Here is a 72,089-nt window from a genome sequence, read left to right as displayed (position 1 = left end):
TTACAACCTGCAAGTGATTTATCAGTGTGGATACTAATTTACTTTTTTATACCATGTTGCAGTTTTGCACATGTCCACAATTACCACTGGAATTCAGGGAGGAAAGTGCATTCTGCATAAAACCATAACTGAAAATTACAATTTGCACCATGCACCATGTTTGTAAATTAGACTTTGTATGTTTTACACAAACACAGGCATGGGGTGTTTTGTTTGGTCACTGATTTAGTCGTCATTTTGTGCACATCCATATCGAATGCTTCTCTTACTGCATTGATGTGTCTAGTTCCTTCATGTGTGAATCTACTCTGTCATCTTAATGGAAATTGTTTTAGTCAATACTAAAACATTTTGGTACAAATTTCTCCGTTTTTGTCTAGTCACGCATGTCTTAATTGTTTTTGTCAAATCTGAAAATTGCATTGGGAGCTGTCTGAATGATGCATACTGAATATGTATTAAAGTCTTTTCAGTTAACTACTACCTAAACAACTATAAAATAGATACCAAAGCTTTATCCTTATTCAAATGCTAGCAGGCAGTGGCCATACATTTAGCATAAATTGGAATATATGATAGAAACAACCAAGCCAGTGATTTTATTTTACAGATTGCTATGTAGATGACACCATGTCTATGATTTCAGCATTAAACTGCTTGGCTTAACTGAACCAACATGATTTAAATTACAAATCAAAGTAGTGTTTTATTATTATAACTACTGTATGTCGATAACACTGTGTACACCATTTCAGCATTAAGCCCCTGGGTGTAATCGAACCAACTATGATTAGAATTATAGGTCACATTGGAAGACAGCTTGTTGTTCAGCTGGTTTCATATCTGACTAAACTGGGCACTTATAATAAATATATAATTATTCTGCTTGTGTTGAGATGTATTAAAATGTATTCATGGGGCACAAGCAGATCTCTGCACTCCATTTTGGAATAAGCTCTCCTTTGCAGCAGATGTGTGGCTATTAATACTGTTGTCATGCAGACATGGGGAGACCATACAAATTTTCTGAAGTGCTGGGGCTCATTTATCAACACTGGGCAAATTTGCCCATGGGCAGTAACCCATAGCAACCAATCAGTGCTTGGCTTTTTTCATGCAGCTGCGGGTAGAACAATGAATGCAACAAACTGATTGGTTGCTATGGGTAACTGCCCATGGGCAAATTTGCCCAGTGTTGATAAATGACCCCCAGTGAGTATACTGATAAAGCTTATGGTTTGTAAAAGAAATTACCAATAACCAATTTAAACTATTCCCTCAAACCCCCAACAAAATACAACTGCCCCAAGAAGCTTGAAATTATTTAGGATTCAGGCATACAGGGTGTTAAGAAATGGACACTTGGGAGCTAAAGCTTTTTGCTGAATGTATGAAGCAGATCCAACATCCATACGTTCCTCAAGATGCAAGTGGGTGGTGAAGTGGTGTGGGTGCTTCCTAAGAGAGTTGGAAAATAGCATTAGTCCATGTGAACTGTGAGGCCTCATTCATTAATAAATATGCAGATTCTAGAATTATACAGGTACAGGGTCATACTGGGATCCTGGGGGCTGCTGCCTCAGGGCCTCCCGTCCGGCAATCCCCCCCCCCCGTCATGCGTTTGTGCTTATCTGGGCCGGCAGGGGGCCCACTAGAGCCAGGGGCCCACTGGGTTTTTTCCTGGTGTCCCGTCAGCCAAGTCCAACCCTGTACAGTTACAGCATTTATTATCTACAATTTTTGGGACCTGGGGTTTTCTAGATAAGGGATCATTACATAATTTGGACCCTACCTTTTGTCTGCTTAAAATCATCCTAATTGGATTGTTTTACCATCAATATGGTTCATGCAGTTTACTCGGGATTAAGTACAAGGTACTGTTTTATTATCAAAGAGAAAAAGGAAATACATCATTATTTTTAGATTTATTTGCATGAAATGGACTCTATGAACAGATAACATGTTTCCAGATAAGAGTTCCCATACCTGTAAGTGCTTGGCATATTGGTATTAAGGTACTGGTCCTTCAAGACATATAGCAATGGTTTGTCTATATAAATTATATGCATACAGTTTAAATGGGTTTTGTCAAGATTTTTATGGTATACTTTTATTTTTAAATTTCATTAAAACTAATTCACTCTACCATTTAAAATTCTATTTTTGAACCAAAAAATTATTTTTTTTGCTGTAATATTGGTGTGGAGGCAGCCATCTCAGTGCATTATGCCTGATTCTGAGCTTTGAGAAGGAGCCAGCAGCCAGCTATTGTTTCTCCACTTCTCATTGTACTTCAATACGAGCTAAGTCATGCTCTACTAGGGAGCACTTAATGCAAATCAATCCTTCAACATGGTGTCAGGGAGCTGCTATCTGATTACTGCCCATTGTTCTGTTGATAGGCTGCGGGAGGGAGGAGGTGATATCACTCCAACTTGCAGCACAGCAGTAAAAAGTTTATCAGAGCACAAGCCACATGGTGGGGGGCACCTGGGAAACTAACAATATGTCTAGCCCCATGCCAAATTTCAAAATAAAATATAAAAAAAATATTTTTAAAAACTATGCAGAATTCTGCTGGAGCAGGAGTATTAACTGATGCATTTGGGGAAAAAAATGTTTTCCCCCGACAGTTTCCCTTTTAAAAGAGAACTAAACCCCCTTAGGTACAACAGCCCCCCTTAACTTCACTCCTTCATCCCCCTCACCTCTCCCTCCCCACACAGTCTATTACATAGAATGGTGCCCCTATTTGAAAATCTGAGATAAAAAAGCAGATTAGCGCAGCAAATTACCCAGGCACCATCTTCTGGCCAGGCACCATCTTCTTACGGCCCCAATTATTATACTTCAATTTTTTTCTGGTCAATGTTTTTAGGGGAAAAACTCAAACTTTTTCTGGAATAATATAAACTAATTTTTTTTTTGAATTATCATACCCCAAAGCTGCTAAAAATCAGAATCTCAAACTTTATGGGGTCATGCAAAAGTTAATGGCAATCAGGAAACAATTAATCTGACAGTATGATTTTTTGGATAAGTACCCAATAAGACATGGAGAGACCATACAAACATCTTGCAGATGGTGAACAGGAGGAACTCAGGAACCCAACACTATGCTTCCATGAAAAAATTATTGTAAAATACATTACTTTCTTTATTTTCATGGTTGTTTCCCCATAAATACTGTTCCTGTATCTTTATAACAACTGGAAAGGATATACGTATTCACTCAAAGGTCCTAATTAAAGTGTCTTACTTAATTTGTCCCATTTAGATAAACATTGGCTTTTCACCAATATGTGATTGTGTTTTGTAACATGTATACGGTTTGCACATTATGGTCATTGAACCTACTTTAACCTTGAAATATTATGTCAAACACAGTCACATTTTTCTTCCACATCAGTGCTATCTAAATCCTTTCACCTCTGCACCTCTGCCTGTGCTTGAGGTGAGGCAGGTCTAGTGGAAAACATCCCAACACTCTCCAGAGCCTTCATCACTATCGTCAACAAACACTACCTAAAGTAAAAAGAAAGGTCACTCAGTGATGCATGCATTAATACAGTAACTTACAGAGAACATGACGTATCTCAACATAGATATATCCTTATATATTTTATTGTACTTTTATGATTGTTCATACTGTAAATAAGAGTCCCATTGTAAATATGACAAGAGTTATTTTTGCTTTAAGTCATACTGGATCCTTGGTCTTCCCAGTGAGGCTGAGGCTGTTCAACTATCGATAAACTTTCCATCAATCCCTCCAGCAGATCAGGCCATTGGTGATTGCTAAGGTCATGCTTCACAGCAAAGATTGCTACAGTACATGATAAATGTTACAGCAAAGTTAAAATAGTTCATTTAAATTCTAATACAAAATAATCATGGATATATATCAGTAGATCTTACTGGCCACTCAATCTGGAAACTTGTGTACCTCCATGAATTTGGGAAGAAAGAATGACTGGATGAATAAAGGAACGAGTAAAGGAGTTGTATGAGTAAATTAAATACTGTAATGTACATTTTTAATGGCCTGTGCCACTGTGATTTTTATACACTGCAAAGACTTACTCAATCTACCTTAGCAGGGATGCTCTGACTTGACACTGGACTTGACATTTCTGTAAAGCATGGGTTGTGGCTGACACCACTTTATCGCTCAAGTTACACCAGATGTGGATTAGAAATGATCTGCTGTGGGCAAGGCCACCATTAGGAGTAGCAAATAGAGGTAGCTGCCATGGGCCCTGCAATTGAAAATGACAATAGGGGGTCTACGATGTTCCCCTGCTTAATGAGCCCTCTATCATCCTGCCCTAGTTGTGTGTGAAAGTATTTTAATCACTGCCCTAACCCTAAAATTACAGAAATCTCATGATAAATATTGGAAATTCCATTCTGTGCACTACATTCCTTATGCTAATATTTGTGGGTACATAAACTCTGGACACAGGGTGCAAAACTGTGACTCATTCAAAAAACATTTCCGCTCCAAGTTCTTGCTGCCCTGTTCACTTCACCCCAGATTAAAAATCCTGTCACAGGGCAGGTGGTACGTTGAGGGTTCCTTTGCACCCTGCATCCACCAGAGCTCCCTAACTTGTATGTCTCAATGACAAGCATATTAAGGGATGGGTAGGGCCCATGAGAGGGGGGTTCTTTGTGCCTCCTCCCACCCTCCCCTCATAAAAACAGCACAGCTAAAGGCAGTCATCACTGTATTTATGGGGTAAGCACAGGTGAATAGAGTGTAAGGACGTGCATCCACAACTGCTGACAGAAGTGCAGGGGGCAAAAATATGTTTACTTTTTTTTACTGTTTTTACAGATTTTGCACCCTGCCCTGCTGTCACCATACATTAGGCACTTTTGTGTTCCTACAGCTTTATTAGGAAGCCATTTGATAATTTTTAATAATAGCAATTAATAATATTACAAACTATTTATTGAAAGTTAAAAACAGGCTACTGTTATCAAATATGTCACCAGAAAGGATTTCCGTTTGTGGGCTTTTGGGCCAGATTCAGTTCAGTGAGAAAGGTATATCGTGGACGAGATTCAATTTGAGATGCAATTTAAATGTAATTCAATCCAGAAAAAAATATTTCACTGCTTTTCATGTGAAAACTCTATTTAAATCCATTGGGAAAAACCTGGAACTGAATTAGTAGAAAAGATTTTCTCACTGAATTGAATCCGAGCCGTTATCTCTATTTCTCTCTAAAGTCTCTAATATTATTTTAGTTTAGAAACAATAGTTTTGTTTTCAAATCAGGGTCAAATATATATAAATGATTTCTAGTTCCATCTCATTGGTCCAATCTGCATACCTGGCATGTGCTGATACTATGAAAAGGCACAATTTCATTAGTCAGATAGAGAGACAGAGGGTTGGAAAAATTAGCAATAAGATTATGGCCCCTGAAATATTTGGAAGGAATGCATGAATGTAAATGGTCATATAAATCTGTAGCTGTTGTGGGCAAGGGATCAATGTTTTGTAAGTGTTTTGATGACTTGCATTCTTTGTACAAATGATTGATATGTGGTAGCATAAGATAACACAAAATATTTTAGCTCCATGACACATAGGGGTCCAATTTTTTTTATAAAAAAAGTAGCTGATGACTTGCATGAGAAGAGGATGCCTGAGAAGTTGTGTTACATACGGTCACAGTTTTCTAAACTTGTAAAAAAACTAACTCACAAACAAAGCCACAATCAGACACAAATTCTTCTTTATATTTTAGATAAGAAGCATCTTCTTCCCTTTATCATAAAGTGCACAATTGCTTTTAAAACACAAATTAGTCTATACAAAGATTGAATTATTAGAAAAGTTTATATGAACCTTTATACATATTTTATAAAACTGCGAGCATTTTGAGGACAATCAGCTGAATCATAATTGGTTTAGACATTATCATTTTAAATTTTAAATACTTTTACAAAAATGAAACTTTATATCTCACCATGTCTAATAAATTAGTAGTGTAATACTGATATTAGGCTCTTAGGAATCAAAGTTTAGTAGGACAAAAAAGCCCTTGTCGTGTGTGAATATTTAATTTCTTTGTCCAGCTTTTAGAATTAAAAAGATTATCAAGACTATTGTATACAAGAACTGTTATGCCTGTTGTGATTGCGATATCTCAGTAATCATAAACAAAATAAATACAAATTGAGATTTGCCACTACCTTCTCACATGACCAAAAATTGTGACCAGTGTTTACACCTAGTTTTTCTTGTGTAATTAAAAAATTTTACAGCAGTTGGCTGTTGTTTTTTTTTAAAAGATTGCATTGACTTTTTATGTTTCAGATAGGGATGGTATTCTAATCATGTAGAAGAACCTTAAGAAGTGCTTCAAATTTTTATGATGATACTTCAACTGACACATACAATATGGCGTTAAATTTGAATTCATAATCCACAATTTTAAGAGTGAAATACTCCCAGGATAAATTTAAATAAAGACGAGAAAAGCACAATATGTTTTGATGATAGTTATGTATGAATACCAGATAAACAGTTATACCTAATTTAAAATGGTATGATAAAGTAGTCATAACACAAAGTTCTCTGAATGGGTAAAATAGAAAAAAATAATAGAAAACTTACTTTCCAAATATGGTTAAGATTTTAGTTTAAGCCAACAATACAAGAATTATTAAATATTTCTAGGGCACTTTGAGTACTTATTGGAAATTTATTTTGTAATTGAAGGGAATAATGTGATATATGTTCCAACGTTTTTCCAATTCTATTAATTTTTTATTAGCCCTGTATTATTTTCTCTCACATTATAGATTTGAAATTTATATATACTTAATTTAAATAAAGTTGTGGGATTCATTATCTATCAATTCATTATCTATAAAACTTGGAACCTGGGTTTTGGGTCACCATGCTGACAGTAAGGGGATAATTCATTAAGGGTTGAGTTGTGTTTTCCAGAAAAATTAGAGTTTTAGAGTTGATTTTTTCAGTCAAAACTCACATTTTGGGAAATTTATTTTTTTGAATTCTTTTTTAATTTTTTCCAATACCCTGACCCTGGAAATAGATTGAATCTGAAAATACACCATCTAAAACCTGTTGAGGTCATTTAGGAGTTAATGGCAGAGGTTCCTTGAACCATTTGAAGATGTTAATAGCCTGCATGATGTTCACGTTTCTTTCACAGGGTTTTGCCTGAAAATTTGTATAATTCGAGCAATCCTAGGTTGTTGTTTTCTTGCAGAAAACTCAAGTTTTTGGGTCAACTCGTACTCGCAGAATCAAGTTTTTTCCATTCAAGTTTTTACTTAAATTAGATACCATTTAAGTTCATTCAAGGTATAAAAAAACTCTAACATTCGACCTTTGATAAATAACTCCTAAGGGTCATCTGAAGAGCTATACATTTTCCTGTATAGGAAGTGGGCACAAAAGAATATATTGCATAAAAATAACCATGTGAAAGCATATCTAACAATGACAGTGATCTTGTTCTGATGTGGGAAAAGGTTTTGTGGCTCTAAGTCAGAAAAGATAATTCCTACAGTGAAGTATGGTGGTGGGTAGGAGTAATTTTCATCAGCTAGGAGGTAAATATGTTAAGCTACTTATACCATGATAAACATTATACCGGGAAAACAGTATTTTAAACACAATCAAAAATTAGCTTCTAAAATATTAATACAATTAAACAGCTTCCATGTTAGGAGGAATATAAAAGTTTCACAATAAATCATTCTATTGGGCACAATTTCAAGAATCAGAACAGATCATATGAGACCTTATTAAGCAGCAGTCACTTTGAGAATTGTTTAATACAGACTTTTAAAAGATAAATAGCAAAATAATTTCAGTTTTGGTGGTAATTTAACTAAAATAATGAGTTTCTCAATATTCTAAATACATTTGTAAGGCACAGTATTTTAATTAGTCTATGGGGCCTATTTACTAACATTCGAATTTGTACTTTTTTATGAATCAATTTTTTTCTCTAAAGATTTGTTTTTTAAATTTCTCTAAAAATTCAATTTCAAATTTAAGATTCATGAAGTGTAAAAACCACAAAGAACTCTAAGGGGCAGATGTATGAAGGGTCGAATATCGAGGGTTAATTAACCCTCGATATTCGACTAGGAACTAAAATCGTTCGACTTCGAATATCGAAGTCGAACGATTTAGCGCAAATCCTGCGATCGAACGATCGAAGGATTATTCGTTCGATCGAACGATTAAATCCTTCGAATCGAACGATTCGAAGGATTTTAATACAACGATCGAAGGAATATCCTTCGATCAAAAAATCCCAGGCAAGCCTATGGGGACCTTCCCCATAGGCTAACATTGACTTCGGTAGCTTTTAGCTGCCGAAGTAGGGGGTCGAAGTTTTTCTTAAAGAGACAGTACTTCGACTATCGAATGGTCGAATAGTCGAACGATTTTTAGTTTGAATCGTTCGATTCGAAGTCGAAGTAGTAGTCGAAGGTCGAAGTAGCCCATTCGATGGTCGAAGTAGCCCAAAAAACACTTCGAAATTCAAAGTTTTTTTAATTCGAATCCTTCACTCGAGCTTTGTAAATGTGCCCCTAAAACAAAACTTCAGCAAGTAAAGGTAGTTGTGAAGTCAATGGGAGCTATTGGATCTTTATTTAGACATTCGGTCTTTTGAAGGTTTTCTGAATTCTTTTTTTTGCTAGTAATAAGGTATCTGTATTTTTTCAGATTGTTCAGGTCTTTTTCTGTTTGTATCTTTTAAAAAATAACATGACATTCATGATTTTAGAGAAAATTTATGTATTTGTGGTTTCAAAAACCTCTAAAACCACTAAAATGAGAATGTTGATAAATAGGTCTCCCTGTATTTACCATTACCAAAATATAATATTCCCAATACCACTTACCAAAAAAGGAAATTTTCCCTGAATACATTATAATGTTGTCTAGATAAATCTCAAGCAAAGACTCTGAGAGGAGAATAAACTGCAAATTCAGTGAAATAAATTATAGGTATGGGATCCGTTATCCAAAAACCTGTTATACAGAAAGCTCTGAATTACAGGAAGGCCATCTCCCATAGAATCCATTTTAATCATATAATTCAACATTTTTAAATATATTTCCTTTTTTCTGTAATAACAAAACAGTACCTTGTACATATTCCTAACTAATATATAATTAATCCTTATTGGATTAATTATCCTACTGGGTTGATTTAAGTCTACTAAAAATAATTTAAACATTAAAGTATAAAGTATCCAAATTATGGAAAGACACCTTATCCGGAAAACCCTAGGTCCCAAGCATTCGGGATAACAGGTCCCATTCCTATATTTGTATTATTAACCAACAAAGTGCTATTTGTGTTATAAAAGCATATTTCATAATAAACTAATGAAAAAGCCATAAAAACTGAAGTATTTTAGCGATAAAGTGCATGAATGGATCTCAACTGATGCAGAGTTGCTGACAAAGATGAACTACCAATCGGATTTTGCTTCTTTAAAGCAAACCAATATATAAATCTAATTTAACATGCAATAGCACTGAGGTTAGCACGGCCATTCCTGGCATGACGCAAGTTGAGCACCTTGCCTCAGGCGGTAGTGAACAGCCAGTTACAAAGGGCGGCAAAAACTTTAAGAGCCGAATTTCCGTTTTTAAACCGGAAATTCGGCTCTGCTAGTGCAGAAAGTGCAGTACGTGCTCGTTGTACTAGCGATACCGCCCCTTTTGACCCGCCTCGACGCTAAACTTTTAAGCGCGGAGCGGGAGGGGGCGGCATCGAGGTTGCTGCCTCAGGCGGCATCAGCTCTCGGATTGTCCCTGGAGGTTACAGTAAATAACACCAGAATGCATTGGTGAAATCATAATACTATGATACATTATAGAACTAAAATGCCAGAAACTCTAAGAATATTAGATTCTATAAAAAGAGATTTGTGAGTGGTAATTTCAAGGCTGGAGTAAAATATCTCACAAAAGACCAAGTGCCAAGGCACATTTAAATGATTTTAGTAACCTAAACCAAGAAATCTCTCAGCAAAAGAATAGAGCATTATGGATAAGCCATTAAGTCACTTCAACAAAGAGTCCTGGAGGAATGTAATGCTAAAGTGAACTACATTTAAGCATGCTCAACCTTCTGTTATGAATGATACATGAAACACTTTACTTGGTACCATGGGGTTTATATTGATGAGCTGCCAGTGTGAATTCCATTGACTTTTTGTGCACATTATCAAGACATTTTATACAATCATTACTTGTCTTGGGACACATTTATACAAAAAGATGTCAGAGCACATCACAATATAAAATCAAAGTACAACAATCATGAAAATGTTTTGGTTTAGCATTTGAATTAAAAAGTGAAAGTTAAAATACATTGTTTAGGGTTATAGACAAAAGTGTGTGGGTGGGTAATTGGTTGGGATTGTCTTTTCATGCATTACAGTTCCTTTTGTTAGTTCAGCATTTTTTTTATCCTGTTCAGTTCACTCATACCAGAGCTTTGCTGACGTGATTAACTGGCCTCAATTTTGAGTGTTAAGGTGGCCATAGACGTAGAGGTCTGCTAGTTTGGCGATGTTGCCAAATGAGCGGATCTCTCCCCGATATACCCACATTGAAGTGGGTGATATCCAGCCCTAGGCCCCAACGCTCGGATCAGAATGGAGGCAAAACGGGTGGTCGGATCATGGGACCGCATCAACGAAAAGATGCGGCTGCGATCCAATGGGATTTTCTAACCTGCCTCTAACATGGACTTTTGTGCAGATATTGATCGGGAAAGCCCGTCTGGGGGGGCTCTACACATGTGCAGATAAGCTGCCGACTTGGTCTGTCGGCAGCATTTATCGGCCTGTGTATTATAATACAGTATATAATGGTTCATTTCTCATTCATATGCCTGTAGGGGTAAGAATTTTCTGGCATGCCTGGGAGTTACCACATGGTACAGACAAAACCAAAGTTTTATACCATAACATATTGGGGTGGTAGGCTCAAGGTGACACCAGGGGAATAACATGCAACAACAATAATCAGACACGCACAAATACTTACTTGGTGCTAATGTCAGTTATGCCAGATGCAAAGGCATGCTGAAAATGATACCATTCCAAATCTGGAATTGTGCACTACAACTTTTTTATGCTCATGAAAAGCAGACACTTTGCGCCTGCCTTATAAATGAGACCTAAAGCATGTAATTATATAATTATTTGTGTGCCATACATACAGTACTGATAGCTGGAGGACTGTAACAAGAATGTTTAGCTTATTTTATCTTTATATATTATGTTTATTGTTTTGTTTTTCCTCTCTCTGCACCCCTCCATTGTTATATGTTGTTATTCCACACAAAATATTATTGACATAAGCTTATTCAGATGGACTTTTGTAGAAAAGGTGCAAAACAAATTTATTTTAGATGATGCCCCAATCTATCCATCTACTTCACATCTCTTACTTCTGTACTATTACATTTGCTTTCTGTGTTCTCTTCCCAGATGTCCCAGTGCCCCTAAAACTAAAGCTACCCAAATTGAATCAATTGGATAGCTACCATCACTCTCCCAAGATGCTGAGATGTCACGCACAGGTAACATTATCACCTTTTATTTAGCCTTTTATTTAACAGGATCAAACTCTTAGGATAAACTCTTAATTTTCAAAAACTGACATAAAAAATGTTAACAAATTCATTTTTTCCAGCTTTTGTCAATTGTTCCCATCTGAGATTGTGTATTTTATACAGCCATGGCGAATAATACTGGCACTGTTGCAAATTCTTCAAATAATGCTCCATTTGTACACATTTTTGATAAACAATTAATGGTATTCAGATATGTATTTCTTTTGCTTGCAAAGGAACAACACAAAAAGCTTGAAAACAAATTAATTCTATTAGTTTAAATTAATCTTATAAGCCCTATTCCACCTGGGAGTCTTTAAATGGAATAGAGAAAATTAATAGCACATTTCATAGCAGCATTCTCTCACGAGAAAATATGTTTTTTTTCAAAACACATTGGTTAATAGTGCTTCACCAGCAGAATTCTGCACTGGAATAAATTTTTTAAATGAGCAAACAGATTTTATTATATTTAAATTTGACATGGGGCTAAACATGTCAGTTTCCCAGTTACCTTCAGTCATGTGACGTGTGCTCTAATAAACTTCAGTCATTCTTTACAGCTGCACTGCAAGTTAGAGTGATATCAGAATCACAATCACAATGGGAAAAACAACTTTTTGGTTCAGGAATAACATTATATATGGTAGAGTGAATTATTTGCACTGTAAACAGTGTAATTTAGATAATAAAAACTGCACCATAAAATCATGACAGAATCCCTTTAAGAAGTTGTAATTTGAATTTCAGGCAGTTGATTCTCCTTTTATTTGTAAGTAAACTAACCTAAGATACGTTGCAGGTGAAAGGCAATATAAAAATAAAACATACATTAAACCAGCATGAATTGTCTGTGTACAATACACCAAACAGAAAAAAGTAAGAAAACACACAGCCCTTCAGATACAGGGTACAAAATATGTTGCCAACTCAGTGAAAAGGTGTTAGAAGGAAACCCACTGCAAGCAAAACATCTGTTTGTTCCTGTTTTATGAAAATATTACTGTGTATTAAGTGTTGTTTTTCATGCCCCAAAAGCAGCATGGCAACTGTAACACTATGAAGGTCGCTGTATAAAAAAATAATTAAATTGTATAATATAACTATAATATAACTGTGACTGTAATCGGCAAACTATTAATTAAAAAGGAGCAGTCAATAAAGAACTCCCTTTGCATTGTAGGACTACACTGGATATGGTATTTCCTTAAGTTCAGGCATAAGATCTATTATCCAGAATGCTTGGGACCTGGGGTTTTCTGAAAACAGATCTTTCTGTAATTTGCATTACCAGACCTTACATTGGCTAGAAAATCATGTAATCACTAAAAACACCAATAGGATTGTTTTGCCACCAACATAGTTCGTGCGGCTTAGTTAGAATAAAGTACAAAGTATCCTTTTAACAGAGAACAAAGAAATCATGTTTTAAAAATTAGAATTACAGATACATTATCCGGAAACCCGTTATCCAGAAAGCTCTGAATTAATGGAATGGTCATCTCCCATAGACTCCATTATAATCAAATAATCCAGATTTTTTAAAATTGATTTCCCTTTTCTCTGTAATAATAAAACAATATCTCATACTTTATTCAAACTAAGATATAATTAAACCTTATTGGAGGCAAAACAAGCCTATTGGGATTATATAATGTTTACATGATTTTCTAGTAGATTTAAGATATGAAGATCCAAATTATGGAAAGATCCGTTATCCAGAAAACCCCAGGCCCGAGCATTCTGGACAACAGGTACCATACCTGTATTTGCTTAGATCGGAGTCAATGAGAAATGGCCTTCCCATAATTCAAAACTTCTGGATAATGGGTTTCCAGATAAGGCATCCCATACCTTCAAAAACAATCGTAGCACAAGAATGAATAACTTTACAAATGAATGCTGTAAAATGGTTAATAAAAAGTATTTATAAAAATGTAATGTTAGCCTGCCATCATGAAATATTATCCTGTAATTAGGTGGAACACACTTTGAGTTTTCTTACTGACGTTTACTAAAGCACCAGTAAACTAATTTATTTCGTGATTTTAATGCAGGCAGATTGGATCTGCTTGTTTGCTAATGATACCAAAATAAAACTGTAATCTATTAAAGACCGCATCACTTGGTGACTTTATAATTATTTGCTTTCAAAAGTATATGTCACTTTTCAAGTTTAATGAAATAGGTTAACTTTAGCCTTCAGCTGTATCTATTAAAAAGTTCATTCCGAAGTATAAAGCCTATCACAGTTAATTACTACAACCAAATATAATCACACAGTAAATTAGAAAATGAGACTGGCCTCGTGAAAGGGTAAAGCTAAACAATGATTGTTACATTTTTAGCAGCATTTTGTACATTATGTCAATGTCTTTTATAGATTGATTTGGGTGAGTGCAGATGATCTTTCTTTTTTTAATGAATTATGTAGTCCCACCCTCATTGCCACTCCTGTAAATTAAAAATGTTAGTTAGGGCACAACTTTCAATTGTTCTGAAATATAGAGGGTTGAGTAAAAAACACATTCAACGCAAACATTAAGGGGCCTGTTTATTAAACCTCGATTTTTTTCTGGTGGAAAAAAACCTCAACCAAAGAAATTTACACCCCAAAGCTGCTAAAAATCTGAATCCAAAAATACACCATCTCAAACCTGCCAAGGTCATGTAAAAGTCAATGGTAGATGACCTTAAAGTTGTTTCTGGACATTGTGATCTCTGTGCTGGATAATCTGAAAAATTGGGGTTTTCGGACAATAATCTTCATAAAAAGTTCAACTTTTCGCACCGAAAACTCAAGTCAAGATTTTGGGGGGCTTGGTCAGATTTTTTTTTATAAAACAATGAGATTAATTCTGTGTTATACTTCTGGGTTCATTTATCATTAATTTAAGTGTAAGGAAATTTGAACAATGCAAAAAACAAACCTATACCGCCTATGGGGCAAATTCACTAACCAGTGAAAATTCGCCATCGATGGCTTCACGCACATCGCAACACTTCGCCAGGCGTAAATTCGCCTGGACAACGCTAATTCACGAAGATCCGAAGTTGCGCACAGGGTAACGAATGCTGGCGAAATTACACTCAGCAGTTCGAAGTTACGCTAGCGTTGGCTAATTAGCATACGGCACACAGTTATAGTACAATGGCTGTATATGCTGCAGCAAATACATTACACTACACAAGGCCAGGGAACCTTAATAAAATTATATAAAAGTTGTTATAAAATTCCTACACATGTGCCCACAGTATAGTTTAGGTGCCATATGTCAGTAAATGTAGGGGGTAAGGAGGGTACCCAAAAAAAATTACAATCTTTTTCAGTCTATCACCCTTTAAATAGGAAAAAACGCCAGCGTTTTTTGGGACTTAGAAAAATTTTCAACTATTATTTGAGGAAGTCCTATCTACTCTATTGCACTTCGCCTGGTCTGAGGTGGCGAAGGCTAGTCTGGCGATAGAGGTAATGGTCAGTAACACTACCGAAAATTCGCCTGGCGTTAGAGGGCGAAGTTGCGCCAGAGTCTATCTCCTTGGCCAGCTACAATTAGTAAATCGGCAAAGTGCTGAAATGATGTCACACTGGCGAATTTTCACCAGCGTTAGCTACTTCGCCCTTTAGTAAATTTCCCCCTATATCTTTTGCACACTTGCAGCCTGCCCTGCACTTTGCTGTTCTTGCAGAGACTTGAGTTTGTCCCATGAATACAAAACTCATATTTATGGGGCAGCATTTTATCCATAAGTGGTAAGTGGGAGGAGGTAATAATGAAGCAATGACATCTGTTCAATTAATTGGTAAATGCTAAGTTTACTACTAAGAAGAGTCTAATGCATCTAGCTTGGTTTATATGAATCAGTCGTATTCTTCAAAACATCACACAATACTTGACAATGCAGGATCAGCTTGCCCTACATGTATTTTTCCAGGTTAAAGGGTTAACATTAAGAAATTACTATCCAGAAGGCATGTGGTGTTATATTTTTTCTTGATATTTGGAAGCCTATATCCTGATAATGTATATTTTAAACTTTTACTGTTTCACCTGCAGACAATCCAATGCACTTATGTAAACTGCTAGGATAACCCATTTGATCTCTGCTATTTGCTATCAACATATTGCCATTGGGACACATAATAAGAGGAAATTGCCATGACCAAGAGCTCTAAACAGTCACTACGTTCTTTTGCGGATAGAAATAACTCTAGATGTGTCAATTACTCCAATGTTTCTATAGTACATTAAAGCCATAATCCTGGACAATAAATACACTTTTAACTAAAGCCAATGTCACAGCACCTTTTTAAATTCAAGTCAACCCTTAGGGCTTTGCCATGTAATGTCAAGAGTTTCTGAGCCTTTTTGCAGTAGGTGGTTAATTATATTTACCTAGTGTGATGGTGTTATTTTGTTGCATATGCAAAGCTTGGAGCACTGCAGCCAATGATTAGGAAGAAAATACAAGATTTCTATTGAATATATCAAAATGAATCATTCCCTTCTAGCTCTATTTTGCATTAGGAAAAACATTTCCCAGGGAGGTGTCTCAGGAAATATGTTAGCAATGCAAAAATTTGTTTTGTCAAATTGAATTAAATAACAGAAATGAAGAACACAAATTAGCGGCTTATGCTGATGACCTCATCTTTTTCATAACAGACCCTGATAATTCCCTAAAGCACCTGAAACTCGAGCTTAAAACTTATGGTACAATCAGCAACTTCAGGATAAATCCGACCAAATCCTTCGTTCTTGATTTGTCCATACCGGATGAACAGATAGACTTGTTGGCCCTGATTTACCACTATAACTGGAAGAAGACTGCCATAACATATCTAGGAGTGACGATTACAAAAGATTACAATGACTGGATCCAGTTAAATTTCTCGAAGCTGTTGAGACAGATAACGGCAGATTTGAACAGATGGACCGTGAAACCAATATCCTGGCTATGAAGGATCAATGTGATAAAGATGAACACACTACCGAAACTACTATATTTGTTTCAAACAATCCCACTGCACATACCCAAGAAACTATTTGTGAGCATGAACGCACTTATTAGGAAATTTATTTGGGCTGAGAAACACCCCAGGATAAGCGTTACCATCCTCACGAGAAATAGAGATAAAGGAGGTCTGGCATTACCACATCTTGAGAAGTACTACCACGCTGCCATATTAAACACAATCATAGACTGGTCCCACCACGCAGACACCAAAAAGTGGATACAGATGGAACAACAAGTGACCTTCACCTACCTACTCCACCTTCCTTGGATAGACCTAATCCATAGACGGATCAGATATAAGGAACACCCGACTTTAGCCAACACAACGGAGATATGGGATAAAATCAGAACTAAAGATGTGCTCCATAAACACCCTTACCCTCTACTCCCGATAATAAACAACCCTGCCTTCCCACCGGGACAGGGCACTTCAAGGTTTCAGAAATGGCTTATTCAAGACAACTTACAATTGGTTCACTTTATGGAAAAGGGCAAACTTATTCCAATAGACAAGTTGCGGCAACTGTCCGCTGCCGATCTATATGCACTATCCCAAATTCGACACTACCATGGAAGCTTGGGAGGGGACAGTATCCTCAACAGGAAATTGCTACCATTTGAAATTTTGTGTACTGAGGAGCATCCCCCAACAAAAACGATGTCAGCCCTATACAAACTTTTACAAGACTCACCTCGGACGCCACTGTCGATAAATTTACAGAAATGGGGAAGGGACCTGGAAATGGATCTGGAAGAGTCACAATGGACTACAATAACCCGTCTGCTAATGCACAGCTCAAGATGCTGTAGGATGAAAGAGACCAACTATAAATTACTTTCGAGGTGGTATGTCACCCCATCCAGACTCCATAAAATATGGCCAGCTACTCCCGATAAATGCCAGAGATGTCAGCAAATGGCAGGAACTTTACGGCATATATTCTAGGACTGTCAAAAGATACAACCTTTCTGGCAACAAGTCAGAAGCCTGACAAAACAGATAACCAAATCCTCTATACCAGATGATCCAGCCTACATGCTGCTATTCCATTTAGACAAACCAATATCGCACTTTGTATCAACTATTGAGCTACACCTCTTGAACTCTGCAAAAATGTTGATCCCTACACACTGGAAACAGATTCATCCCCCAAAGATCCAAGAATGGCTGACCAAAGTGAATGAGATCTACAGGTTTGAGGAACTCTCCAATCTAGCCCCGGAACAGATGATAAAATTCACAGCCAGATGGGTGCACTGGGCCTCCTTTAAAGACTCTGATGAATACAAATCATTGATCTCCATGAACTGAGAGCAGACCACTCAGAACTGAATACCCACTTCTGATCCTAGGGTTGTGCAATCCCCTTCTCCCCACCGAATCCTTCCAAGGTCTCGCTATACCTACTCTCACACCTTCCTATCCAAGTCTATCACTGAGTCCCTTCCTCTCTCTCCCCCCCTTTTATTATATATATATATATATATATTTTTTTTTTTTCCCTCTCCCCCCCCCTCCTTATTTTGTTGTACAACAGGCACGTAGGCCAGAATTGATTGTATTGCGAACCCTTTGAGAGGTCCACAATAGGCAACTATGATAGATTGTTCTTTGAAAACTTGCCTGTCTTGAGACTTTATACTGACGGTCTGAAATACTGTGTTGTATTGTTTTATTGTTTGTTGCAATAAAAATCATAATATCAAAAAAATAAATAAATAAATAACAACAGAGCTTTTGTATCAAGAAGTAGGGCTTCTGAGGGGAGAGCTCAGTGCCTAATTGCCCATAGGATACTTGTTATAATTTATACTTGGTAAAATGCAAGCTTTTTTCCTTATCTTTGGATCTAATAACTGTAACTAAGCTAAAAGAATAACTATTGTTAAAAATCTGCCCCCCACCAGTACAAGTGCAGTTTCACAGACCCACATTCTTATAGAACACTTCTTGTATGATATGCAACCCACCTCCGCCACGTAATATGATGCTCTACACCAGGTCCCTACTCACAGTGCAGATAACTATGGTAGGGCATGCAATCAAATATTGAGTACCAAGAGAATATCTGTGAAATTGAGCCTCGCTACACACAGACAAACATGATGGTGCCCATGGATGCAACGTCGTGTAGTAACGCAGTACCACGTGACAGCACTGTGTCATGGAATGGCACAAAATTTTTAAATAAATTATGCCAGTGACCAGGCTTCAATGCCCGAATATAGGTCTTACTTCTTTGAGTTCCAAGGTGCACTATAATTATTCTCCTGACTGATCCATGGTTCCTGGCCCTTCTGCTTGATTCTCACTATGCTGATTTGCTGCCTGCCCTGACCCTCTTGTCTGGAATTTGACATTGAACATCTTAACCCTTTGTGTACTGTGTATTGGACTTTTCCTGCCAGTTTGTATTCCAGCTTCCTCCTTGGTACTGACTCCAACCTTACAAGAGCAGCTAGACACTTGCTCAATATGTGCATGCATTTTGCCCAGCATGGTAGTACCAACCTGTAGTAGTCAACTGCTAAGGAAAAGCACATAGCTGGGAGATAAAGTTTTCCAAAAGTGTTATTGTTTCCCCCATCCACAATGTGGACTCTTCCAGCCCTTTAATCTGTCCTGGGAACAGTTTTGCAGGTTTGTACAAGAAGATCCACTGCAAAATACTTGATTTCTTTAAAAAGCAAAATAAATCTGCTTGCCAGAATGAACTACAGTAAAGATGATCATTAATGAGAAAAACACTGAAAGTATTTAAATGTATCCTGGCACAAGGGCATTGTTTTCTATTGGTAAATTAATAGACTAGTGGTTTTCTGACTTGTTTGGCTCACATTTTTAGGTCCAAAATTTTTTCACTTAGCTCATAACAAAGTTACAAAATTTTGAGAAAAAATTGTAAGAATTATGCAAGTCATAGTTCCAAGAATATCTAGGTCAGCATATCCATACCAAAAATAGCTCTCACTTGTTAGCCTGGTTCAATGTGTATCTAGAACAGGAAATCTGAAAAAAAAATCTCACGCACTCTCCCAGACATTACTGTGGTCCCACAGATTGGGAAGCACTGGTCTAGATACAAACATGGCTTGTACACTACAGGCTAAACCAAATCACTTAAAATAGAACTGTACTGCTTGCCCATGGATATGTCGGATGTCAAGAATTTGCTAGCCTACCCATGCTGTAATTCTTTCCAGCTGCTAGAAGCTGAAGCTAACTAGCATTTTTAAAAAAAGAAAAGAATGCCAACACACATTATATATGTGTAAATAATTGTACAATCTTAAGTTTATTCAAATAGTTATGCAAATTGTAAATGTGCTGGGTTCATGTTTGTCTCTTCTGTGTGCTGTTATTAGCAACTATCATAGAAAGCATTGGTGAGCTTTGTCTTGTCTTGTAGTAATTGTTTTCTCACTTGGTGTATGTCACTATGATTTTTGACATATTTCCCATTGACACATTAGACACAATATATAGATATAAAATATATGTATGCATTATATATGCAAACGTATGTTTTTCTCTCTTACATGAAATGTTTATATGTTCAACATGCATCATGTTTTTTAGCAGCCTGTAGCAAATGTGCCTGCAGGGACTCTATAATTATAACAAGACACAAATAAATTATAATGAAAATTACCTTTACTGTAAGTAACTTTGACAACTGTACACATACAGTAAGGGGGTTATTTACTAAAACTCTCATTTATCGAATTTTTTTATTAAAACAAAGTCGATCTAACTCCCCATCACGAATTTAACTCATTTATCAATAAATGAATATATATAAATATCAATAAATACTCTCGAAAAAAAGGTTTGAAAAACGGCACAACAAAATTCAACGTCAATTCGAATCGTGCAAATATAGCGAATTGTCTCCACGACAACTCAAATTATCAGATCACAATGTCAAGAAAAATCTTCAGGGACATCTGCCACTGACTTCTACATGACCTCGACAGGTTTTAGATGGAGTATTTTCGGATATGGATTAGCTTTGGGGTTTAATAAATCTCTAAAAATTGTAGTTTTCCCCTTTATAAATGTATTCTAAAGTCCAACTCAGTGCTGTCCAACTGGCGGCCCGCGGCCCTTCCTTGTGTGGCCCCTAACATGAAAGTCTACCTGCTGTGACTGCTTACCTTATGTTAACTTTAAACGGTATCAGTACTAAGATTGACTGGCTCCTGCATTGTTTACACTTCAAATTCAGGCTGTAAAATTCTGCACTGTCCTGTAATCCTCCCTGCATTGTTCACACATGTGACACCTCTATTGTTCACACCCCTGAAGCCCTTTACTGTTAACACCTCATACCAGCCTGAAAATGCCCACATTGTTCACTTCTTCACACCTCATACAAACTGCTGGAGAGTTACTAGCATTGTTTCACTGTAGTGGTCCTGATAGGCTTCCCTGTCTCAAGCTGTATTCTCCCTATGCAGCCTCAGGGTCTGATTCCTTTGTAGTTACGCCCCTGGCTATGTGTGTATGTGCTCCATACTCTGCCTGCCCTATGCTCTGTGTGTGTTATACTCTGCCTTCCTTATGCTTCCTGTGTGTGTGTGCGCCATACTCTGCCTGTCATACTCTGCCTGTGTGTACCATATTATGCCTGCTCTATGCTCCATATGTGCCCTTCTATACCTGCCCTATACGTCCTGCGTGTGCCATACAATTCCTGCACCACTCTGCCTGTGTGTACCATACTGTGACTGCCCTACTCTGCCTGTGTCCCATACTCTACCTACGCAATGCTCCTTGTGTGCCATACTCTGCCTGCCGTGTGTGTGTGTGTTAGGGGTTTGTTCTGGAGGTTTGTTAATGTAGAGATGTGTAGAATAGCCACCCCTAATATTTTGTGCAGGCAGTTCCTCCCTGTTATGGACACCTAATTGGGTCCTAAAATACAGTTGGGAGGGGTACTGTTGACTCTTGCTATTTCCCACAGTGACCAGCAGAGGCACTGTGCTAGAGTATAAAAGGCTCTGAAGGCAGACTTTCAGTGTCCATCTTGTGCTGGCTCTAGCCTGTGCAGGAGGCAGAGCTCGAGTTGGAACCTAGATAGGTCAGTTCTAGTAAGAATAGGCTACTCACCTTTATAGATCACTCTAGGAGTGATAGTCAGTCAGATTATTTAGCTGAGCAGTCTGAGGCTCCTACGAGGATTGTCGTAGGATTAAGATCCCAGGGTACTCATTGCCCAGAAGTAGGGACTAAGTGTACAGACCTAGGGTAGATAGATTCCCCTCAGGTTCCACTTAGGGAAAAGGCTGAAAGCTGGGTGTACCTCCTCAAAGCTGCATGTATTGTTCCTATCTCTGAGGAGAATCATACTGACCAAAGGTGTTGTGAGTACTGCCTATTCAATGTATTGTATGAACCTGCAATGTTCTGATCTATGTACACTCCACTGAGGATTGTATACTGTGCTCAATAAATCTGTTATTTGGTTAAGTTATAAGAACCACTGGCGTCCAATTCTTTGCACCCTGATTACTGCTACAGTTGCACTACACCCTGCTTCCACCTCGATGCGAAGGCTCACTCCCTAAGATTTAAGGTCTCATCCAGAGCATATGTACTAGGAGTGAAGCCCATAGTAGAGTTAGGTGCACTCAATTTACTATAGCGCTACATTAGCATTTGTAAATTGTTGTTAGGGGCCCTAAGGTGTTTAATTATGTTCTGGGGGGGGGGGGTGCTGTATTATCCACAAAGGAGGTATATGGATTTAAGGGTTATGTTTTAATATGACTTAATAAACTTGTTTCACATATGAGTGATATCTCTGCAGTGAACAACAACTATTTGTTTTTTTGGTGTGCTACGACCGGTCTTAAAGGTGTGTTTTAAAAACAGGGAGTAGTCAAAACTGGCTTCCATTATTGGCCCTTCACCATGTGAGCCAGAAAAATGTTGGCCTTCTGTAAAAAGAAATTGGATAGCACTGGTCTAAGTCATAGAACTTTACATATTGCCTATATATAATTCCTACTCGCAAATACCATACTGTATAAACATAAGTGGAATGGTAGTGGCAAGCCATGATGGTCTACTCACATACTGTTACATTCAGGGGCTGGTTTTTAAGGGCCAATTTTTATGGTTAAAACTGTAGACTATGGAATTATCCAAACGAGATTTATCATACTCTGGCCCTTAAATAACTCAAATTCAACTATTCGCCACCTAAAACCTGAAAAATTACTGTATAAGTCAATGGGAGAGGTCCAGTGACCCCTGTGTAAAACAGGGGAAGAATGTGCTTGTTTTTTGCACCTTGCCTCCCCCTTTTGCAGAATTTCCACTCTGTTTTTCATTTTGGAGTCCAGAGACCTGAGACTACCCCTTCAAAGAACATATTTTATAGGACTATCCATTACTATAATATTTATTGTATCACCATTGTTATAAAATGGGAGATATATAGACTAATTATCTACAAATCTCTTGCTGCACTATACTATGTACTAAAACAAGCATGTGATACATATGCTGATTTCACCACATTGTTACCCGATATTAAAGCAAATTTATTTATATTTTTGAAGTAACCTCTACTGTGTAATTCTTAAATGAGAACTTGTGTTCTTTTCATTCTATAAAACACTCACCAGTTTCATCAAAAGTATAATTTTATTAATCCAATACACAACCAATATAATTCATTTTGTTGTTGTATGCAAGTCCCTCTGCTCTGTAGTACTTCTTGGCCTTTAAAGCCCATACATAGTTTTAATTTCATAAAGGAAGTGCCCCACACTTATTTTTGTTGGAGGGAATATTATTTAGGCAGGCTGCCATTTAACTGGCCTTAAAAGTTGATGCTCCTGTTACGAATCATATGTGTTTTATGTAAAGGCGCTATTTCCACAACAACTGAGCTCAGCTCACTTATTCATAGAAGCGCATTTTCAGCAGAAGGCATAGCGAGCTTTTAAATATATAAAAATAAAGTAATATTTATAAATATTTACAACACCGCCTTATGTTACACATAGCGGGCTATGGCTTCATCTCTGCATTAAGAGGCCACCGTAATATTTGCCTTGTGAGGAGCAGGAAAGGAGTGGGTGGAAGAGGACTGTTTGTGATCTGTGGCAAGTTGCTTGAAGGACTGTGTTGGTTTATATAATGCAAACATAATAATTGACTTGAACTATGTCTTAACAGGTGGTGACTTCATTAGTACATACACAGACAGTAAAACGTGGTCTTAACAGTTTTATTTTTTGTTTCATCTTGACATATCACTTAGGTTTTATCATCATATTTAGTCTTTGAACTATTCATTGTATAAATTGCACAGTTCTTTCAGTGTGTTGCATTACAAAGAAATTACTGATTAGTAGGATGAATTTGAATGGGGGATTATTATCACCAATAACTACAATAAGATATTGTTGAGTCAAGTTTTGTGCCATATGGTCATTCTTCCTCCAGAAACAAAAATAAAAGTGGTTTCTACATGTTACTGTAGTGGAGAACATTTCCACCTACATTTGAGTTTACAATGGTTAATTGTAATGCCTTACATTTCACAATAAGATTATAATTCTGTTATAACATGAAGACAGAAAAACCACAAAATAGCCCAGTGGAATTTTTAGGCTACAACTCATGACCAGGATTTAAGTCTCCAGAAACTAAAAATGGTGGTACATCCCATGCACCTTAACCATTTCTGTGAAACATGTTTGAATCACTTTTTCAAATGTTCATTTGATGTGAGTTGGCGTAAAAGGAAACATAATGCTTTCCAGTGCGGACAATATGTATGTGTGTTCTTAATGCCTTCAGTTATACATGTTGCATTGCCCTAAAAAAAGAAAATTAGAGAGAATAACAGTCAATTAAAAACACCAGTTGGGCAACAATATTTTCCCCAACCAAAGATGCGTGCTAACAGAGCCTTTTTTAAAATTGCCCCCCATCAGCGCTAGGACACCCACACTGGGAGGGAGCTCATGTGTGAATCTCGCAACTTGCTCATTATTCACATGGCATCAGAGGCTTATAATGTGCATGCGCTCTGCACAACATGGCTGCTTGCACCGGGAGCTGTTACCTTTTGGTTTCCCTTTGGTTGGGGTAAATATTTTTGCCCAACAGGTGCCCTTTAAGGAATAGTGAAAGAAAGAGACATTTAAATTGCTTCTTAAACTTGCCAACCACGTATCTAGAACCACTATAATATTAACATGGAAACTTTTACAGACCAGGAGCCAAATAGCAACATGATGAGAGACTATTCCAATTTCCTCACTGGCAGATTTGCTTCTCAGAAGGGCAAAGAAAAGCTAAAAGTTGCATATTCTGTCTTGTGTGTTCTATGTCCTTGTCTACAAAATAACTTTTAGCAAGTAAACAGGATAAAAAAAATCAAAAACAAGCCTGACAATTATTAAAATTATTTATTGGTTATGGTTTTAACACAAGACACATTCGATGCTCGGTTTAGTGATGATGCTTCTGTTTAAACTGAAGCCCACAGTATCCGCAGGTTCCAGTTTTTGTCTCTTTGTCCTACAAGAAAAACAAAATTTATCAGTTCACTTTCAAAACATATTTTTATCTGTAGAACATGCCAGAGAGACAACACTGGAAAACAAGGATCACAAGCCACTGGCATAAACAAACGTTTAATAGCATATAGATAAATACCAAATATTAGCACATCCAGCACTGCATACATTGACTGGGATGTGTTTATTTCATGTAGTAATTCAACTGCAAAAACTGAGACCATTTAATAATATGAAATTTAGTTCTCCAAAACTTAGCAGCTTCACTTTTTCACCTTGCAGTAAGAGATACAGCCTAATTGACAAGCTTCAGCAGCCCTAAACACTGACAAATACCACCTTAATCCCTGCTTGCCTTACACCAGCTGACAGGGTATAGGATGAATACACATATGCAGAAGGGAAGCCAGCAATCAGTCCACTCAGTATGTATGGTTAAAAGATACCCAACAAAATCACGCAGCAACACAGGTTAAGGTCCAACCATACAATCCAGGATGTGAATGAAGTGGCAATTAAAAATGGGCTCATGCTGTAACGGAATGTTCATGGTCCTATAATTAGTACATGACACTGGCACAAGCTGGCTGCAAGCAAATGTGCACCATTGTTTTCTATTCAACCCAGTGTTTTTTCAATCGGTAATACAGTGGCACCTCAATTTTACATTCCCTGATTTTAAGCTTTCCTTCATTTTACATTTTTGTTTTGTGGTTCCACCTATATATTATGCATAATACATTTCCCTGATTTTGCATTTTACACCATTTTTTTTTGGTCCCCTGAAAAATTTAAAATGGAGGTTGTTAGATCTGCTCTATTTTGGGGTGTCAGGCTAATGACTTGAGGCAGACCGATCTTTAAATAAGTGGTATTTATTTACAAAGGAACTAAAAGGTATAACATAAAAAGGGAACTAACTAACATGGAGGGAGGTAGAAAGGGATAGGGAAGGATGCAATGGAAGGGTGTGGAAAGTGACTAACTAACAAGGTATTTACAATGCTCTTTATATACACATAAGCAAGACCATTCAAACGAATATACTACCCTGTTCCCAAAACAGCCACACCCAAAAGACAGTCCCAGCCAATCAGGTCGATGTTAGCTGTTCTTGACGTTGGTTCATCTCTTCTTAGACAAGGGACTAAAATCAAGTTAGGATGCACCGTGAAAGAAATCCCATAATCCAATGCTCCAGATATCCCTTTGTTGATCCAGCAGAGTGTCATTCCCTTGGGAACTCTTGCTATCCCTGCACCCACACCAGTGTGTCCAGTTATTTGCATCTCTTTGATACGGACATTACTGTAGCTGCAAGGATTGTTTTATGGCAGGATGACTGTTGCCCAGGCTTGCACCTTCACAGTTGCCATTGATGGAAAGGCAGATATCTGTTAACCCATTACGTGTATGGGCTTATTGTTGAATATCCAAAATTCAGTACTACAGAGGTTCTACTGTAATTGCTTGCAAATCTGATGAGACTGACAGACTGCTTTCTCCTCATATATTGTATCTATGTTATTAAAAGTGTTTTTGTAAAAATATGTGCAACAGCTTTTTTTGTAAACACCTGTTACAATGTAATTTGTTTGGTGTTAGTAGACATGAAATGGATTGCTGCCACATCAGCAGCACAAAGCTGCAAATAATACACTGATGTAGAGCAATTATTTGTATTAAATGAACAAAAGAATATTAACTCTGCAATTTCCTTTAAAAAGAGATTATCCAACATACTGTTCATTTTAAAAATGATGATTATGGCAATTATCAAATTACAAATTATTGATTTGTATGAGACGTATGACTCTTAGGGCAGTGGTCCCCAACCTTTTTTGCACCACGGACCAGTTTCAAGCACAACAATTTTTATGAGGACCGGTGGGTGTGGGGGATGTAGATGTGTGGGTGCATTTTAGGCTTACCAAAAGAACTGTCCAAGCAGTATTTTGGTCCTTATCGCGATCAGTAGAAAGCTTCTTGGGATTTGCACAGCTGTAGTCATGGCAATAGCGCATCAGGGAGCTGGGATTGCAGGTAATTAGGGTCTTTTTCATTGTTTTTGCAGCTATTATAGACTGCAGCTGGGACCAGAGGTGGCCCAGTTCAGCACTGCCCACAGCCCACCACTGGTCCGCAGCCCGGTGGTTGGGAACCCAATTAGGGCAATGACACACGGTGCTACTTGTTGCGTGTGATTAGTCACAGCAACAAAACAACAGAAAATAGACAATATAGACATTACTGAGCACTGTTTCTGGTAAAACACTCAAATTGTGTATTCTGTCAAAAATGCTTTCTATGTCATTCTGAAGCAGCTGTGTGTGATGGGGGGGTCACAGACTCTGTAACTGTGATTTTGTATACTACTGTAAATTGATAGAGTAGTTGATACATTTCTTATTTTTGGCCCTGCTATGCAGAATCTTGGCGTTTAATAAAAGGTAGCTGTTAGAACTGATACAATAGTTGCTAATATTCCACAGATGCTGCCGAGAAATGTGTCAACTAATGTAGCAAATTGTAACCGTTCAGAATCTGCACCTGGATTACTGAGCTGTCAGACTGACATACTAGAGACAGGAACATTTAACTTTAAACTTCATTTATGGAAAAGCTATAAAAAATGGAAAGCAAGTGAAAATAGTCTTATGCTGGTGAACATTCGGAAAACAACTGAACTGAAAAAAAAGTGTTTGGAAAGTGAACAACATCTTTAGACTTCAATATTTCTGGTGAATTATCTCAAAACCACTGAGCTGAAAAGGTAAACAACCTCTTTAAACAAAACATATGGTTAATAATTTATTAAAGTAGAGCGCCCCAAGTAGTTAATAGGTGTCCGAGCCTGAATGAAAATCAGAAAATAGGTAAATGCTAATTTGCATTTTTAGATTTTTTTTTTTTATTATTATTTTGGAAAATTATAGCAAGAAGCACAATATGTTATGGATCTAAACAAATACTAAATAGATATAAATTATAAAGTTAACATTCCTATGAATGAAGAAATAGAAGGAGTATCCCACTTTGTCTCTCAAAAAGAGACATCTCGGACTGGATGACATTTCACCAGCTAAGACGATTCTGTGTTTCGGTCTGTTTTAAAAAAGGCAGAAAAACTGATTTAAATAAGTCCAGTATTGCATTGGTAAGTTTGACAACTGTTGTTTCACAGTGGGGTTGTACAAGTAGAAGGTTAGGCAGAAGTACTTACTAAATTGATATACACTTTTGGATGGCCCAAAGCTCCACCACCCCCATCGCAAGAGACAATTCTACTATCAGATTCATTCACCGGTTGCTCCTCAATCAAGTTAATGGCAAACTGCTCGTTAACCTAGAGAACAGGAAATAAAATAAATAAGAACTACAGACACGACAAATACATATAAAGATAAGGAATCTTTCCATAATTTGGATCTCCATACCTTAAATCTGCTAAAAAAATAATTTAGCAGACTTTTTTAATATTAATTAAACCCAACAGCACTGTTTTGCCTCCAATATTGATTAATTATATCTTAGTTTGTACAGTCATATGAAAAAGTTTGGGAACCATTTTTAATTCTTTTTTTCATTTGCTGAGCTTTCAAAGTAGCAACTTACTTTTAAAATATAACATATGCATCATAACAAAATTAGACAGGTGCATAAATTTGGGCACCCCAACAGATATTACATCAATACTTAGTTGAGGCTCCTATTGCAAATGTAACAGCCTCTAGACCCCTCTTGTAGCCTTTGATGAGTGTCTGGATTCTGGATGGCGGTATTTTTGACCATTTGTCCATACAAAATCTCTTCAGTTCAGTTAAATTTGATGACTGTCGAGCATGGACAAGCTGCTTCAAATCATCCCATAGATTTCTGATGATATAAGTCGGGGGACTGATATAAGTCAGGGGACTGTGATGGTCATTCCAGAATTTTGTAGTCATCGTCTTGTTGGAATATCCAACCCCTGTGTAACTTCAACTTTGAGACTGATGCTTGAACATTATCCTTAAGAATTTGTTGATTGGGCCCCTTGGGCCCCAGTCCCTGACCTAGCCACACAACCCCACAGCATGATGGAACCTCCACCAAATTTGACAGTAGGTAGCAGGTGGAATGCAGCGCCATGCAAATTGCTTTTTGTTATGACCAAATAACGAAATTTTTGTCTCATCAGTCCAAAGCACTTTGTTCCAAAATGACTGTGGCTTGTCTAAACGAGCTTTTGCATACAACAAGCGACTCGGTTTGTGGCATGAGTGCAGAAAGGGCTACTTTCTCATCACTCTGCAATACAGATGTTCTTTGTGCAAATTGTGCTGAATTGTAGAAGGATGTACAGATACACCATCTGCAGTAAGATGTTCTTGCAGGTCTTTGGAGATGATCTTTGGGTTGTCTGTAACCACCCACAATCCTCCGCATATGCCACTCCTGTATTTTTCTTGGCCTGCCAGACCTGGGTTTTACAGCAACTGTGCTGGTGGCCTTCCATTTCCTGATTACATTCCTTACAGTTGAAACGGACCGATTTTTGTAGCCTTCCCCTAAACCATGATACTGAACAATCTTTGTTTTCCGATCTTTAGAGAGTTGCTTTGAGGATCCAATATGGTCACTCTTCAGAGGAGATTCAAACAGAAGCACAACTTGCAATTGGCCACCTAAAATACCCTTTTTCATGATTGGACACACCTGCCTACAAAGTTCAAGGTTTAACGAGCTTATCCAACCAATTTGGTGTTAACAGTATTGAGGTACCCACATTTTTGCACAGACAGTTTTTCACATTTGATTTAATTTTGTACAACTGAATACTGCTTCACTAAAAAATCTTTGTTCAGAAAACACCCCAGTACTCAGATGTTCCTGGGAAATTAAAATCATACCACTTATCTTTTTTGTTGAAAGTAGAGTAAATTATTATGCAGGCTGAGAGGGGTTCCCAAACTTTTTCATATGACTGTATCTAGGCACTGTTTATCCATTACATTAAAAAAAGGAAATCATTTTTGAAAATGTTAATTATTTGAATAAAATGGACTCTATGGGAGATGGCCATCCTGTAATTTGAAGCTTTCCCATACCTATAGCATATTGCATATACTGCAATTCTGAAACCATATAAAAACACCCCAAGTGCATTTAATGGCCATAAAAATTTACATATTGAGGAGTGAATCCATTGCCTCAGTTATTTGTCCTGGTTCTCTTCTCCTTTTAGGAACCAGCCTGGGAAAAACAACTAATGCAGCACCCCTAGTGCAAACTCAGGGTCACCTGGGAAAATTCGACTCTACTGTGCATGTGTGAGTCTAAGTCACTAGGGACAACTGGGAAAGGTAAGTAAGGTGGCATTGTTGTTTCGAATTCGTTTTTCTCCAGACCAGTGATTTTTTTTTTTCTAAAAGAGGCACTGGTCCCAGAGTTAACAAAAGGATTCACTGGAAGTACCTTACATAGAGAATCCAGGTTTCCATGTCTTTAAAAACTGTTGTTTCTGACTTGCTGTTTGTAGGTCATTACAGTACAAAATTTACAAAAGTATGGCTGTATTCCTGTATTCAGAGGCTTTGACTAAAAACTCATGAGTGTGAAGTTTCTTATAGTAACCAAAACATGTGCTTTATCCTAAAAAGAAGAACTTTTTATCTAGCCTCAATATTGTTTCTCATTTTCTGGGAAGCAGGTAGGTACAGCGGATGGGGGGTGGGGAACAAAATGGAAACATTTTACTTAGGCTTATTCCTGTAATTGACTAATTTTCCGATAATGCATCCATGATTATACATTATCACAGCCCTCAAGCATGCAATAAAAAATAAAAGATCAGAAGCCTTGGAAGAACATGTAAAAAATATTATGAAAGACAGAAATCCTTCATTCAAAACAGAACTGTAAGTCTAGTCTATTTGTTGAGCAAAGTTTATCCATCCCTCTGCTTTCTTCCTATCCTTATGGGGTATCCTTAATAAGTGCGTTGAAATGATGTACGGTTTCCATCTGCTAGCACTGATGGAGATGACAGCTAACGGCACATAGGATGTGTTACAGTTTAATGTAATGTGATGTCTCTGTGACTGACAACACAAATACCTCTCTCACATTACTCTGGCAGACATCAAGGCTCCAACAGCCTTGATGGGGCAGCTGAAAGACCCCATCTACCTACTGGGTAGGATGGCCACGCAATGCTTTGACACTTCTGAATGACAAAGGGACCATACTACTGTCACTTAATGCACAGGCTCTCAAGGCACAGATGACCTTATTATTAATGCTTGGTCTCTGAAAATCAATCCTTCTGAAGATATACGCACGGAATCCTGGCCAAAAAAAAAAAAAAAGCAGGGATGAAAAATGCAACATCTATTGTGCTCTCAGTAATGTACAAATAGGTTAACAAACAAAACTGTGCAAGTCCCTGTACTGCACAAATGATAAAAGAGGAGAGTACTATTCAGCTTTATGGAAATCTATGCAAAAATAAAAGGGAACATATTTAAATATGAAATTAAACCAATTAATATTATTTAAATAAATACTTTAACTATACAAAATAATGTGACTTAGATACAAAAAAAATTATATATACATACATACACACACACACACACACACACATATATAAATTACAAATGTACATTGTATATTGCATAAAAATAAAAAATGAAGTGCAGGTATGGGACCCATAATGCTTGGGACCTGGGGGTTTCCTGACAAGAGGTCTTTCCGTAATGTGATCTCTCGGCCTTTTTAAAAATAATCCTTTGTTATATCAGAGAAAAAGAAAAGAATTTTTAAAAATCTAAATTTCATTAAAATAAAGTCACCGGGAGATGGCCATCTTCTACTCTGAGCAGTCTGGATAACAGGGTTTTGGATAACAGATCTATCACATTTCTATAGTGCAATAAATAATGCAATAAATAAGGAAAGGATTTAAAGAAAATATAAAGGTGAATTAAAGCAGTTCCAACCCTTTTTCTGCAAAGTTGCAATCTACTTTTTTAATTATGTTTCTGAATACAATAAAATACAGTACTTTTGTAACTAGATTATTGGCAGTAGTGGTGTAACTATTCCCCCCGACCACAAATATAAAAACTTGTTTGCAGTGCCTATTTTAATTGTTTCCATGCTCAATTAATATAAAACATTTGTTGTGCACCAGGAGCGCTGAACTAGTTGGTATACAAATTACAGGAAGACCATGTCCCATAGGGCCCATTTCAAGGAAATCATTTTAATTTTTAATAAAAAGATTTATTTTATCACTTTAATAATAAAACGGAACCTGGTACTTGATCCTAACTAAACTGCATTAATCCATATTGGTGGCAGAACAACCTTTTTATTGATTTTAACAACAACAAACACAAAACAAACGATTACAATACAGTGTTTGGTAGTATGGCATAGAAGTGGTGTCAAGTCTAGCGTTTAAATAATTTTCAGCAAATTTAAACTATGGTGATCTGAATTAAAGGAGACATATAGGATAAATGAAAAAACCCTAATTTTGTAGGCAATTATAAGTAATATATGGTGTTGCTTTTACATGGTGCTAAAAAATTATTATTTTTAAAAATAGCCCCTTTATTGGAGCTCCCTATAGATGTTCTCTGGTCCCAGCCTGTGTTTCAAATGAGGGGCGGGCGTGTCCTAATAGTCCCTGCCAAATGCACAGTAGGAGGGGGACAGCCAATCACAGCCCTGCAGTCACACAAGCACCTGTTCCCCATCAGGTCCTGGTAGCTGCGGATTGGTTCCTGTCCTACATTGCAGTGAGCCAAGAGCCGCCGGCTCCCCTGCACAGCCTGGGAATTCAGGGAGCAGGAAGTGGAAGAGAAGGGAGGGCTCATTAGGGTTTTTGCAGAAATATTCAATAAATCAGCCTGAAACACTACTTTTTTAAGCACAATGCCTCTTCTGAACGAGTATAACGCACTGGAACATTCCTTTAAGGAAACACTCCATATCTGTCCCAAGCATTCTTCGAATATCGAATTCATAGGATTTACCGCAAAACCTATGATCGAAGGAAAAATCGTTCAATTGAACGATGAAATCCTTTGAATCAAACGATTCAAAGGATTTTAATCCATCGATCGAAGGATTTTCCTTCGATCAAAAAAACCTTAGCAAAGTAATGGGGAAAGTCCCCATAGGCTAACATTGTACCTCGGTAGGTTTAGACTACCGAAGTATGTAGTTGAAGTTTTTTTTTTTTTTTTTGTTTTTGTTTTTTTTTTAAGAGACAGTACTTAGACTATCGAATAGTCGAACGATTTTTAGTTCGAATCGAAGTCGTAGTCAAAGGTCGTAGTAGCCTATTCGATGGTACCCAAAAGTACCCGAAATTCGAAGTTTTTTTTACTTCGAATCCTTCACTCAAGCTTAGTAAATGTGCCCCATAGTATACACCAGGGATTAGTCACATTAAGAGTGATTATTGATCCTGACAGCTGTGTACCCATAGGGATGCAGGTAAATATTCCTATGCACACAGACTTTTTTTTTTTTTTAATTTTCACTTGGGTGCCATGTATGCTTGCAGCTATAAACACTACAAACACAATGGCAGCAATGGAAAACTTATGAGAACTGGAGAAGGCAATTTTTAAGTTTTTGCTCAGATTTGGAAAATAAAAACCTCGAAAACTCAAATTTCTTAACTACTAGATAATTGACAACTCATTAGAAGCCCAGTACGGTTAACAGCTTCCAGTTGCAATGTTAGAGCCAATGTAATTAGAGCCAATGTAATTAGTTTATTGTAATATAGCACCTTACATGCAATTCATCAAAGCAGGTTGATCAGGCCTTGTATGGAGATAAACCTATGTAGGTGAACACCGTCAGCTGTGAATTTTGAATTAGAAGGCTGTTCGTATGGTATTCCCTGGATACTCCGTCCTGGCATCCACAAATCATGTAAATGTATCATAGAGGTTGGGAATCATACAGCAGGCAGAATAACTGCTATTAGGCTTTTATTTTGTGCCCATACGACATGTTTCGGGCTTCAAAGGCCCTTTCTCAAGTGTTTTATGGAAATAAAGATTGGTATCCAGTTTTACAGGTGAGGAATTGAACCATTTGGCAAGCATTGGTAAGGGCAGGGTACTTTCCATGCATGTGCTAAAACAGATTAGTGGCCATTTGTATGATGTAGAAGGAAACAATGTGGTGGTCACAATTGTACCCATGGAAAAATAGCTGCTGAACCAAATGGACTTCAATTTAGCCATATAGTGTGGAATTGACTGAAATAGGGATACATTGTCCTTTAAAATGACACTTTATTTTCTACGAGTCTGCAAAATTTTTCTCAAAAACCCTGTGTGTGTATAGATCACTTATTTATACATATATTTATCATGCACATGCATATTTTACAGTGATGTACAATAAAATATATTTACATGCTACTTCAATTTCTTTATTAACCATACCTTTAGTTAGGTAATCGGCAGAAGCTTTTATATTTGAAAGGTTTTTATCCTATGTAATTTTAAATGAATCAACCCTAATTAATGGAATTTGCTTTCAGGAAGGTCACACTTTATCCTGAGCTGCCTAAGGAGCAACAGCAAAGATAGCCTCATCTCAAATACTTGCGTTAAGCGAGCAAATTAAATGGGATATATGTGAAGAAAATGCTAAAGAACCGAGATATACTATATATATTTAGGGGCATTTTCTGATCATTTTATTAAAATAAAGTCTGAGCAAACTAGAATTCACGATTTGACCTTATTTATTATTTAAAAAGCACGATTTATTCAGATCGGGAAAAAGCTTAATAAAAACAAGTTAAAATAATTCGTTTTTTTCAGATTTTTTCCCAAACCGCTCGATTTCAGATTTCTGCCTGAAAAGCCAGAAATAGTCAGATTTTCAGGTTAATTCCAGTGCAACGAATATGGAAGCAGAGCTGACCGGCACTCAAACGGATCCACAGGACCAAAGGAATTCAGTTAGAAAATAATTTTATTTGTAGAAAAGTTAAAAGTATATCTGCATCTCCATCTAAGGGTAAATGGAGATGCAGATATACTTTTAACTTTTCCACAAATAGAATAATTTTTTAACTGAATTTCTTTGGTCCTGTGGATTCATTTGAGTGCCGGTCAGCTCTGCTTCCATATTCGTTACTGTATTCGTCTGTCATACAGACTTTTTCCATCATTGCGGTATAATAAATCTTGAAAAAATTGGGTTTTTTTCACTAAAAATTCATATACGGAAATTGATAAAGTATTAAGTATTGTGTTACATATAAATGTGTAAATGTTATGTTCAGGGCATTGTTTTCACCCTTATATAAAATGCATTAAACAAACAGGGAAACTGGAATGCATGTTTGTGAGGATAATTCTTTATTTTTATATATGCACTATGGGCCAATTAAAAAAAAAAAAAACATACATGCAGAGTGAATATGCCAGCCTACAGAAGTATCTAGCTGCCCCCAACCCAGAGTGGCATCCACATTGCAGTGTCAGGAGCTGTACGTGACTTAGAGGTAGATTATAAAAAAAAATCTGCATTCCTTGCCTACTTGTGAGGAACATGTCGGTATCACACTTTATTACACTTATAATGCAATTGCGATATCAATGCCATACGTAATATTATGTATTAAATTTGCTTGGACAAAAATAAGTCTGATACATTGATGGTTTAGAATTCAATATGTAAAGGGCACTTGTCACCCTCAAATTGTTTCCCCAACTTTAGTGTTGGCTTTATTAAAAAAATTCAAGTGCTAGGCCACTCAAACATGCATAATGAGCACCTCTAGTGGTGGTAACAGGTGTTTAAGAGCAAAATCAAAGTAATTACCTCCTTCTGTCGTCCAACAAATCTTACTTTCCTGTAGTCATGCTCATCAAAAACCTGTAATGTAAATTTCTATTAATTTATAAACGACCAACATTTAAATCATTGATATACTGTATTTCAATACCAAAGTTGTTACTGGGTAAAACTATTAAGATTTATTCGTAAAAATAATAACAGATGGATGATTCACATACTAAAAGTGTTGAGATATAAATGAAAAACCATTATCAGCAATATGACATTTACAGAATTAGCAACATTTATTATACACCTATAAAGTTCCTGCACTGCCATAGTCTGCTGCAAGTTTGACTTGAGCACATACACTTGCTTACTATTTTACATTTAAAAATATAAAATAAATATATTTCTGAAAACCACATAAAGCCTCACTCCCTAAAGTGTAGTTATACCCTCAGCTGCTTTTGGTCTAGGGTGCAAGTCAACATTCACTGCTCTGTTGGTGGCCAGGGATGTCTAATAAAAGGCAATGTTCCACAAAGTGCCTGCTTAAAGTGCCACTTTGAGCAACATCCAAGGGGTTGGCGAGGAACATATTTCTTGGCCTAAAGCTTACGTCACACATGGCATTATCTCCGCCAGTGGAAAAATACGCCAATCTGCCTCAATCCACCCCATGTTCTGCTAACACTGATGGTAACAGCATTTGCAATGGGTGAATTTTGGCTTTATAACGCACAGTTGAGTGTATACTTGCATGTGTGGGTACAAGTAGGTAGACACAATTCTTTTAGAACTCACAGAACTTGGGTCAGATTAAGTCAGAATGCAGATATGGTAGAGTTGTCCCTATAACATAAAATCATGTATGTGTTTACATTTATTAACCCTCCATTCATTTTTGGATGTTATGGGAGTTTTGTATTCCCTTTAAGTCTGGGACGAGCTGGGGACCAAAGTTACTAAACTAAAAAAAAAAAAGCAAAATAACCTGACCCTAAATCTCTAAAGTATCTGTCATAATGTCAAGTAAATACTTAAAGTCACGTGACCTCTATCTATAAAAAAAAAAAGCGAACCTGGCCAGTGTGGGTGATCTTTTCCCCGGTGACAGACACCTTCACTGTATAATTTCTTCTCCAACTAGAAGTGCTCAAACACCCAAGGGCACTGTTATTAGCCGGCCCCTTCCAAACGAATCCCCGCACACAAGCACGACCTAACGCAGCACAGGGCGCCGCCATGTTAAATGTCACCTTAAACCAAGCTCCCGTTTGCCTACGTCCTGCCTTTCCCTTCTGCTATTGGTTGTTTGACCATGGACGCAGAATTCCGGCATCAGAATCTCTCCCTGCAGCCAATTAGAACAAGCGCAGCCGTGTCACATGTCAGTTTGTGTCTGGCGGTGCTAGTGCGCATGTGTTGACTTTCTGCTTTTAACAACCCATTCGCCCAGTTGTGTGGAACGTTTTGCTGAATATTGTGAGTTTGTTGGGTGGCAAAAATAACATAGACGCGTTTTATTCGGTACTCGCATAGATATGAGCGGCAAACTTTTTCATATATTTACAAGGTCTTTGTTTCGAATAATCATGTCTTTTTATATGTGTAGCAGCAAGGCGTGTTTTACTCAAGGATACAAAAGAAGTTGTGTTGGGTTTATACTAGATTTGTATGCGTTTGATTATGGTCTGGTATTCTGTACAGTTCACCAGGTAGCACCTGATTCAAAATATAATATAACATATAATATGTCCCTCGAGTTCACAAACTATAAACATGGGATCCATGAATTGTAAGTTTTGATTATTGTGGAGCACTAAATTAACAGTGGGTTGCTTTGGTATTTGTCAACCCCCCCCCCCCCATTGGAAGGTGGATATATGGGGTGGACCAATTTATAAAGCCATAAATTAACATTTTAGCATGGTGTGTGGCACTGTGATATTTGATTGAATTTAAACAATACAACAGATTGCAAAAATTAATGTGTTTTAATTATCCTTTATATAGTGCCAATAGAGTGTAGTAACCTGAGCCAAGCTTTGGAATGCAGAATCCTGCCTGCCTTTGCAAAGCTGGACACCAGTACACTAAGCAAAAACATGATTATGACTTGTCTTACAAAAAGAAAAGAAAAACCATGATTTATATTAATGGCTCTCGGGACCGTCAAAATCACTGATGTTCAGGAAGAACTGACGTTTTTCGGCTGTACTATGCATGCTTTTCCACTCCTGCTTGACTTGCGTTTCATTGGTCTGATTGGTTGAACCTTGCTAGCCAAGTGAATCAAAGATATGTAAAAGAAACTGAACAGAAGGGATGTGCAAAGTACTAGTTCAGTCATGAACTTTCTTATTTGGCTTTCTGCATGTCATACATTTTGGTGTTGATGATTCTGTTCTCGGTCTCATGGTGCCATTAACGGATGTGTAAACACCCAACAATAAAAAATTGAATCCATGAAAAGCCTCTTTGAAACCTTTAAATACAGACCACTGTGGTTGTTCAAAGGTTAATCGTAAGGCTGCAGCATCCACTTAATCACTTAGAATTCCTTCTCTTCCTCTAAACCATTCGGCCCTCCCCTCAGGAATGTCCCTTGGCTGTTGGCTACTGAGCATGAACTCAAAACTCAAATTACTAAACACACCCTCCAGTCTAGCAACCAAGGAAGAGATGGTTTTGCGGGTTTCCTTAGAACTCAGCTCTAGCTATCTGTTCCTATTGTTTCTCCTGAGCCCAGCTTAACCATTACAATGAAGTAAATTGTACCTGTTTAAGCCTGAATTCTTGATTGAATGAACTTTATAGCACATGTTCAGTTTGCAGATGTAAATGTCACTGATTATTTGTCAGAGGGAAAATGACCTCCTGGTGAAAGCTGTTCTTTGTTTTAGGAAAATGTGATGGTATATATACAGTACAAATGATATGTTTTCAGGTGGGGGAGATTGGCCCAACTTCTATACATGGTAGGAACATTTAGGGTTTATATGTTCATGTTTTTGCTTACTTAACTAGTGCCCAGCTTTGCAAAGGCAGGTAGGATTCTGCATTTCATAACTTGTCCCAAGTTACTAAACTTTCTCTGACACCATCACTCCAAAATATACAACTGAAAACTTAGCTAGGCCTTTTCCAAATAGTGTCTCATAAATGTATGTAAGGCCTCTCCCAGTTGTACTCCCGGATGCCTGCACTAAACGTGAGAGCTTATGGGTTAACTTCTTGGTTGCCTTAAATCTTTCTGCAGGTATGCTCATCAGATGCAGTTTGGTGCTTTCTCATGCCAAAGACCATCTGAGTAGTGAAAATTATATCTGGTGAGATCATCTCAAAGGACAGAAGGAGTGTTGGGCTGAATGTCAACACAACATCCCTTTTCTCTTGAATGAAGAAGAAAATTGCCTGAGACAACAGAAAGGTAATATGGTTCAATGATAAAGGGGCAATGTAATAAAGGTGCAAAGGTCTAATCAGCTATAGCAACCAATCAGCAGCTAACATTTACAGGCCACCTTTTTTTTTAGAGTAAACATAATTGGTTGCACCATGCAAAACTTTGGGACTTTTAATATATATGGGTACAACAGACTTTTTTTTTTTTTACTTAATATGTATGAAATAAGTATGTACTGCAGGTTATATTTTATCTTTGTTATTTTATATTGTAAATCTGACTGTAGAAGATAGTAAAAAAATTTGAATTTCGAAGTATTTTTTTGGGTACTTAGACCATTGAATGGGTCAAATTCGATCGAATCGAACGATTCAAAGTAAAAATCGTTAGACTATTTGATAGTCGAAGTACTGTCTCTTTAAAAAATACTTTGACTTCATACTTCGCCGCTTTAAACCTACCGAGGTACAACGTTAGCCTATGGGGACCTTCCCCAGCACTTTTCTAACATTTTTTTGATCGAAGAAAATTCCTTCGATCAATCACTTAAAATTGCTGGATTTGAAGGAGCAATTTGCGCTAAATCCTTTGAATTTGATATTCGAATTCGAAGGATTTAAATTCGAGGGTCGAATTTGAGGGTTTATTAACCCTCGAAATTCGACCCTTGATAAATGTGCCCCCTTGTTTCAAGTTTTCCATAGTCATCCATTTTAATCTGTTCCAGGATATAGGAACCAGTGACTGATTGCTATGTAGATGTTGAACAATCTTTGTACCTGTTATTACATAAACCCATTAAATGACGAGTGTGTTCACTGCAGACTTGCCATTCACTGCCCAAGGCATAAGTTACATAAACAAAAAAAGGCATTAAAGCTCAGAATGAAATGATCGTTTTTGCTGCTGCAGGAACACAACCATTAATTACAGTTTGTTCTGTGTAGAAGTCAATTTCTTTTTTCACTTTTCTAAATTTGATAATTTGACCTCTACCTGTGCCAGTAGTCTTAGAGCTCAAAAGCCTACGGTACTATAAAACTATTGGTTTGAGATGGGGACTCTGACCACTGTAGTATAATTGCTCTGTTTTAAGAATCTTAGCCATAAGGCCTATGGGACATAAGTGAAACAAGTCAGTGCTTCTCATAGAGATACAGTATATAGGAAAAGTACATTTTTTTCATTTCTGAGCAGTGGTTCATCTGTCTCCACCCATCACAGCAAAGGTCAAGAACATCCTTTACCTTTAAAGCATGACAGAACTGCTGTTTGTGAAAATGGAAGGAGACTAAACTATTTTATTTAGTAACAAGTCTACTGAAACAAATACAAGCTTTAGGTTTTTGATAGTTGCTCTTAAAGGGCTTATTTTCATGACTTTAAATATTCTACTTTTTTGTGTAATTTATATATATATTTTTTTTTCTTCCAGTCCTGGAACAATGGCATCACTCTTGCTGCGGAGAGTGCTATTATCTATAGCAAAACCTGTATCATTTTTTGGACACCAGTCAGTAAAGTTTTCCTCCATTCCAACCATAATGGATGTTTTTACACAGCCACTAATTCAGAGGAGCATTTCAGGATTTAAAGGTTCTCCGTTTTTAGCTGACAGTCATCTCCCATTAGTACAGCAAACCTCTGGAATGAAAACGAAAACTGCACTCAAAAAGCGATGCAAAGACTGTTATTTTGTGAGAAGGCGTGGAAGGCTATTTGTGTACTGCAAAACCAATGGGAAGCATAAGCAGAGACAAGGCTAATTTGCCACTTTTTTATAGCACATAGAACCATATGTTATAGAGGCTTAATATGGTTTTCAACATACAAATAAAAAATCAATTTGCAGAAAATGTTTGCAGACAATTGTTTATCGTTTAAATTTAGAAATAAAATTTAGCCAGCCCCTTATATAAAACACAGTGTATACCTTAAAGGGGCAGTATGTCTATTGTTCAATAAAAGTTCAATATAGCACTTGTGCAGAACATACATTTAGACAAATGTTTTAATCTCCCAAAAATCGATGTTTTATCACTTGAGCTTAACAGGGCAAATAGAGAAGTTTTATGCGTAATAGATCTTGCCTGATTAACTTAATTTATTTTTATGAGAAGGTGAGGAGGGACCTCGATTCTAGGATGGCAGTAGATGTGATTTACTTAGACTTTGCTAAAGCATTTGATACAGTGCCATACAGAAGGTTACTGGTTAAATTAAGGAATATTGGCCTGGAACACAGTATTTGTACCTGGATAGTGAACTGGCTAAAAGAAAGAATACAAAGAGTGGTGGTAAATGGAACATTTAATTAATTGGAACATTATTATTATTATTAACATGTATTTATATAGCGCTAACATATTGCGTAGCACTGTAAAGTAAATGTGATTATACAACAACATCACATGAATTACATACATAGAATATATGGAGTAACAAACATCACAGTCAATACAGGTACAAAAAGGTGAGGAAGGCCCTATGCATAGGCATACAGTCTAAAGGGAAGGGAGTAATACACAAGGTGTGGGAGTGGGCAAGATCGAATTAAGTGGGTGAGAAATGTGGTATTGCGTTTGGTAGTTAAGCAGAGTGAGGGTAGGCTTCTCGAAAGAAGTGCGTTTTCAGAGATTTCTTGAAAGTAGAAAGGTTGGGAGAAAGTCGGACAGACCGTGGGAGAGCGTTCCAGAGGAGGGGTGCAGCCCTTGCAAAGTCTTGAATGCGAGCATGTGAGGAGGTAATGAGAGAAGAGTTGAGTAGCAGGTCAGTAGAAGAGCGTAGTAAGCGAGTGGGTGAGTATATAGAGATGAGTTCAGAGATGTAGGGTGGGGCAGAGTTTTGAAGTGCTTTGAAAGTCAGTGTCATTAATTTGAATTTGATTCTGAAAGGTAATGGAAGCCAGTGCAGGGATTGACAGAATGGCGAGGCAGAGGAGGAGCGGTTGCTGAGGTGTATGAGCCTCGCAGCAGTGTTCATTATGGACTGGAGAGGTGACAGTCTCTGGAGGGGGAGGCCAATTAAAAGAGAGTTACAGTAGTCTAGACGCGATATGATGAGAGAGTGAATAAGAATTTTGGCAGCGTCTTGGGTGATAAATGATCGTATTTTGGATATGTTCCTTAGGTGGAAGTGACAAGATTTAATAAGTGACTGGATATGAGGAGTGAATGACAGGGCAGAATCTAGGATAACCCCAAGGCACCGGGCCTGGGGAGATGGGGTGATAGTGGAATTGTTAACTATGATGGATACTTCGGGGATGCTACTGGTGTTAGTTGGAGGAAAGAGAACCATTTCAGTTTTAGAGAGGTTTAATTTAAGGTAGCGTTGTGACATCCAGGTAGAGATAGCGGACAGGCAGGAGGAGACGCGAGTTAGGAGTTCTGGGTTGAGATCAGGAGATGAGAGATAGATCTGAGTATCATCAGCATAGAGGTGGTAGTGGAAACCATAAGAATTTATTAATTTGCCAAGGGAGGAAGTATAGAGGGAGAATAGTAATGGTCCCAGGACAGAGCCTTGGGGAACTCCAACAGAAAGAGGTAGGGGAGAAGATGCTACTCCATTGTAGGAGACACTGAAGGAACGATTGGTGATGTAAGAAGAGAACCAGGACAGGGCTGTGTCACGAAGGCCAAGTGACTGGAGGGACTGGAGGAGGAGAGGGTGATCTACAGTGTCAAATGCGGCTGAGAGATCAAGCAGTATTAGTAGTGAGAAGTGATTGTTGGCTTTAGCGGTTAAAAGGTCATTAGTCAGTCGAGTCAGGGCAGTTTCCGTGGAGTGTTGTGGCTTAAAACCAGATTGTAGGGGGTCCAGCAGGTTATTGTCAGAGAGGAATGAGGTAAGTCGGTTGTAGACTAGGCGCTCAAGTAGTTTAGAGATGAAAGGTAGCAGAGAGATAGGTCGGAGGTTGTCAAGATTGGAGGGATCAAGAGAGGGTTTTTTCAGAATGGGGGTGACAAGAGCATGTTTTAGTTGAGAAGGAAACAGTCCAGTTGAGAGGGAAAGATTAAATAGGTGAGTTAAGGCTTTGATTAGACAAGGATTGGTATTGCGGAGAAGTTTTGAGGGAATTGGATCAAGCGGGCAGGTGGTAAGGTGAGAAGAGGCCAGAAGCTTTGAGACTTCCTCATCAGTGACAGGGGTGAAGGAGCACAGGAGGGACTGAGGAGTGTGGAGGGAGGGTGGTGGAAGTCTAGGGGGGTTGAGTAGTGTAATGTCCCTTCTGATAGTGTCAATTTTGTTTTTGAAGTGCTCAGCAATATCTTGAGCAGAGACAGATGTGCATGGAGGGGGTGGAGAAGGGGAAAGGAGAGTGTTAAAGGTGGAGAAAAGTTGTGCTGGTTTTTTAGAAAGGGAGTTAATGAGTGAAGTAAAGTATGTTTGTTTGGCTTGGAAGAGGCTGGTGTTAAAGGAGCGCAGGGCAGATTTGTAGCTCCAAAAGTCTGATTCTGAACGGGATTTGCGCCAGCGACGCTCAAGTGCACGTGAGTGTCTTTGGAGCGCTTTTGTATGAGCAGTATGCCAAGGTTGAAGTGGTTTGGGTCTAGAACGTTTAGTTTTTATAGGAGCAAGCTCATTTAGGGCAGTGGTGAGAGTACTATAGTAGACAGAGGTAGCCACATTAGGACATGAGATGGCTGAGATATTAGAGTGAAGAGAGTCAAAGGAAGAAGAGAGATGTGACACGTCTATAGCTTGCAAGTCACGGTAAGTACGTGTTTGGGGAATAGCAGGGGGTGAGGAGGGAATTAGTGAGAGTTGAAATGTGAGCATATTGTGATCAGAGAGGGGAAATGGTGAGTTAGTAAAATTGGTGGTTGAACAGAGTCTGGTAAATATGAGATCCAGAGCATTACCATTGGAGTGAGAGGGGGAGTCTGAGCACAAAGATAAGCCTAGGGAGGAGGTTAGTGAAAGAAGTTTAGAGACAGAAGAGTTGTTAATGTTGTTAACGGGTATATTAAAGTCACCTAATATGATGGATGGTATGTTAGATGAAAGAAAGTAAGGAAGCCAGGCAGCAAAGTTGTCCAGAAATTGTGCAGTTGGTCCTGGTGGTCGATATATAACAGCAATGCAGAGTGAAACCGGAGAAAAGAGCCTAGTGCAGTGAGCCTCAAATGAGGAGAATGATAAAGAGGGAACAGGTGGAAGAACTTTAAAAGTACAGCGGGGAGAGAGAAGCAAACCTACCCCACCTCCAGGTCTGTTACCAGGTCTGGGAGTATGAGTAAGGTGTAGGCCCCCATAGGACAGGGCAGCAGGTGAGGCGGTGTCAGTAGGAGAAAGCCAGGTTTCAGTAAGTGCGAGTAGGTTAAAGGAATTTGCAATGAAATGGTCGTGTATAGCGGTGAGCTTGTTGCAGACAGATCTAGCATTCCAGAGAGCACAGGAAAGATTAACTGGGTTTTTGGGTATAGGAGTAAGTGTTCTGTACTGATTGAATTTGCTCCGGAGAGAAGGAGCTCGTGGTCGTGATATAACTGGGATGGGGTAAGGGCCAGGGTTTGGGGAAATGTCCCCAGCTGCCAGCAATAGAAAGGAAAGAAAGACTAAGTGTGAGTGGGATTTATAAGTCCTTCGTTTGTATGAAAAGGAGGAGTTTTGTGGAATAGCTAAACAGAGTACTTTATAGACTTCATGTGTGGAGAGGGAAGGAGAGGAGAGAAGAGAGGCTGAGATTTGTATAGAAGTGGGACTTGCCGGAGGAGGTAGTGAAAAATGTTTTATGAAGCATGAGAGTGAAAGGAGGAGAAATGCAGGATAGAGCATGTTTGGAGTAAGAAGTTACAAACTAGCAGGTACAAACAAATCTAATTAATCTAATTGGACCAGTGTTGTTAGTGGAGTACCACAGGGCTCTGTACTAGGTCCCTTGCTTTTCAATTTATTTATTAATGACCTGGAGGTGGGCATTGAAAGTACTGTTTCTATTTTTTGAGATGATACCAAGCAGAACTATAGGTTCCATGCAGGATGCTGCCACTTTGCAGAGTGATTTGTCTAAGTTGGGAAACTGGGCAGCAAACTGGAAAATGAGGTTCAATGTTGATAAATGCAAGATTATTCACTTTGGCAAAAATAATATAAATGCAAGTTACAGGTATACACTAAATGGCTGTGTGTTGGGAGTATCCTTAAATGAGAAGGATCTTGGGGTTTTTGTAGATAACAAGTTGTCTAATTCTGGGCAGTGTCATTCTGTGGCTACTAAAGCAAATAAAGTTGTGTCTTGCATAAAAAAGACATTAACTCAAGGGATGAAAACATAATTATGCCTCTTTATAGGTCCCTGGTAAGGCCTCACCTGGAGTATGCAGTGCAGTTTTGGACTCCAGTCCTTAAGAGGGATATAAAGGAGCTGGAGAGTGTGCAGAGACGTGCAACTAAACTGGTTAGAGGGATGGAAGACTTCAATTATGAGGGTAGACTGTCACGGGTGGGGCTGTTTTCTCTGGAAAAAAGGTGCTTGCGAGGGGACATGATTACACTTTACAAGTACATTAGAGGACATTATAAAGAAATAGCAGGGGACCTTTTTACCCATAAAGAGGATCACTGTACCAGAGGCCACCCCTTCAGAAGAAAAGAACAGTCATTTGAAGCAACTCCTAATACTGTAGCAATTTCTCGGATGGGTTTTTTCTGTTTTTGCAGCTTAAAGGAGAAGGAAAGCTACGGAGGCATTTTATTGCCAATAGATTAGCTGCAATAGTGCAAGCTAGAATGCTATATTTATTCTGTAGAATGTTTTACCATTCCTGAGTAAAAAGCTCTAGAAACTCTCTGTTTGTTTAGAATAGGAGCTGCAGTATTAATGTGGTGTGACATCACTTCCTGCCTGAGTCTCTCCCTGCTCTGGGCTCAGATTACAGTAGAGAAGGGAGGGGTGGGGGGAGAGGAGCAAACTGAGCATGCTCTTGCCCAGGGCAATGAGGTTTAAGCTGAAGGCAGGAAGTCTGATACACAAGCCCATGTGTACACAATAGAAGGAAAGAAATGCAGTATTTCTTTTGACAGGGGACTCAGAGCAACATTACTTTGGGGGTTTACTGGTATATTTAGATGGACCTTTCTGATAAGGCTTACTTAGTTTTAACCTTTCCTTCTCCTTTAAGGATGACTTGTTTCACCTGCATGGAGAGCAGTGATTGTGTTAAAAAAGGCTTTAGTTCATCACATTTTTATGCAATCTTTTTGTTCAACCCACTGAATTAAAGCTGAAAGTCTGCAGTTCAACTGCATCTGAATTGTTTCATTTAAAATTCATTGTGGTAATGTACAGAATCAACATTTGAAGAAAAAAATTGGCTGTCCAAATATTTATGGACCTAACTATATACAGTATATATAATTTATGTGAGTGTATGGAGGGGTGTGTGTATGGATGCTGGGTTTTTATTTGGAGGGGTTGACTATTGTGGACAATATTATTGGGTTTACTTAATATTTAAATTATTTTAGCAGCCTTAAGGTATGGTAATGCAAATTCCAGAAGGATTCCTTAACCCGGAAAACTCTATGGTGCCGATTTATCAAAGGGCGAAGTGGCTTACACTGGCAACTTTTCGCCAGCATTGCCACCCACAGGGACATCGCTGATTCACCAACAGGCGCAGGCGACAATTCGTTAGAGTAAAAGACTGTCGCTAGCGTTGGTTCACACTCTAGAGTCTATCGACGGGTGACGAAACTCAGCATTTTAGTAAATTAGCGTTGTCTGAGCAAATTTCCACCTGGCAAAGTGGATGGGTGCAAAGCGGACACTGGTGACTTTTCGCCAGTTAGTAATTTGTCCCTAGGTCCCAAGCATTCCAGGTAATCAATCCTAAACCTGTATATATTGATTTAAAAGGAAATTTCCTTAAAGGAAAACTATACCCCTCAAACAAAGTAGGTCTCTATAAAAAGATATTGCATAAAACAGCTCATCTGTAAAACTCTGCTTCATGTAAAGAAACCATTTTAACCATAATAATATACTTTTTTATTCGTATGTGCCATTGGGGAATCATAAATAGAAAATTTCCATTTTAAAAAAATAAGGGCCGTCCCCTGGGATCGTATGATTCACGGTGCACACAAACATACCAAACAAACCATACTTGTTATGTCACTTGAGCCAATTAACAGACAGAGTTGTGTCTTTTGCTTCCACATTTCTTCCTGTTACAGTTAGAGTTGGAGTATTTCTGGTCAGGTGATCTCTGAAGCAGCACACAGACCATCACAAAATGGTGGTTCAAGAAAAGAGATGTAAAAGGGCAATATTTATTAAATATATATTCCAGTTGATAAGATTCTTTAATATGCCACTTAATTTGATATAAACTATCTGTTGCTCAAGTATTTATTTTGGGGGTATCGTTTTCCTTTAATATTGAGTTCCACAATACTGAAACATCTAGTGGACATATTTACTACTATAAAGCAAGAATTCAATAGTTCAAGAGCAACTGAAAATATGTGGTCCTTTTGGGGAGAGAATTAACAATTATAGATATTAACTTTACTATACAATAAATCTTTACTTTACTATACAATAAGCTTATTATATACAGGTATGGGTTCCGTTATCCAGAAAGTTCAGAATTACTGGAAGGCCATCTCCTATAGACTCTCTTTTAACAATTTTTACAAATGATTTTGCACTGTAATAATAAGAGTACCTTGTACTTGATCCCAATTAAGATATTAATCATTATTGGAGGCAAATCAATCCTTTTGGGTTTAATTACTGTTTCAATGATTTTTTAGTAGACGTAAGCTATGGAGATCCAAATTATGGAAAGACCTATTATCCAGAAAACCTCAGGTCTCGAGCATTCTGGATAACAGGTCCCATACCTGTACAATTTTTACCTTGTACTGTGCAGTTAAGCTTCACTGCCCCTTTTTTTAACTACACTAGTAATTGAAAATGTACTACTTAATATTTCCACCTTGTCTCCTCTCTTTCCCTCAGATATTTTGGAAGAAATAAAAATATTGAAATATATTCTCTGTAATTGTAAAAATAAGAAGCAGTGTCACTGTTTTCTTTAGATTGTTTTTAAGTTTTTTTTCATGTAACACAAATTATATGCACATTGCCATAGCTATGCATAGGTGTAAATCTACTAACACATAGCCTTCTTTATTCTATTGTCAAATGTGTTTTATTTTCACAATACAATTTTTGTAACTTGCTACAAGAGAAAATATTATGCAGAGACTTTATCATGTATTGTCACCTAACCATTTTTTTACTGACTTATTCATATCCATTTACAATGGATAGCTACGGGGAGGGGGGTTACGCACCAAAACCATTTCCTTCTCAAATGTCTATGCGGTGAAATGGGATTCATAAAAAGCGAACGCAAAGTTAATAAAGAGCATCGTACTTCATTTAATTTACATGACATTTACATGGTGCCTCAGCTGCAGCCCTTAAAGGGCTGAGATTGAAAATAGATTGCCATCCGTGACTTTTCTCTCTCCACTTATAATGAAAAATAAGGAATGCACTCTACATAGCTAAACATCATCACAACCATATATAGATATATAGATATAGATATATAGTCTGGGCTGTATAAAGGAAGTAAGCCTCTAGGATTTATTTTGTCATAAATGTTGTGTGGCAAAGCAAGTGTTTAGGTGAGCATTAGAGAAGTAGTGTATAAATATGTTTATGAATGTTTGTTTGCTTGAGTCAGCACAATTTAGGAGAAATACAAAATCTGTAAATCTGCACTGAAGAATTGATCACATGTGAAACTGGCATCGTTCAAATGCAAAAGACAGAGCCACTTGCATGTGGGGTAAAATTTCAAGAAAGACAACCTACTATAAACTGTTACAATGCAGTGACTGGAACAGACATCTAAAGTTAGAGAGGACATGAAGCTAGCATGGTGGTATAGCACAGGAAATTCATTCCTAAAGGACACCCTGGTAAAAGACAAATTAAGTTAGTGTAAAGTGTGGACTGAGAATCAAATAGGCATGGTATTTCATGTACACAGAGGCCCAAACAGCCCCCCACCAGCCCAATAAATAATGATTGTCTATGGCAATTTACAGCAGTCTCTCAATTCACAGATTACCAGTCTGCGCCTGGTCAGTGTTAAGTCTCAAAAAAGGGGGGAGAGCAAAGAAATCAGTGAGGTTATTTCAATCAGTTACAAAAGCAGGTAGCAGTAGATAATGTTTGAGAGGACACTGCATTACAAGATGCAAATTATGGCCAATTCAGGGCTTGGTAAAATATATGCATTATGGAAAAGGTTTATGGCATCTGCCCATGGGTATAGCTATCCCGCTGAAGAGTTTTTACAAGAGCTTCCAAAATGTTATACTGTATCTTCATACAGTATATCCTGAAGCACTGCATTGCCCTTTCTGGAATGTTTGATGCACTTAGTGGCTTAAGATTTTAGTCAAAGCACCAGACTGAGCAGAAACTGAGGTTACACAGGAAAGCAAAGCTTGAACACTTACGCCAGGAATGAAACTTGCCTTACAAGTTACATCAGAAAAGATGCTCTTTTATGTGAAATTACATAGATAAGGTTAAAAAAACCTAATTAAAAAGGAAAAAAACTGTTTCAACTTTTGTCCAAGTCAAATCTGCCTTACTTCTAGCTGATACAGAATAAGGCAAAAAACCTGAAGCTGACTCCAGTTTGGTGGGGATGTTTCCTCATGGTTAGCAAAGGGGAAATAGAAATGGTCTCTGTACTGTCTTTGTGCCAAAAATGAATTTCTGTAACTGTGGTTTTGCTCACTTGCTAAAAGGCCTCCAACCTTATCTCAAAATGATGATATATTTATTTATTTTATAACTACATCAGGGACAGAATTCCACTTCTCTCTCTTCTCACTGTAAATTTCCTTAAGATGGAATTTCCTCTCTTTTTATATCAAAGGACGACTTTATATCCTGTGGAATCAGCTACTGGCAAATAAAGTATTAGAACATTTTTTGTATGGTCCTTATACATATATTTATGCAAAATGCCTCTACTTCTCCATTATAAACAATTGCAACCAGGCTGGCCTTTCCCATATCTATTACCAGCTAAATCGCTTTTCTGTGGACTTTATATTACAATGTTACAATTTTTTGTAGGAATACTACACCTTTGGTTTTAATTTACACTTTTAAAAAATATTACAAAACTATGCTAGTATAAAAAGTATGTTTACAAACACAATTCAGCAGGAACCAGTGTACAATGGATCCTTATAAGATACAAATGGTTATTATTTTAACCTTATTTCACATGGGTACATAAAATCCAACTGAATTTGTCTCTGGCATTAGAATTTATTATTGATCCATGTACAATCCAGTAGGTGAATGTTAAATTAGCTCATCAGTGGACCCCATTGGCTAATAACACTTGCACAAAAAGCTTGCTTGCAGGGCTGTTATTATTTAATACATTCACACATCATCTTATCATATGCCCTGAATTAGAAGTGGATGTGTTTGGTACATTTTAATGGTGTCCAGTTTTAAGGATGAGCTAGAAACAATATTCCTTTAAAACAAAGCACCTAAAAAATCAAATGCTGCAGGAGTCATTAATTCATATGTTCACTGCATGGTCCAATAGCAAACCACTAAACAGATGAGGACAAAACCTTAAGATTCAAGTAAAATCTTCCCTCTTATACTGTATATAACATGCACTGTTTTGCTTGTTCTAATGGGAAAGATTAATATGATCCTGGTGGCTAGTGTTTCGCATGCAATAGGTATTTTAATTTTTATGTAGGATATACTAAAGGCAACCCAAAAATAGAGGGCTCTACAAGAATAGAACAAGGGAGCTGTCCAGAAGCTGCAAAGTAGAATTTATAGTCTTGAATCCTAATATTTTGTCCTTATACACATAAGCATGTTTGTAGGTATTACTACAGGTCAGTCAGATTAATTTTACATTCAAGTAACTTGGATTAGAAATGATTCACAATTGAGTCCAATTGTTTGAGTGTCATGGAACATTATTAGGTCCATTTGTTATCCAAAGTAGTCAAATTAAACAAACTTAGATGCAAAACAAACTGAGGTTTTAAGTGCAAAAGTATGGATTATAAGATATTTCTACACTATGATTTATTAATTTGTTTAATATGAATATGTGGAAAATCATAGAGATCTGCATACTACAGATTATAAATTCATAAACTGATATGAGAAGATTATAAACAAAATTTCAAGTTTCCAAAAATTACACTTGTACTCAGTAGTCAGGATATGCATCCAGCTTCCTGTTATACTGTACATTCTGCCGCATCCTGACTAAACCTTTACCTTAACTAAATAATAAGAATGTGTTCATAATGCAACTTTAGGGAGGTAGTTGGGAATGAAATCTAGCAGCATATGGAAAGCTAAGGCCTATGGCATGCAGGGGTAGACGTCCATATGCCAAACACATGCTGAATTGTAAGTTACTATCAAAGGGAAGGAAGCAACATACGTAGAAATAATAATTGCAGATGACCTGATAGTATGTAAGCAATGCAATAAATTAAATTATATTAGTAACATACAGGGAAGCCTTCAGGGGGTACAGGTGGGCCCTGTGTTTTTTTGTGGCTTAGGGGGGCCCGGCCATGCTGCACTTACTTGTTCAGCCAGGCCCCCTGCCGTCATGCTAGCAACTTTTTTTTACTGCCGGGTCACTGAAGTTTAAGTCCCGGGAAAGCTGCTTGGGGATTGAATAGGATGGAGGGGAAGTTCAAACTTCACCCATCCAATCTTCAGTGACCAAATGGCAGTACAGAAAGAGGCACCTAAACTCTCACCCTCCCTTCTGAAGTTTGCATTTCCCTGATGGCACTGAGGGCTGTTAATGAAGTAAGTAAAATATGGGGGAACCCTGGCAACCAATGTTTTTTTAACTTGTGTTGGGGGGGCTGGCCACCAATGTTTTTTTTTAACTTGTGGGGGGGCACTGGCGTATTTGTGCTGGCGTCCAGATGATAACGTCACAAAACTGGAGGAAGGGTTTGGACCCGAAAGCTTGTGCGTTCAATACTTCTGCAAATAAATGTGCTAAAGGCATTGCCTAGCTGAACTGGTATGCTTCTTCCCTATTTTGGATTCTAACAAGTGCAAGGCCATGAACATCAGATCCTCTCACCCAGGAACATTCCTCAGGACCCTTTCCACTCGACCAAGTACTGCAAGGAACCCTTAGAGACTCAAGAGTCCAAAATTCTTCTAACTTCTAACAGTGCATGTTATATACAGTATAACACAATAATAGGAGTGGGGGAAGAAGAAGAAGGCTCAGAGCAAGACGCTGGTTTAAGAAGGGATACATGAAAGAAATTGGGAATCTGCATCTCTGGAGGAAGTTGAAGACAAACAGCAACAGGGTTGATGACCTCGACAACAGGAAAAGGACCGATGAATTTGGCTGCAGGGACATTGGTGAGAAGAAGATCTTGGGGAAAAGCCATAGAATGTTGACCAAAAACATTTTTCACATTTTTCAGAGGAGGCGTGCAAGGCATTATTGCGCGCAAACTCGGCCCACAGAAGGAGATCAGCCCAGTCGTCCTGGCATAAAGATACATGACAGTGCAGGAACTGTTCAAGTGCTTGGTTGACTCGTTCTGCTGCACCATTAGAGTGCGGATGATATGCAGAAGAAAACTGAAGAGTGATGTGAGTTCCTTGCACAAGGATCTCCAAAATTTGGAAACAAACTGAGAGCCTCTGTCAGACACTATTTCAGCTGGGAATCCATGAAGAAGGAAAATGTGTTGAATAAAGAGTCTTGAACCTATCCACCCAAATGACAGTATGACCCAGGGAAACAGGGAGATCAACAATAAAGTCCATGGCCAGATGAGTCCAGGGTGGAGAGGGAATGGGCAGGGGAAGAAGAAACCCTTTCGTGGAGAATGTCCAGACTTGGAAGCCGCACAAGTAGTACAGGAAGAGACAAAGTCTTTAACATCCTTCCAAAGAGAAGGCCACCAGACAAGGTGAGATAACAGATCCGTTGTCTTCCGGATTCCAGGATGGCCAGCCTACTTGGAACTATGAGATTGTTTGAGGATGGACTGATGGAGTCCTGGCGGGACAAATGCTACCCCTAGGGGAGTATCAGACGGTGCCAAAGATTGTGCAGACAGCAGTTGGGAAGCCATGGAAGGAGTCAGAGCAGCCACAATTTTGGTAGAAGGCACAATGTCCCCACAACTAGATTCTTCCAGAAGGAAACTCCTAGACAAGGCATCGGCCTTCTTATTTCTGGAACCAGGACAAAAAGTCAAGACAAAGTTAAACCTGGGAAAGAAGAGTGCCCACCAGGCGTTTCAGGGTCTGAATATATTCCAGATTTTTATGATCTGTAAAGATCATCACCTGGACTGAAGAACCCTCCAATAAATGCCTCCATTCTTCTAAGGCCAGTTTTATGGCCAAAAGTTCACGATTCCTTACATCGTAGTTCTGTTCAGAAGGAGAACTTTTTGGAGAAAAAGGCACAAAGATGTAATTTCCCATCACAAGAAGACCTCTGAGAAAGAACTTCACCAGCCCCCACAACCGAGGCGTCAACTTCAATAAAGAACGGCAGGATGTCTTAGAATTGGCGCAGAGGAAAAAAGAGTCTTTTAAAGTTTGAAAGGCTTCCAGTGCCTAAGGAGGCCAACAGTTTGGTCTTTCACCTTTACAGATGAGTGAAAGAATGGGTGCAATCTTGGAAGAAAAACCTTTGATGAACTGCCGGTAATAGTTGGCAAAGCCAATGAAACGTTGAATAGATTTTGTTCTGGTCGGAAGAGGCCAATCTTGAATGGCGGATGTCTTGGCTGGGTCCATCTCGAAGCCTCTCTGGGAGATGATATAACCAAGAAAAGGTATTTTGGAAGTTTCAAAAGAACATTTCTCTAATTTAAAGAGAGCGTTCTTCCGTAAGGATTTGTTCTTCCAAGTATTTGGAGAAAATAAGGATATCATCCAAATAGACAACAACACAAAGTCCAAGAAGATCTCTGAAGATATCGTTTGCGAACTCCTGAAAAACTGCGTGCGAGTTGCAGAGCCCAAATGGCATGACGAGGTATTCATAATGACCATCACGAGTGTTAAAAGCAGTTTTCCATTAATCACCCTCACGAATGCAGATAAGATTATAGGCTCCACGCAGATCTAACTTTGTGAAGAGACTAGCTCCCTTGAGTTGATCGAATAGCTCCGAGATGAGAGGAAGAGGGTATCGGTTTTTGGAGGTAATCTTGTTCAACCCCCGGTAATCAATACAGGGATGTAGACTACCGTCTTTCTTCTGGACGAAGAAAAAGCCTGCTCCTGCTGGAGATGAAGAGGGACGAATGAAACCTCTTAGAAGATTCTCCTGGATGTATTCCTTCATGGCCTTGGTCTCAGAAGGAGAGAGTGGATAAGTACGTCCCCGAGGAGGCATGGTACCAGGAAGCAGCTCCACAGGACAGTCGCAAGGCCGGTGTGGTGGAAGAGTCTCTGCAGACTTCTTGCAAAAAACATCAGAAAAATCCCAGTAGACAGATGGCAGAGATGATAAGTCCAAGGAAACAGAAGATAATTTCAGGAGGGGTTTACTAGGAATACAGTTCTGCCGGCAAAAGAGACTCCAGTGAGAAATTTGTGAAGTTGACCAGTCTATGACCGGATTGTGAAGACGGAGCCAGGGTAGACCCAGAACGACTGGTAGGGAGGGACAATCAATGATGAGGAAGGAAACCTTCTTCCCGACTTTAAAGGGAAGTTCAAGGGAGGACTTGAAGGTGAAAGCACAGGATAATGGTCTATCATCGATGGCCAAGACTTGAAGAGGTTCAGATAACGGTTGTAAAGGAATGGCATGTCGTTCAGTGAATGCTCGATCCAAGAAGTTCCCTGCCGCTCCGGAGTCCAGGAAAGCTTGGGAAAGGACGTTCTTGAAGGGAAGTTGAATCTGAACGGGCAGAAAAATGTAATCTATGAGAGGAGTTGTGGGGAGGTGCATTAATCCCGCCCAGGTAAGTCTCCCCAAACTTACCTAGGCGTTGGCGTTTCCCTGCTTCACAGGACATTAATGGGCAAAGTGAGATTTTCCCCCACAATAAAGGCAAAGTCCTGCTGCCTGTCTCCTCAATTTCTCCTGTTCAGAGAGTCGGGCATGTTCTATCTGCATTGGTTCTTCAGTTGGAGTAGCTGGAGAAGCAGAAGAAGAAGCAGACACTGTAGGAGAAGGTGTACTGGGAAGCATAGGCCTTTGGAAGCGGGGAGCCAATAGAGGTGGGAATCTCTTGCCACGGTCTTAATCTGATTGGTGCTCTCTTTGCTGAGTGTCCACCCTGACTGCTAAGGCAATAAGATCTTCCCAACGAGTAGGCAGCTCACGGGAGACCAGGTCGTCCTTCAGGACGGGGGGGGTCCACGGGGGAGGAATGAGGGGGGCATACAGTTTACCAGCTAAGGAGGTCCATCTGTTACAAGGAAAACAGAAGAAGGGTAGAGATTTTGACTGGGCAAAAGGTTACAAAAAGAATTGTCATTGGTGTATGCTATAAACCACCTCGTATAAGTGTCGAGTATGAAGCCCAGATACTCTTGCAGATACAAGCGGCTTCACAGCTGGGTCAAGTTGTTGCTATGGGTGACTTCAATTATCCAGACATTGACTGGCGTAATGGGGTTGCTAAGACAGAAAAAGCTAGTTGGTTTATAAATATGCTGAATGAGAACTTTTTATTCCAGCTCCTTCAAGAACCTATAAGAATAACTCTCTTTTGGACCTTGTAATAACTAATAATACTGAATTTATCTCTAACATTTGTGTGGGTGAGCATTCAGGGAATAGTGATCATAACATGGTCTCCTTTGAGATTCTGTTGCAGAAGCAATTCTATAAGGGAGTAACTAAAACACAAAAAAAAGTGCAAACTTTGACAGTATAAGGGCATCTCTGCGACATATTAAGTGGGAAATGCTTTTCACAGGGTTAAACACAGAACAAAAATGCGAAGTCTTTAAAATGCTGCTTGATAATATACTTGTCAGTATATTCCACTTGTAAGCAAGGAACGTTGTTGCAAAGCAAAACCTTTTTGGTTCAATAGAAGCGTTGGTGTTGAGGTGGGTAAGAAAAGACGTGCTTTTAAGGCTTTCAAGTTAGCTGGGGCAGCTGAATCATTTATAAGGTACAAGGAGGCCAATAAATCATGTAAAGAAGCTATAAGGCAAGCTAAAATTGATATAGAAAAGGATATTGCAGCAAGCAGTAAAAAAAATCCAAAATTATTTTTTAAATATGTTAATAGTAAAAAAATGAAGCAGGAAGGGGTGGGACCCTTACTATCAGAGGGAGTCAGCTGGTTGATGAAAACAAAATAAAAGCGCAGATTCTGAACTCATATTTTTCATCTGTCTACACAAATGAGGAATCAATAAGTGAAGGTTTCCTTCTTAATAGTGCCAATTCTAGTAATACAACTAATGATGCATGGTTAACACATGAGGAAATTCAAAAGAGACTAGAACATTTTAAGATTAACAAAGGTCTGGGGCCAGATGGTATTCATCCCAGGGCACTTAGCGAGCTGTGAGCTCTATTAGCTCATTGAGATCTGGCATAGTGCCGAGAGACTGGCTAATGTGGTGCCTCTATTCAAAAATGGATCCCGTTCTCAGCCTCAAAACTATAGGCCAGTTAGTCTGATGTCCGTGGTAGGAAAGCTTTTCGAAGGGTTAATAAAGGATAAGATACTGGACTTCATAGCAAATCATAATACTATGAGTTTGTGCCAGCATGGTTTTATGCGTAATAGATCTTGCCAGACTAACTTAATTTCTTTTTATGAGAAGGTAAGTAGAGACCTCGATTCTGGGATGGCAGTGGATGTGATTTACTTAGACTTTGCTAAATCATTTGATACAGTGCCACACAAAAGGTTACTGGTTAAATTAAGGAATGTTGGCCTGGAACATAGTATTTGTACCTGAATAGAGAACTGGCTAAAAGATAGACTACTTCAATAACCTGATATGTAGTTTAGAAACATAAAAATCAGTAAAGCTATCCACAGCATCTAATTTTTTTTAGAGCAGGAGTAAAGGAGGTCTAAGTAAAAAGTGGTGTAAAAGTATGTGTCACTTTTACTCCATATCCACACCACAATTATACCCTAAACAGACATAAATCCAACAGCTTTATAAGTATGAAGCATGATATTAAAGTGACGAAGTTTGGTGTATGTTAACACCACTATTTTATACATATAAATATTAACATGTCCCTTGTTTTTGTTACCGGCTATATAGCTCTATAGAAAAGATGCTGTATAATTCTTTCTGTAATCACTGTATCACTTGTGCTTGAGAAAGGACATGACAGAGTCATGACAGAGTCATGACAGAGAATGCTGCTTTTTGTAGGTGATTTAAATGTATAGTACACTTTCATATGTCCTAAAACAGGCTTGAACATGTATTCAGTGTAGCTTAGTAAACATATGTCAGTAGCATTTGTTGGTGAGTCCTGCTTATCTAATACAGCTATGTTTGGCAAAATATCAGTAAGCAGCAGTCAACCTTGCCAGTTTCAAATTCTGTGCTGCATTTCATTTGTGTTACAGTATAATGTCAAGGGGTTAGAATGTAAATCCAGCCTCCTTGGATTGTACATAGATCAGTCTCCATCCTTATATCAAAAGTGAACACAGACGGATTCATTTACTAACATAATACATATCTCTACCTTTGTCAGTATTTGTTTACATTATTGAAACTCCACTGGCTTGATCAGATCTCTTTGTTATGGTTTCTTTCACTTGTTCATTTATTCCTGCACTGCATTAGTAAATGAGCCCTAAAGGCATTGATGCTTGGGCCGTTTTGTCACCTACATGAAATCACAGGCATTGCAATGCATTTAAATCACCATGAGTCTGTCAGTAAAAGCATGCAATTACACACTTTTACTGACACTGATCCAACGAAATTATTTTATTATTATAAATTATTATTATTCTTGAAGGAAGCTCGGCAGCCATTTTTTTAGCCTTCTGCAAAATTTATTAGAGGAGAGAGAGAGAGAGAGAGAGTATGAAAAGAATGGCTTCTGTGGTGCCATAGTCCTGGTAAAACTGGTCAGCAGTCAAATTATTTACTTAATTGTCTACTTGTCCATTCTGTAAAAGGTTCATTTTTGTATTTACTGGCACAACAACCTTTTTTCCTCTTTTCATTTTCATTCTCTTAAACAAGCATAAAGTAAAATGTATTTACATAAAGCAATGATCCATGAAGGTTACCATAACATCAAGGGACCATATTAGCCGCATGGATGGAATTCATTAGAAATTAACTACCACTTAAATTAATTTTCTCACATTCACTAGGTTGTAATGGCGGAAAAAGAAACTGTTCATCAAGGGTACTGACAGAAAAGCTGTCACAGTATTTATATATAGGTAAGTGTATTAACCCATACTGCAAGTATTTTCTCTGAATTCTGAATTTTATGTTAAAAAAATAATTTTGATATTAAGAACATTTGCTGTAGAAGTTAAAAACATTTTTAAATGATCTTATGTAATAACACTTAAGCTCATTTTAAGTCATTTATTGCACATCCTCTACTTTACCTCTACTTTAAATGCATTCAGCTGTAAATATCTAAATATTGCATCATATTTAAGTAATCGGGCAATCTTTATTATAATATTTATTTTTTCGGAACAGTTTTTGCTGCTTTAAAACAATATCTAATTATAGAGCAGAGAATAAAATGCATCAAATAAACGAAGAAGTGCACTTATTTTAGAAGAAACATGCAACAAAGCCGGATCCAGTCATTTTATTGCAATTTGTAGTCATTGCCTCTATTATAATTGCATTTCATATGTGTCCTCTGGTTATCTGATGATCTGGTAAAATACTTAATCCTTTTTTCATGAGAAAGCTTTCCAGTGGTTTGCATTATATATATATATATATATATATATATATATATATATATATATATATATATATATATATATATATATATATAAAGGCTTAAAAGGCTTAAGCAGTACATTCTATTTAATTATATGCAGAACGAGGCACTAGTGAATTGTGCTTTTTATTATGCTTCATAAATCCACTGTTGTTGAATTATTAACCATTAAACACAGATTCACAGTAATCTGTTATTAAAGTGTTTTAGTCTCATTGATATGATTGAAATGAGCCAATTTTTTGTAAAATCTTTAGTGAACAATATTGCACAGTACAGTATGTTATCAGAGTGGTGAGTTGGTCCTTGCCTGCATTATATTTTCATCATATTTAGTCTTAAACATTGTATTAACTTAATTTTGTTTTGATAATGAGAAATAATTGTATTTCTATGCCAAAATGATGCATATAATAATTTCTTGTGTGCAAATGCAGTAGTGAACTGCTTAGTGGTAACAGTGAAGCTAGTTTGGTATATTACTTGTTTGGGCAACACACTGCTACTGTGGTATGTGGATGGGAACGCAGAATAATGCAGTTCTATAGGATTACACAACCATGTCCCGCAACTATGAGCAAAGAGTATGGCAGTTCATCACCAGCCTGTGGCCTGACTGCCAATTCATTTGTTCAGAAGGAAGCCTCTGATATAACATTGTCCAATCAATACAGCTACTTAATAAGACATGTCATTTCATAAATTATAATAAGCCAGGTCAATTATGCATAGTAAGAGTACTTAAAAGAGAATTAAAGCTTAACTAAAGAAGTAGGGCAGAAATGTCTTTTTATTTATATTATGTTTTGGGCTTCTGTACCAGCCCAAGACAACCACAACCCTTTAGCGGGGAAGATCTGTGCCTCTGAAGATGCCCCCAGAAGCTCCCCATCTTCTTTTGTACTGATTCACCTCACATGATTTGTGTCAGTTACTAAGATTAGGGACTAAAAATATACAGTACACATAGAATATAAATGTTACAATATTACTAGTAATTAATTAATACGGATCATTACTACATGGCAGCACAGAAACCAGTGCAATTAGCATCAGAATGTAATAATCAGCCCTATTGCATAATTTTATATTGCAGGCCAACCTCATTTTCTGCTTCATAATTTGCTACAACCACTAAGTTTAGCTTCTCAGCAGCTGCCCTACTGAGCCTACTAAACATGTGAGTGTCTCAGAAACTTTCCAAGATAGTGCCCCCCTGTGAAAAGTTTGAAGTCCTGGATTATTGCTGCTGTTGAGGTGCTGAAACTTTAGTCTGGTGCAATCAGCTCAGTATGTAAAAAAACTGCTGTTTTTGTAAAAAGGAAAGTGGGCAATACACAGATACAATATAGACAAAGAACTTATTTTGACAATAGTTTCAAAACAACTAAATAGAGTGCTGCACATTCATCATTTACAGTATCTATAAGGCAGGAATCCCCAACCAGTAGCTCGTGAGCAACGTGTTGCTCCCCAACTCCTTGGATGTTGCTGTCAGTGGCCTCAGAGCAGGTGCTTATTTTTGAATTCCAGGATTGGAGGAAAGATTTGGTTACATAATAACCAGGTGTCCTACCAAACAGAGGCTCCTGTAGGCTGCCAGTCCACATAGGGACTACCAATAATCAATCACAACCCTTATTTGGCACCACCCAGGAATGCTTGTGTTGTTTCCTAACTCTTTTTACATCTGAATGTTGCTCACGGGTGGAAAAAGGTTGGGGACCCCTGCTATAAGGTATACTTATTGTTATAAATGTCCCAGTGTTTACAGGCTTTATTTACTCTCATACCATTACTTCTGACATAATTGGCATTTCTGTTTCAATGTAACATTTTAATTTCATTGTACATGATTTCTATGAAATTAGCCAATACATTAGTAGTGATATTGTAAGAAAAGCACATTATCCTGTGCATTTCCCCATGATTTCACACTTATGCAGTTTAAATATTGAAGGGGAATTACGTTTTGCTTTAAAGACATTTCTACATTTGCAAATCCCAGCAGTTAAAATTGCCTCTCCGAATTGCTTCCATTTAAATATGTAAACCTCTTATTTTTCTGTCTCCCTTCAAATCACTTCCTATTGTAAATGAATATATTTGGTAGAAAAAAAAGAATTACACAGGAATGAACTTTTAGCCAATTAATTTTTTACAAGGCTTTGCCGTTGTCAACATTAGTAGAAACTTATTTCAAGTCTCATCAAATATTCATTGTGAAGCACATGGCTGAAATGGTTAGCCACATGCAAAGAAGGTATTATTGTCCCAGTGCTACCTCTACAATAAGCTTTTCTCGTCCCATGACGCTGGTGCTCCATTATTTTGTTGGCAGCATTCACATTCTTAACTGGTTATGATTAACCTGTACAATGTGTTCCTCTTAATGCAAAGCTGTTTTCATAGCCACTTCAATTCAAAAAAATCTAAGGAAAAAAGTAAAGCATATAGCCTCAGGCCACACGGAATAATACTAGTGTCAAGACTTAAAAAACATATTTGCTTTATGTCCTCCAAGGACAAATGATGGACATGTAATATGGTTTCACTGTTTCTGTTTCAGGGAGTAGTTAGTTTAGATTTAACTTGTGTCAAAGGAAACATAATTTATTGTACCGGCAATATATTACCTCCCACCATTCCTGCTGTAGTGTTTAGAGTTCTACAATATGGCGTGATTACATGCTTACAAAACATGCTTATGATTTTTTTTCCGACTGTTAGAAATAAAATCTTGTTAAAAAAAACATAGCAATTTCTGTATAGGAACAAAAATGTTTGGTTCGTAACAGAACAGTTCATAAAACACATTTCTGTCTGTCTTTGTACACATTTGCAAGCTTACAGATACACACTGATTTCTCCTATTTAGGTACATTCATTTTAAATAGGTCCATATTTTTTTTTATTTTTAATATTGTTTATAGACACTTTACTTTTTTGCTTAGAGATAGAACTGCTGTATATTATTGCAAAAATGATGATAATGATAAAAAAAGATGCATGCTTGTTGGACATTTACTTGTGATACACATCAAACAGTGTTAAACTCATAATGCATACTGCACCCATTTCAGAATATTGTGCATACTTAAAGGCTACCTCCATGTTCCACCCATAACCTTAACATAATATTGCCACATTCCATTCTTGCCATGCATATACAGTATTTCAGCATAGCAGTCACCGCAATATTGTGCCTGCAAAGCAATGTTTATTTTGATTGCGTTGATAGGTGATTTGCGATAAAAGGTGCCCAGAGACAAGAGAGCCCAATTGGGCTGGAAACAGCAAAGATTTAAATTAAACACTGGTCTGGTTTACTTTCAACAAAACAGTACTTTGAGTTTGAGTGTTAAAGGATTAGGGGGCAAATTCATCAAGGGTCGAATATCGAGGGTTAATTAACGATCTAAGGAATAATCGTTCGATCGAACGATTAAATCCTTCCAATCGAACGATTCAAAGGATTTTAATCCAATGATCAAAGGATTATCCTTCGACCAAACAAAACCAAAAAAAACTTAGCCAAGCCTATGGGGACCTTCCCCATAGGCTAACATTGGGTTCGGTAGCTTTTAGGTGGCGAACTAGGGGGTCAAAGTTTTTCTTAAAGAGACAGTACTTCGACTATCGAATGGTCGAATAGTCGAACGATTTTTAGTTTGAATCCTTCGATTCGAAGTCGAAGGTCGAAGTAGCCCATTCGATGATCAAAGTAGCCAAAAAAACACTTCGAAATTCGAAGTTTTTTTTCTTCTATTCTTTCACTCGAAGTTAATGAATTGGCCCCCCCGATGTATAATATAACTTGGAATTTTTCCAGTTATCTGGTTATTGAGCCTAATTTTCATTGGCAGTATGATAGTCAGGATAAAGAAGTATAGTAGAGGGACTGAAATGAATGATCCACGTTAAAAAATAACAATGACAGTAGAATAAAATCCTCCCAATCATTGCAATTTTTTTTTTTCAATTCATTTTATTTTTAATTTTTCAAAAAGAAGGGGATTGGGGTGGGTAAAGAATAAAGAAGGGATGGGGATAAGGGGGTAAAGTTAAGAATATTAAAATAAACATAATAATTTGTTACATATTACACACCAAGTAATTGTAAAAATTAAAAATGTTTCCTTTTTTTAAACAATGGTACATTTTTATGCTGTTTCAAGACAATATGATTTTATATATATTAGAGATAGAAAATTTTAAAAACAAAACATTTTAAAGGCAAAACATTTAAGGTTAGGTGGTGTTTTGTATCACATTTTTGTACTGTTTCGTATAATCAGACCAAAGTCTCCAATTTTGGAAGTGTTTGAGTAAATTACCCCTTTTAAAAGCTATTATTTCCTCATTATGTTTGGTTTCTTCTACTAAATTTACCCATTCTGATATATCTGGAGGTTCAGTCTTTTTCCATTTTCTAGGTATCATTGCCCTTGCAATAGTTATAATATATTTGATTAATGGTTCATTAATAATATTTTTTTTATGATTGTCATATAGCAGTAATATTGTAGTTGAGTGTAACTTCAATTGTTGTGGAAAACAGGATTTTTGATACTCACCTTTCTCTGTAGTCGAAAGGGAGACTCAGGGAACGCTGGGGTTAAGCTCGATCCTCCATCCTCCGCAGGAGACAGGACACTTGAATATTAATTAAAGGGGGCGTGGCCAGTGTGGTTTAACCCAGCACACTGTAGTTTACTATTCAGTTTGTCCCAAAGACTGCTAACAGTATAACATAGTATCACTCAGACAGAACCGGTAAACCAGGAACTATTCTGGACTAGACAAACTGGGTCAATAGCTCGTCCGATGGACGGGAAGCCCTGTTTCCCCCTTTCGACTATAGAGAAATGGATTTAACGGTGAATATCAAAAATGCTGTTTTCTCTGTTGTCTTAGGGGGACACAGGGAACGATGGGGACTTAACAAAGCAGTCCCAAAACATTGGGTGGGAACGAGCTTTAGTTAGAGTTTGTTAATTTTTGAACTGATTGTAACACCTATTGTCCGAGGGAGGCCTCGGAAGACGGATAGGTGTCAATCTTGTAAAATTTGGTGAAAGTGTGAATTGACGACCGGATAGCGCCCTGCAGCTCTGCTCCAGAAGGCAGAATTGCGACCCTGCCAGGAAGCTCTCATTGCCGTTGTGGAGTGGGCCTGGACTCTGGTGGTGTTTTTCCTTTGGAAAGATTGGCTTGTGTGATTGTTTCTCTGATCCACTGAGTGGTGTATATCTTGAGGCCGCCTGTCCTCTGCCTGTCCTGGAAGGAAGCACAAACGGAAGGCTTTTGATAGTTCTAGAACCTTGCAGAACTCTGATCACATCTAGACTATGTAGTTGGCTTCCTTGTCGTTCTTTGGATACAGACACAAGAGGACACTATTATCTCTTGATTTACATGAGAGGGAGACAATATCCTAGGTAGGAAGGAGGGAACTGTCCATTGTACTGCTTTGTCCCTCTGAAAGATCAGCAACAAAGAACACAGGGCAGTACACTCAACTCAAACACTCTTCTGGTTGATGAAAACGCCACTAGGATATACCACCTTCCAGGTGAGCCATGTGTCTGAATTGAATTAAATTTATTGGGTGGTTCAAGTAAGGCCTCAAGTGCTATATAGAGATCTCACCCTGCCGTTAATGATGAACTGGTGTATTATGTGCCAGCTTATATTGTTGAAGGATCGTGAGAGCTGAGCTTAAGGCCTAACTAAAGGCCTCTCTGTAGGAACGAGGGAAGGAATGAAGAACCCGAGGAATGTTGAGATCTAGGAAGGGAACTTCCTTGCCTCAACTGAAGTAGGATTGCTGAACTTGGTGATCGATTTGGATGATGTAGGTTTTTGTGCGTTCAGCATAACTGATATCACTTCTTCCTTCTGTAGATTACCCCAGAAGGATACCTCAATGTCCATTCCGTCAAGATGAACTGGTTGAGTTCGGATGGATTATTGGGCCCTGTTGTAGCAGGTTTGGTCTGCATCTTAGTCGGATGGTTAGCTCTATCGACATGTCTTGAAGGTCGGATAACGAAGACTTCCGAGGCCAGAATGAAGCTACTACAATTACTGTGGTCTGTGAATGCTTGATCTTCTTGAGGACCCACCGTAGCAGAGGGAAGACGTAGGCCAGGTTGAACCGCCACCACTATGTCATGGCATCCATCCCTGCTGCCAGTGTGTCTCGATAGCGTGAGAAGACTCCTGGTACCATTAGTTTGCTCTGAATGCCATTAGGTCTATTTGAGACTGGTCCCAGTGATCAGTTCCACAAACACCTCCGGATTTCAGCTGGTTTCGACTGAGAAAGTCAGCCTTTTTACGGGATGTGTATGGTAGACAATGTTACTGAGTTGAACTCTGATAGACTCCGGTAGACTGAAAATTTGTCTGGCTTCGGATACCGCCACTATGCTGTGGGTTCGTACCTGATGATTTACGTAGACCACTGAGTTGGTATTGAAACTCTGAATCTGCACTGAGGTTTCCTGTAGTGAGTGGTAGGGTCCAGTGAAACGAAGCTAGCTTTATCGTTATCGTAAGCATTGCCTAGTGATTGTGATCCTCTGGTTTGATTGTACATGCTCTCTGATCTAGTGTTACTTGTCCTGTGTTAGGCATACTAGCTGCGTAATCATATTGGAATCAAGGCCTAGGAAGGTAATCTGTTGCCCAGTTTATGGTCCCTCCGAATTACTCGTGGAGAATAGTCGGCCAGTTTAGTTTGTCCTTGGCTTGCTCTACTGATGTGGCCTTTCTCAGAAGGTCGACCATGTAGAGAGTTAACGAGATCCCCTGTAATCGCTAGGTTGCCGCTGTTACCACCATTAACCTGATAAACACCCTGGGTGCCGATGGTAGACTGAAGGGTAATGCCACAAACAGGCAGTGTCAATTTGTGAAGGCAAATCTCAGGTAACAATGGCCAGGAAGCCACATTGAGACGTGGTGATATGCACCGATGATCTCCAGCGACATCCTTAACAGCCCTTGTTCCATTCTTCAAACAGACTGGATGAACTTGTTTAGTTGTTTGAGGTCCAGTACAGGCCTGAAGAAGCCATCTCTCTCAGTACGATAAACAAGTTGGGGTAAAACCCGGAGAATCTCTCCGACAGTGGAACTAGTATTATTACTTCAGTCTTTTCCATCTTGGCTAAGTAATCTAAGAAGGCTTGTGCCTTTCTGGGATTGGAGGGGATTCTGGAGATGAGAAACCTCCTGGGTGGAGCGGATGTGAAGTCCAGGTGCTAGCCTTTGGAAATGATTTTGTTGACCCAGGCATCTGAAGAGCGATGGGTTGATACCTCTCGGACTCAAAGTAATTTTCCCCCAATCAATTCCAATGACTCCAGAGGGGGTAACCCGTCAAGCTGAAGTGAGTTTGTCAGCTGAGGGTTTGAGAATGGGTTAGTTGGACTTCCAGAGGGTACAACCCTTGTCACTGGCTGTGGCGTGAGATTAAGCGAGTTGGAAGAACGGTTTTGTTGCGGGAAGCGTCCACTTTGGCCCCGAAGATTTTTCCCATGTCCTGTAGTGTGTAGGACCTATTCTCGTTCTGTGGGAGGAAGGTGCTCTTCCCCCTGTTGCTTGGGAAATAATTTTCTCAAGTTATTCTCTAAATAGTTGTTGCCCTTTGAAAGACATAGAAGATAGTGCTTTCTTAGAGGTATGGTCCGTCGACCGATTCTTGAGCCAAAGTGTTCTGCATGTTACTATGGGCATGTGTCCATTGTGATAAGATGATGCCCCTGCTATTGTCTGTACAGAAGACAGAAGGAGCATTCTGGGTACTCCTTCCTTGATTTCCTTGATGAGAGACTCTTATCATGCTGTATGGCCCTAGATACCTAGACGGGAGCAAGGCCTGGCGCTGTGCCAAACCCTATGAACCCTCAGTCAGAGGGAGTTTTTTTTTAAAAATGCAGCATCAGTGACCATAAGGAAGTAGATGTGGACAGTCTTTAGACTGGGGCATTCATCCTCGGGGGAATAGACCACTTATCGACCAGTTCACTATGGTAAGGAGAAGAAGAAGCATTTCTAAATATCTAGTGAAATAATGGCTTGTTTTATCTCATGATACATTATCTTAATATCCTCATTTTCTCCCTCTTCCCCAAATATACTCTCCAATGATTTCACTTGATTTTCTTCTAGAAGGTCTTTAACTTGTGGGTCTTTTTCCAATAACCTTTGTGTGAAATCTTCATTTGGTAGAGATTCTAGGTCTATATTATACCTTATTGGCATTATAATTTATTAGTTATTATCTTATACCAGAATTTAATAGTGGGTGTATTGTTAATTCCTCCTTTGGTATTTTTACACATTTAATTTTTTTTCCAAATAAGACTTTATACATATTTATTCGTTTCTCCTTTTTCAGCATTGACATAGGGTTTGTCATCCTTTTCCAAATGCCAGGAGTATACTCTGGAGAGTTGCATTGCACAATAGAAGGTGTATATACATGGTAGGCCTATTCCCCCTTTTTCTCTAGGTCTTGTTCAGGTCTTATATGAAATTCTGGGAGGAGAATTGTGCCAAATAAATTTGGATAATTTGGATTTTCCAATGTCAAGAAATCTTAGGGGAACATTTATCAGGATTGTTTGAAAATAGTATACTAACTTTGGTAATATAAGCATTTTTACAATGTTCATCCTTCCAAGCCATGATACACATCTTGTGTATGTAATTTTTGCATCTTGTTATGTAATTTTCTATGGTTTCTAGTAATGGTACATAGTTCTGTAGGGACCCATAGGTTTTCATATGTTCCTATGGCTTTAAGCCCTAGCCTTCTCCCTTACTTCCCTAGTTACTAGGCAAATGCCTATGTATCTGTTTGAGTATTTGCATAACCAGTAGTTATTGGCATGGTGTAATGACCACTTCCTACCACACTTCAATATAGTGTGTTGAAAGGGGTGGATCTTCCTCCTTTGCTCCTGGTGTCCTTTCAGCTAGGTTGTTCCCATTGAGCCTGGGTACACCAAGGCCCAGTAAAGCCACCACCCTAAAGGGACAGCACTTTTAGTGTTTAAGTTGGGGACCAGGAAACCCCATGAATGAGGATTAGTAACTGCAGGATAGATTGTTTCATAGACTGTATATAAGAAGTGAGATAGAGAGCTATCAGTAGCAGGGAGTAGCTTCCCAAAAGGCTTCCTTGTATGCCTTTAGTGAAGGGACCACAGTGGATAGGGTGTTAGGCTAGACTTCTTCTCCCTAATCACTCCACTGGATGGGATCCGGACCACTAAAAGGTATATCTGCCTGAGGAAATTGAAGTATCCTTGACTACTATGCCTTATGGGAGTCACATCCTTCATTGCTGTATAATTCTCCTCTATCCACTTGAAACTGTGATATGCTAATACCTCCTCATACGTGAGTAAACCTGTGGTCATTTGCTTGTGCTAATAAACCATCCATTTGTTTTTCACCATAAGAACTCCTGACGTCCAATCTTTTTCCTATTTTTTTGTACAGTAGCCTGAATGTTGTAGTTCCACTACACTTTAATGGGAGACTTCGACTTCGACGTGAATGCCCTGATCCTGATGTGTGAGTCCAATGTAGCCCATGCTCATTACCATTATCTGGACATTAACTATCTGTGGTCTGGATAGCCTAGATTAGCGTTACAGTTCCTTCTGTATAATAGTTTTTCATCAGCTGTTATCTGTATACCAAGATATTTTATTGAGATTATAAATGTGGTTTATGCTAAATTTGGTTTAGTTCACTATATATTTACGAAAAGTGAGCGTCGCTTATTAAGGCACCAAAAGTCCATATCCAATAAGCTTTGCTATTAAGAGCCCTTTTGCTACTCTAGCGGCCAGTTACAAAAGTTGCATTAGAACAGCTCACCAGAAAAAGGTGGTGACCCGGGTGTAAAAAACCCCGGGTCCCGCTCCTGGGTTCACAAATGCCTAAGACAGTATCAAGGGTAATATACCAGAAGGAACTTACCAGATCAAACGAGTGGCCCGGATGCATCGCCTCAAGCCTGTAGCTGTAGGTGAGTCACGATCAGTAGAGAGCAATTGACGAGCACTCTGAACACCCGTGGAATTAAAATAAAAAGAAATTTTATTGATTCTAAATGAGAAGTTATTTTGTATATTTTCTTGCTTCTTTAGTTAAATTTATATTTAATATTTCTGATTTATTATAATTGATTTAAAAATTGGTTAACTTTCCATACAGATCAATTTCATACATTGCCATTTTTGGCTTCTGCGATCAGTGACACTAATAATAGAACAGCATTTTCATCTGCAAGCCAGAAAGAGGCTGAATAAGAAGGCTAATAATTCAAAAGCCAGTCTGTTGCTAACATAATAAAAGTATATTAAAGGAGTGGTTCACCTTTAAGTAAACTTTTAGTATTGTTTTAGAATGGCTAACTATAAGCCACTTTTTAATTGACCTTCATTTTTTATTTTTCATAGTTTTGAATTATTTGCCTTCTTCCTCTTCTTCTTCTACGGTAGGGTAATTGGAACCCTAGAAACCAGATTGCTGAAATTGCAAACTGTAGAGCTTCTAAATAAAAAGGTAAATAACTCAAAAATCACAAATAAAAAAATGAAATATCCCTCTCTACATCATTTTAAAAGTTAGTTTATAGGACAACATTTTTTGTTTTTCACCTAAAAATGGATTATTATGGCAGCGTGGTATTTTGACCACTAATTATGTTGTCAGATCAGTTTGGTACTTTGGTATACAAAGGTGTCTTTTCACTTGTTGAATTCATCAGAGTGTGTACTTTCCAAAAATATATGTGTTTTCTGGGACTCTTTGTACTATTAGGGGGTTATACGGCACTTTATACGCAGTTAGGGGACTCAGATTGCAGAAGCTGAAGTTACAGGCGAGAAATTCATATGCACTATTTTCATACGGGATCCATACATACTTGGGAAAATCTATTCATATTGGACATCAAACTGTTCAGTAGACCTCTGGGGGTATATTTATCAAAAAGTGAAGTTAGAGATCACCATAGTCCTCTAGAGTGAAATTCCGCCACTCTCCATTCATTTCTATGGGATTTTTTTTTTTTTTATTTATCAATGGTTGATAGTGAAAGTTCATCTTTTGATAAATACACCTTTCAGGAAAACATTGTTTTCCTGGGTAAAACCTTAAGTCCTCTCCAGGATAGGTCCCTAAAGTCCACTAAATGTTCAAAAACTGTCTGGCAAGTGACCAAATCGGACAGCAGTGAAGGGGTTAATACCTGCAGTTATTAAATAACGGTACAACCACAAGAGACAATAAGGCTTAATAATAAGGCAAATGTCCAATTGCTGCTTTTTTCACAAATCCTTTTCTTTTGCTGTTTAAACTGTAAATAAAATATCACATTGCAAATGTAATCACATCACACATTGGACATCACCACCTCTAAACCAACAAATTCTACTCATTTACAATGTAACTGATCCACACGGCATTCCCTTCATACTCCTATATATTTCATTGTATAAGCATGTTTAATATTATACAGTGCTTTCAAAAATTATAACATGGACTACAGCTACACATTACATGGATCAATTACAAATATGGGATCTATTATCCAGACATCCATTTTGTAAAAAGTGCCAAGTATGTTTAAAGGAATTGTTCAGTATAAAAATAAAAACTGGGTAAACAGATAGACTTTGCAAATTAGAATGTGTTACTAATATAGTTAGTTAGCAAAAAATGTAAGATAGAAAAGCTGGATTGACTGGATGTCGAACAGAACACAACATCCTGCTTTGTAGCTTTCTTGGTTTCCTCTGATTGGTTATCAGACAGTAACCAATCAGTGACATGAGGGGGGCCACATGGATCATAACTTTTTGCTTTGGAATCTGAGCTGCATGCTAAAGATCAATTGCAAACTCACTGAACAGTTTTGCCCCACATGGCCCCCCTTAAAGTCTCTGACTAACTCAGAGTTAGAGAGCTGAAAAGCAGGAAGTAGTGTTCTGTTCTGTTATGTCAGACATCCCATCACTCCAGCCTTTATAGATTACATTTTTGGGTAACTAACTGTATTACAAACATTTTTTATTTTTCACAGCCTATCTATTTACCCAGTTTTTATTTTTACACTGAACTGTTCCTTAAATATTACACAGTGCTTTCAGAAGTAATAATGTGTACTATAGCTACACAGTTCTCTGAATAGAATGTAATGTGGATCAATTACAAATATGGGATCAATTTTCCCGATATCCATTCTGTAAAAGGTGCAAAACTACTGGAATGCCATTTTCCAAAGAATCTACTAAGAATTATCTACTAATCCCTCTGCGCAGGCAAGGGAACAGCTCGTGGCATGAGAACAGCAAACAAGAAGTGTAATCGGGAACAGGCCGGGTCAGAACCAAACAGGAGAGGCAGTACAGATTCGGTAGGCGAGAGAATAGTCGGGGTCATAGGCTATGGGCAAAGGTCAGGACAGGCAGCAGACAGGACAGGATCAGGGACTGGCAGGGATAGCAGCAACTCAATACACTCAGAAGAAAGCACTCAGAAAGACCTTTATGTTGGGCAGTTGGAAAAGGACAGATGTACCTTTAAATATTGAAACTTTCGCACCAAAATGCGATGACGTCAGATGCAAACACGTCAAAA

General features: G+C 38.0%; 1 protein-coding gene and 1 long non-coding RNA gene across 3 annotated transcripts; one reads left to right on the top strand and one right to left on the bottom strand.

Annotated features, from left to right (window-relative positions):
• Positions 1–25,082: 25,082 nt before the first annotated feature.
• Positions 25,083–37,339, bottom strand: ndufs6.L (NADH:ubiquinone oxidoreductase subunit S6 L homeolog). Of its 2 annotated transcripts, none has more exons than XM_018267624.2 (4): positions 37,103–37,336; positions 36,063–36,116; positions 28,432–28,554; positions 25,083–25,209 (listed from the first exon to the last, which is right to left on the bottom strand). In XM_018267624.2, exons 1-4 carry the CDS (start codon positions 37,265–37,267, stop codon positions 25,141–25,143), a joined length of 411 nt encoding a protein of 136 aa, XP_018123113.1. In that variant the 5' UTR covers positions 37,268–37,336; the 3' UTR covers positions 25,083–25,140. The 2 variants fall into 2 exon arrangements, with proteins under 2 accessions (XP_018123113.1, XP_018123114.1); XM_018267625.2 differs by lacking the exon at positions 25,083–25,209 and adding an exon at positions 26,068–28,313 and having other exon boundaries at positions 37,103–37,339.
• A 43-nt stretch (positions 37,340–37,382) lies between these two features.
• Positions 37,383–41,285, top strand: mrpl36.L. Its single transcript, XR_001936138.2, has 3 exons — positions 37,383–37,505; positions 39,283–39,453; positions 40,865–41,285. It is a non-coding gene; the product is annotated as a mitochondrial ribosomal protein L36 L homeolog (long non-coding RNA).
• Positions 41,286–72,089: the final 30,804 nt, after the last annotated feature.

Source organism: Xenopus laevis, chromosome 6L (assembly GCF_017654675.1).
Source record: "Xenopus laevis strain J_2021 chromosome 6L, Xenopus_laevis_v10.1, whole genome shotgun sequence".
Lineage (NCBI taxonomy): Eukaryota > Metazoa > Chordata > Amphibia > Anura > Pipidae > Xenopus > Xenopus laevis.
The sequence above is the reverse complement of the archived record's forward strand: the minus strand, read 5'-3'. Positions and strand labels throughout refer to the sequence as shown.

Excerpts from the sequence above, each read along its gene's own strand:
- ndufs6.L (XM_018267624.2), bottom strand. The coding sequence starts at position 37,267 with ATGGCGGCGCCCTGTGCTGCGTTAGGTCGTGCTTGTGTGCGGGGATTC. Across the intron at positions 36,117-37,102 it reads AGATCACCCACACTGGCCAG|GTTTTTGATGAGCATGACTA; the intron begins GTTCGCTTTTTT and ends TTTACATTACAG. Across the intron at positions 25,210-28,431 it reads CAAAAGTGTATATCAATTTA|GACAAAGAGACAAAAACTGG; the intron begins GTAAGTACTTCT and ends TTTTTCTTGTAG.